Source organism: Galeopterus variegatus, unplaced genomic scaffold (genome assembly GCF_000696425.1).
Source record: "Galeopterus variegatus unplaced genomic scaffold, G_variegatus-3.0.2 Scaffold108, whole genome shotgun sequence".
Lineage (NCBI taxonomy): Eukaryota > Metazoa > Chordata > Mammalia > Dermoptera > Cynocephalidae > Galeopterus > Galeopterus variegatus.
Genome location: NW_007726219.1, coordinates 675,244 through 747,332, shown reverse-complemented (window position 1 = coordinate 747,332; position 72,089 = coordinate 675,244). Strand labels below are relative to the sequence as shown.

At 38.0% G+C, this 72,089-nt stretch overlaps 2 protein-coding genes across 2 annotated transcripts in view; both read left to right on the top strand.

Moving 5' to 3' along the window:
• LRRFIP1 (leucine rich repeat (in FLII) interacting protein 1) overlaps nt 1-3,784 on the top strand; it is a 93,744-nt gene extending 89,960 nt beyond the window's left edge. The window contains exon 22 of the mRNA XM_008586075.1: nt 2,908-3,784. Within this exon, the coding sequence (XP_008584297.1) occupies nt 2,908-3,018 (111 nt within the window). The 3' untranslated portion in view covers nt 3,019-3,784. The remainder of the gene's footprint in view (nt 1-2,907) is intronic.
• Nucleotides 3,785-35,114: 31,330 nt separating this feature from the next.
• RBM44 (RNA binding motif protein 44) lies at nt 35,115-56,501 on the top strand. The gene is made up of 14 exons (XM_008586012.1): nt 35,115-35,199; nt 38,950-40,535; nt 40,817-40,872; nt 42,360-42,536; nt 43,014-43,197; nt 43,286-43,308; nt 43,444-43,528; nt 45,273-45,387; nt 46,590-46,718; nt 49,972-50,051; nt 50,162-50,235; nt 51,928-52,216; nt 56,074-56,219; nt 56,362-56,501. The coding sequence occupies exons 1-14, from the start codon at nt 35,124-35,126 to the stop codon at nt 56,483-56,485; spliced, it is 3,144 nt and encodes a 1,047-aa protein (XP_008584234.1). The 5' UTR covers nt 35,115-35,123; the 3' UTR covers nt 56,486-56,501.
• Nucleotides 56,502-72,089: the final 15,588 nt, after the last annotated feature.

Genomic DNA, 72,089 nt, shown 5'->3' with positions numbered 1-72,089 from the left:
CAGGTCTTTGAAATTTGTTAACACTTGCTTAATGGCCTGATACATGATTGACTTTTCTAAATGTCTTAAATATGCTTAAAAACAATGTGCTTTCTTGGATGCAAAATTCTATACACACCTATTGATCAAACTTACATAGGGCGTGTTCAGATCTGATTTCTTTTGTCTGCTTGAATTCTCAGTAACTGATAGAGATTTGTCAAAGTCTCCCAATAGATGATAGTGGATTTGGCTTATTCTGTTTTTCTATCAGGTTTTGCTTTATATATTTTGAAGCTATTAAAAATAAATATTTAAAATTCTTACATCTTCTTGAGGAGTTAAACCGTTTATCACTATGTAGTGACCCTCTCAGTCCCTGCTGCTGTTTATCTTTTGAGATATTAACGTTGCTGCACCAGCATTTATACTAACTTTTGGTTAGTGTTCATCTACTTTCAATTTTCTGTCCCTTTGCTTTCAGTCTTCCGTGTTGTTGTGCTTCAGGTTGTCTCTTTTAAGATGCAGATAGCCAGGTGGTGGTGGTTCTTAATCGAATCTGAAATCTGTGTATTTCAATCAGAACCTTTAGTCCATTATTACTGTATACTTGGACTTGTCTCTAGCATCCCACTGTGGACGTCCACTTATCCTCCCGTTTTTGTGTGTCCTTTTTCTCCCTCCAAATTTTAAATTTATATTTAATTTCTGTGCTTTTACTGATCACTTTTGGGATATTATTCATATGTAACTTAAAAAGTCTTAAAGTTGGATGATATCTTTACTCCTGTCCTGTGCAATAAAAGGACTTTTGAACACTCCGGCTTGAGTCTCCTTCCACACACACACACACACACACACACACACACACGTGTATATATATGTATACACACACACATTTTTGACATTTTTAAACCCCACATCATCATCATTATTATCATTATTAATAATTATTAATAATTATTAATAGTTATTGTTGTTGCTGCTGCTGCCATTGTTATCTTTGTTGCTGTTATTTTATACAGAACATGTGTGTTTTAACGTATTTACATATTTGCCTTTTTATGTATCTTTCCTGTTAGTACAGGTTGAACGTCCCTAATCTAAAAATCTGAAATCTGAAATGTGCCAAAATCTGAAAGTTTTTGAGTACCAACGTGATGTTCAAAGGAAATGTTCATTGGAGCATTTCAGGTTTCAGATTTTTGGGTTAGGGATGTTCAACTGGTATGTATTCTGCAAATATTCCCCCCAAAACAACAAGAAACTCGAAACACTTCTAGTCCCAAACATTTGAGATAAGGGATACTCAACCTGTGTCTCAGACTGTACTGCTGGGACTATTTTCCTCCTTCCTGAAATACATACTTTTTAGAAGTTCTTTTAGAGCAGAATTCTTGGTAGTAAATTCCCCCACTTTTGGTTTATGTGTTTTTATTTCACCCTTGTTCTTGGACAATAGTTTTGAGGGGTATGTAATTCTGGGATGGTAGTGATTTTTTCTCAGTGATTGTGGCTATTTTGCTACCATCTTCTGGCTTCCATTGAGTCTGTTGAGAAATCTGTTGTTCTAACTTTGGGTCCTTTTTATATATCCTTATTTTTTTCTCTCTTGCTTCTTTCAAGTTCTTTTTGTCTTTGATTTTCTACTCTAATGTGATAGATGTGGATTTATTGCTATTTATTCTGCTCGGGATGTATAGCATTTCTTGGATCTATGAAATGTTTTTTAAAATCAATTTTGGAAAATATTCAATCATTATCTCCTTAAATAACTCCTCTTCTCTCATCTTTCCATGTTCCTCTGGACTCTAATAGGAGGCTATTAGATCTCATTGCAACCTCCACATTTTTTAACCGTCTCTCTTATATTTTCAATCTCTTTACCTCTCATCTGTTTCATAACACATGAAGTTTTTGCATAGGTTTTCCAGTTGACCTCCTTTTTAAAAAAAAGTATATTCATCCCTGATGGTTTCTTGTTGTATGTTCATGTATGCTGTCTCTGTGAATTGTATTCTTATTTCTTTAAATATTTCATACACAGCTGTTCTGTTTTCCGTATCTGACAACTGAAACAAGTTCAGTCTTTAGGGGTCTAATTCCGTTGTTTGCTTCTGCTGACTTTAACTCAGATGGTTTTCCCCTTCCTGAGTTTGGTGTTTTCTGAGCTTATGCTTTAATTTGTAGGAATACTCCAGGCCTGACTTGGGGAAATGTCCTGCAGAGGGCTTGCTTCTGCCTCTGCTGGTGAGGCAGGGGAGGTAGTTCTGTCCCAGAAACCCAGCCATCCTCCTTGGAGGTTTTAGGTCAGAAACAGAGCAGTAGACTGTTCTAATGGTCCATATCTCCACAACCACGTGGCTGTTGTAATCTCACCTAGGGCACCTCCAATCTTCCCTGCTGCCTGCTGGTCCAGTGACTCCCGGCTAATGTCGCTTCTGCTGCTGGTCTTCCTGCCCTGACTCCCAGGCTCTGTGGCCTTGGCTCCCAGTTGTGACCATCTTGGCCTTAGGCATTCCTGCTTTGGTTTCTGGCTGCAGAAACCTTGCTTCTGGCTGCCCAGAGTTGCAGAGAGCACCTCCTCCAACTGGTGCAGGCTGAACTCTTGTGTGTTTCTATTGGTTGGTTTGTTTGCTTCACTTGCCTTTTGTGAGACTATCAGGATCCCCAGGAGTGTGCCATGTCTAGGTCTAGTTGTTTCAGAGAAGGAAAGTTCCCTAGTTACTCGATGCCAGAATCGTGTGCCTCATACTACTTTTTAAATTAAGAAATGCACACACACATAGGTATATATTTTTAGGATTCCAGTGGGTCTGAGTTATAACTGTATTTTCAGTGGTATTGGAATCTGGGCAACACAGAACCCTGTTACATTTGGAGGAAGCAAGCTGCTCAAAGCTCACTGTCTGTCTGCTTGGTTTCCAGCTTCGCTCTGCATTGGATAAAACAGAAGAGCTTGAGGTGAGCAACGGCCACTTAGTGAAGCGTCTGGAAAAAATGAAAGCAAATAGGAGCGCACTCTTGTCCCAGCAGTGAATATCAGCTCTGAACAGGCAACGAGTTGGGGACCGCGAGCGCTGTGTCATAGGCTTTTCTTTGTACCGTCTGGGAGAGCTACCTCTCTCCTGCCTTCTGAGAACAACACCAGGTGAGCACTGGGCTCATAGGTGCTCCCATGCCAACATTCACCCGAGGGAGCCCCAGCAGCCACCAGATGCCACTGTCCGCAGACCCCTCGTCCAGGTGGGCCAGCGCTCAGAAGCTGCAGGTTACTGCATAAGCACACCAGGCCTCGCGGGAGCACAGCATCTGATGGCACAGCAGCCTCTTAATGCCATTACAGATGGTGATCAAAGTAAAGATTAAGGTGGGACTTGAGTTTTTGTGTGTCTTGCTGAAGATTAAGGGGAAATTTTACAGTGTTGGGATTTCCTTTCGTGGCAGATTCTACAATTTGAGCGATGTCAGTAGTATCTCTTAGTCTATGCTTTTCATACACAAAACACTGTGGAACCACAAAAGCCATTACCAAGCAAAACTTTCACTGGAAACAAGGGGATGGTCTAGAAGTAAAAGTGACCTTAAGAAGACTCTTTACAGGCAACAAATGAAGCTTTTCTAAGGGATTTTTGCATCAGTTCAGTCATAAGAATACTTTTTTCCAGGGTAATTAGGCAATAGCTTCACTGAAAATGACAGCTTTTCATTTGCATTATTTAATCCTTATATTTGGAATTGAAGTTGTTAACTTCTTTTAAAGAATGTACTATTAGAAAAATAAAAAATGAAATGTTAAAATACATTGGCAATGTGGTTTTAACTTTTTTTCCCACAATATCTTTAACTGATTTTATATTAATTGTTCTGTATATTTGGGGTCATCTTTTTGGTTTACAAGGATATCAAATCAATTCATTTTTCTTTCTCTGTTTTTTTTTTTTTTTTTTTTTGTTGTTGTTAAAAAAAATGTTAAAATACATTGGCAATGTGGTTTTAACTTTTTTTCCCACAATATCTTTAACTGATTTTATATTAATTGTTCTGTATATTTGGGGTCATCTTTTTGGTTTACAAGGATATCAAATCAATTCATTTTTCTTTCTCTTTTTTTTTTTTTTTTTTTTTGCTGTTGTTAAAAAAAAGTATATTCACAGAATTAGTGCACTTAGAATAAAAAAGTAGACCGAAGAAGTAGGAGACCAGAGTAGAGACAAGTATGATATCGGTGTCACCAAGGACCAAAGTCAGGAAAGTTTGACTACTTGCTGATTTTCAGTTAGGCTTTGTATATGTTGTGTTTCAAATACAGCTGGTTAAGCAGCCAGCTTTTCAGGATATTAGCAAATGCAAACCAAGACAGTATTATCCAAAACCATACTTAGTGTTAACCCCGGGAGAATGCTGGAGTGAGGACATGAGTTTGGGGTATATAATTATGAAAACACTCCCAACATGTAATGCTGGAGGTGACAAGGGTCTGTTCCCCAGAACCGTATGGACCCAGGATATGCAAGGCTGCATTTCATTCGGTATAAGGTATCTCCTTGTGCAGAGGATATCTGCCACTGCCCACTGGGGGGCAGACCAGTTACAGGTGCTGCGGGGCTGACACTGGCAAGTAGGAAACCAAAGGTCAGGATAGGCAAGCAAACTTTGCTGGAGGGTGGGCACCACTGGGTGACCCGCACTGCACACCAGGGGCAACATGTGAACCGGAAGGGGAAAGGAGACATGGCAGAAGTCCCTCCAAGACCGTTTCTTGACTGTATCAGGCAGCCAGCAGAGGAGAGAAGTTCAGTTCATTGTCTCCTTAAGGTTTCCTTCACAACATTTTAATACATGTTTAAACAGTACAATATCTATATAGTGCACAAATAATACTCATAATAGAAAACACATATATAGAACTTTGATGTGCCTAGCAGTATTCTGACGCTTTTACATATTTTTACTCATTTAATTTGCGCAAAAACCTTATGAAGGAAATGCTATTATTAAATCCATATTACAGATGAGAAAACTGGAGCCAAGGGAGGTTAAGAGCCTGAGGTCTCACAGCTGGTAAGTAGAGGACTCCAGAGTAAGATTCACAGTTGGCTCAGTTACCTAAAAAAAATGACATGTTCCGAATTAGTGGTTCTAAATACGTCGAGCCTCTAGTCACTACCTCTCACATCAGACTTCAGAGAAGTAGCAAATCAATGTTATGCACGCTGCCTAGTCCAGAGGAGGCCAGAATGTAATTTTCAGATTTATAGAATAAAACTTTTCCTGCAGATGTAGCTACTGGAGATTTGTGGCTGGCCTTTTTCATCCCTGTAACCCCGTGTTTCTCAGCCTCAGCATCACCAACATACTGGGCCAATCGTTCTTGGTTGCTGGGGGTGGTTGTCCCATGCACTGTAGGAAGTTGAGCAGCATCACTGGACTCTAGCCACTAGATGCCAGCAGGCACCACCCCCAGTCATGACAAACAAAAATGTCTCCAGACATTGCCCAATGTCTGCTGAGGGGTGCAAAACTCCCCCCACCCCGCTGTCGACAGCCAGTGCTCTAACCGGAATCCACAGATTGGGAAAAGAAAAGAGATGGTTGAAAACCTGAACCAGGATGTCTATTATGTGTTTCCTACAAATTGTTTTCATTTTTAGAAACAAGATAGCATTTAGGACATAAAGCAACGGACTCTGGGCCGGCCCGGTGGCGCACTGGATAGTGCGCCGCTTGGGAAGTGCGGCGGCGCTCCCGCCCGCGGGGTCGGATCCCACATACAGACCGGTTCCCGCTCACTGGCTGAGCAAGGCGCGGGAGCAACGCCAAGGGTTGCGATCCCGCTGCTGGTCCCCGGTCCGGTACGGGGGCAACACTGAGGGTTGCGATCCGTTGCCGGACACGGAAAAAAAAAAGACAAAAAAAAAAAAAAAAAAAGCAACCGACCCAAAAATCAAAAAGGGAAAAAAAAAAAAAAAAACAACCCCCCCAAAAACCAAAAAAGGGAAAAAAAAAAAAAAAAACAACCCCCCCAAAAACCAAAAAAGGGAAAAAAAAAAAAAAAAACAACCCCCCCAAAAACCAAAAAAGGGAAAAAAAAAAAAAAAAACAACCCCCCCAAAAACCAAAAAAGGGAAAAAAAAAAAAAAAAACAACCCCCCCAAAAACCAAAAAAGGGAAAAAAAAAAAAAAAAAAAAAAAAAAAAAAAAAAAAAGCAACCGACTCAAAAATCATAAATGGATAACATAAATCAAATGCAGTTCAGAATTGCAATGAAATATTATTCTCTATTGTGTTATGAGTTCCTGTTCTAAGAGTCAAAATGTCAACTAAAGAATCAAAGTTACTTTGATATTTTTGAAAATTTATGTTACTAATTAGCAAATACGGATTTCTGGTTTGTACAGTGCTGAGCTCTTGGGGAATACCAGATGAATGCCCACCTTAAGGAGGCTGTGATCTTGAGGGAGAGAACAGCCATGCACACAGATAGCCATAGCAGAAGGTGAGGGGTATTAGTTGGATGGTGTCAGCCAGTTTCACTTTTCAATCTGGGCACAAGCATCTGTTGTTTCTCTGAATGGCCCAGGCCAGATGTGGCACATGTGTTCATGTGCCTGTCTGGGTATTTGAAGGTGACAGAGCTGTTGTCTATTGACTTATCTATACCATATACCTGCAGCCACACTTAGGGAGCACCTGATTCCCTATGTGGAGGTTGCTTGGGGATTTAGTGGATGCCAGCCCAATGGTCAGGGCCCCTGTGCCCAAGAACCTCCAGGACTATGTTCCCGTGCTGCTCCCAATTGCTCAGGCTACCTAGGTGGTTGTCCCTGAACCCCAACCCCGTACTTGCTGCCACCCCCTTGATGCTTTTTCAAGTGTGAATCTGTGTCTGGCGGGCTCTCCAGTCCTCCCTTGCTTGCCTCTTCCCCCTCTTCCAGAACAGCCCAGACCACCACTTGTTACACCACTTGTTACCTGGTCCCCAGGTGCACTAAATGCTCAGCAGGCCCCACTGGTTCTATCTGCAGTTGCTCTGACCGTGGCTGGGTTTGTCCGTGGGCAACCCTTTGCAGTTGCCCAACCCCATGGGTGGCATAGTCACAAGAACACCGCAGCCTTGGGGAAAGAGTGTTGAATTAGAAATAGCTGAAGGTTTATATTAGCACTTCCTACATCTCAAGAGGTTCCTCTTCTGTACAAGATGTGGGAGGCAGCAATAATGAAGGAGGAGAGTTCTTTGGTTTGCATTTATCCTTCACTTCTAGCCTCCTGGGCCCATCACCACCACCCTGGGCACTCAGGGGTCCCATGGAGCTCTGTCTTCTGAAGACAGCGCCTGTGTCTGACTCTGTGGCGTTGAACAAATCATAGCCCCACCCTCAGTTCAGGTGCGCTGAGTTTTTCCCCTGCTTGTGCCTCTCTCATTTTAGTTTCCCCCAACTACCAGCATGTTGGCCCTAGGGAAAGGCCACCTCTGCTTCAGCACTCTGGCCCACTTGGATTTTTCTTAACCTGCTTCAGCCAGGCTGGAATTTTGTAGCCACTAAGAGCAGTAGTTCTTCACCTACCATGGGTTCACTAAATGTGGTTTTAAGATAATGTGGCTTAATATTTCCACATCAAAACTTTTAAATCCACTATCTTTTAAAAATCTGGGTCTAATGTGAAACAATAAATAATTATGTCTAATAAAGAATCTTTTTTTTTCCCTTCCTCTCATGGATGATTTGGCCTGTCTGTGGGGTAATGTAAAAAGAGAAGCCATCTGATTTCTATTATACCAAATACAAGGGGTTTTCAAAAAGTTCATGGAAGGATTCATATTATCTTATAATTCAATTTTTCCATGAACTTTTTGAAGTACCCTCATACATAAAAAAAAAAGACCCAGAAAAAATTGCCCTGAGTACCAAGATTTAGCACAGTTGAGATTTAGCAAAGTAAAACATGGGAGAATGCAAGTGTATGCACATTAATATTACAACAGTAAAGGCAAGGTTGAAAATAAAATATGTGAGAAAATCTGATTTAGATTTACTAAATCTCATCTCAGAAAAGGCAGTTGCCCCAACATGAACAACTGAAAGAGCTGAGTCAAGGAAAGATATAATTGGCAGAACAGGTTTTTAATACCCAGGAATTTCTTATTGTCAGAAGTATATGTCTTTACTGTGATTTTTAAAATATACTTCATAATTTTGGTTTTACACTAAACATCTATGTGAGTGTGTGTATGTGTGTTTCCATGATTTTACCAAAAATGACTTTGCACATTTTCTGGAAGATGGCCTCTCTGGAATTTATCATAATTCACTAAATACTACTCAAGTACTTATTCAAGCACTAGGGATACAATAGTTTTTTTCCGGAGGGGAATGAAGACAACAAGAATGTAAGTAGTAAGTAAGATTTCAGATCATGAAAAGTGCTATGAAAAAAGATGGAAAGCAGGTAGTGGGGTGGTGGGATTCTGAATCAGTGCAGCCATTATGGGGAAGAGTATGGAGATTCCTCAGACAACTTCGGATAGAACTGCCATGTGATCCAGCAATCCCACTGCTGGGTGTATACCCAAAGGAAAGGAGATCATCATGTCGAAGGGACACCTGCACACTCATGTTTATCAAAGCTCTCTTTACAATAGCCAAGAGTTGGAACCAACCTTAATGTCCACCCACAGACTGGATAGGAAAATGTGGCATATATACACAATGAAATACTACTCTGCCAATAAAAAGAATGGAATTCTGCCATTCACAGCAAAATGAATGAACTAGGAGAACATTATGTTAAGTGAAATAAGCCAGGCACAGAAAGAAATACTGCATGTCCTCACGTATAAGTGGGAGCTAAAAAAATAAAGATACTATAATCACAATAATATGTTGAGCTTTCAAAAGGAGAGAACAGAACTGAGGCCACCAGAGGTGGGAAAGGGGGAGGGGAAGGGGAGTTAGTGAGAAATTGGTAAAGGGTCACAAAGAATGATTATACTGTGGGCCGGCCCAGTGGCGCACTGGATAAGTGCGCCGCTTGGGAAGCGCGGCAGCGCTCCCGCCCGAGGGTTCGGATCCCACATACAGACCGGCTCCCGCTCACTGGCTGAGCGAGGTGCGGGAGCCACACCCAGGGTTGCAATCCCGTTGCCGGTCCCGGTCCGGTACGGGCGCGACACTGAGGGTTGCGATCCGTTGCCGGACACGGAAAAAAAAGACAAAAGACAAAAAAAAAAAAAAAAATTTATTTTGTGAAAAAAAAAAAAAAAAATTTATTTTGTGAAAAAAAAAAAAAAAAATTTATTTTGTGAAAAAAAAAAAAAAAAATTTATTTTGTGAAAAAAAAAAAAAAAAAAAAAAAAAAAAAAAAAAAAAAAAAAAAAAAAGAATGATTATACTGTGTAATGATGAATATACTAATTATCCTGATTTGATCACCACATATTGGACACAAGTATTGATATTCAGCTCTGTACCCCACAAATATGTATAATCAATTACATTTCAATGAAAGAAAAAAAGAAAGCAGGTCATGGGATGGAGAGTGAGCTAGTGTGTGTGTGGTCGGGAGTGTGGGGAGGTTGCTGCTGTAACTGTCTGGTCAGGGGAGGCTTTATGGAGTAGGTGACAAACCTGAGGATAAAAAAGTCCTGGCCATTTGAATGTGTACAGCAACATTGTCCAATAGAAACATAATATGAGCCACATATGTAATTTAAAATTTTCTAGTAGTTACATTTAAAAAAAATAAACAGTTGAAATTCATTTTAACATATTTAACCCAGTATATACAAATTATTATTTAACCATGTAATAAACATTTTCAAATTATTAATGAGTTATTTAACATTCTATAGCAAATTTTCAAATCATTATATATTTTATATTTACAGCACATTTCAATTCAAATGCTAAGTTTTCATCATAAATACTTGACCCATGTTTAGGTTTTATAAGATTTACAGTTGAAAAAGTAGATTCATATACCTGAGTTCTTCCAAGCATATTTAAAAGTTTTCCAATAATTAAAGTGAATACTAAAAAATCATTTTCCTTTTTGGGGGGAAGAATTGACTTTAATGCAAAAGCATATCAGTTTCAAAACAGCATCCAACTCAAGTAAATTTATCAACTCAAGTCGATTCAGGATTATGAACATCAAATTCAAAGAGGTATTGCATAAATTGAAAAGCAACTCTAAATTTATCAATATCAACAAAGTGTTCTTCAATTTTTTCTTATAGTTTTGCAACTAATTTACATAATCTATCGATTACAATTAAAATCCCTTACCCATATTGATTCATGTGTTAGTCATTATTATTGATTTGCAATTTTAAAAGTTTCCATTTCAACATAAATCCTCCTAGCTATTTAGATCAATAATATATAAGCATCTTGGAGCATCAAATTTAGCTCGTTCATATCTAATATAACATCAGTGAGAAAACATAAATATCACTGCTAATTTTTTATTTTAATTATTGAATGTTTAGCAAGCAGTCCTTTTGTCTCAGGAAAATCTTGAACTGAAGTTAACAGAAAGTAAATCTCTATAAAACTCTTTCATAACTCAACCAATGAGCATTGGCAAAGAGCACAAGATCATTAAATTCATTGTCTTCTATTTCAACAATTTCATAAATTTGTGGTTCATTTCATTTGCATGTGTACACAAATGAGTTGAACAACTGTATCCATGACTCTTTTTATAGACTGCCTCAGAAAACTGAGCACAAATATTTTCAATATGAATCATACAGTAAAAGGAAGCAATAAAGGAAACATCAGCCTTTCATTTTAAAATACCAGAAAATATGGAGTTTTGACCATCCAGAATACCATCCATCATGATAGAAAGTAATGTTTTCAAACCTAATTTCATATCTAGCTGAAATTCTTCTTTAACAAATATAAAAAGATTTTAAAATATCTACAACACAATTTCAATTTTTTAGGCCACAAATTAACATCTCTTTATAAGTTTGGAAGAACTTAGAAACAAAATAAACCGGAAGTATCAATTGGGTTGTCTTTCTTATATTAAATGACTCATATAAAACCAAAGAAAAGTATTTGCAGTTTTTAAAACTTTGAATCAACTGATCTTTGGTATTGTATTATATAGGCAGTTGTTTGGTGGCTTAACTGAAGATCTTTTCACTTTTCATGAAATACTTTTTAGTCTTTTTCTCATAATTTTCTAACAAAATTTCCATAAGTAAAATAATTTCTTTTATCATCTCTATCTAAAAATGATTTTCTTTTTTGTGCAAAGATCCAAGCCATTTTAATTGTTGGCCAAAGTTACAAACTCAGATCCTGTAAAATATTACTTAAAAAAATTTTTGGACATTTAATTCTGAAAACAGATGACTAATTTTTTCAATTCTACTGACTTATGAAGAAACTTCTCATTAAATTCACTGCATATTATTTATTTATTGCTTTGTAACAAATTAACCCAAAACTTAGCAGTTTAAAACAACCAATATTATCTCACATAGCTTCCTTGGGTCAGGAATTTGGTAGTAATTTAGCTGGGTGGTTCTGGCTCAAGGTCTCTCAGCAATAAAGATGTCAGCCAGGGAAACAGTCATCTGAAGGCTCAGCTGGGACTGGCGAATCTTTTCCAAGCTCGTTCATATAGTTGTTACTGGGCCTCATTTCCTCATTGACAGTTGGCTGGTGGCCTCAGTTCCTCACCACATGGACCTCTCCATACAGCTGTTGTGGCATGCCAGCTTGCTTCCTACAGAGGAGAAATCTGAGGGAGACAGAGAGAGAGACAGACAGACAGAGTGTGAGAGAGAGAAAACCCAACACAGAAGCCACAGTCTTTTTAAACCTAATCTTGAAAGTGACATTACATCACTTCTAACATTCAAGGGGAGGGAAATTAGCTCCATGTGTATTTGCTGAAAACTAAACAATATTTATTGTCTACTAAACAGTTTTTATACAACAAACCAACCACATTTTTATTTTGCTCTTCCCAGAAAACTGTAATTGCTATTCATCATGAAACCTGCAATATCCCTTCTCCCAGGATCTTTTTCTCTTTACTGTTCAAGTCATAGCATGAGCTTCTGTATCTCTACTTGATTCTACATCAGTAGCATGTCTTTGTTTTAAATCTAAAAGATTATACATACTTTTTTTTTTCCTTTTTGTCTTTTTTCGTGACCGGTAACGGGATCACAACCCTCGGTGTTGCGCCCGCACCGCGCTCGACCAGTGAGCAGACCGGTCTCCATATGGGATCCGAACCCTCGGTGGGAGCGCCGCCGCACTCCCAAGCGCCGCACTCTACCGAGTGCACCACCGGGCCAGCCCTATACATACTTATTTTTGAACTAGAAAAAACTTTAAACACCTAAGCATTTTTTTTTCCTTTTTGTCTTTTTTCGTGTCCGGCAATGGACCGCAACCCTCAGTGTCGCGCCCGTACCGGACCGGGACCGGCAACGGGATCGCAACCCTCGGTATTGCGCCCACCCCTCGCTCAGCCAGTGAGCAGGAACCGGTCTGTATGTGGGATCCGAACCCTCGGCGGGAGCGCCACCGTGCTCCCAAGCGGCACACTGTAGCAGTGCGCCACCGGGCCGGCCCAAAACACCTAAGCATTTTGATTTAATTACCAAATATGATTTAATATGTATCACTGTAACTTGTGCTGTCTGCATGAAATATTCTAATAAACACATTGCAATGTGTTTGGTACATAGAAAAAAAATCGTTTGAGCTGAATAAGTCTGTTGACATCAACTAGATGTGTTTATGTATAATAACAGAAATGACAGACATGCCCGACTGGCATGCTGCAATGTAACAGTAAAATCTTATGTGATGCAAGAATGAAATTGAAATGTAGTCCAACATAAACAGTAAAGTCAAGGGGGAGGGCTACAGAGCTTTTAGGCTATATCAAGTTTGAGAAGATTATGAAACATCAAAACAGCTGTACCACTAAGCAGTGAGTGCTTCCCTAATGGTCTTATTTAAAATTGCCAATTCTTCGACAATTCCTGTTCCCCTTTCCTGCTGCATTTTCTTAACTTATTACTGTCTGACATACCAATGTTGTCTTAGTCTGTTTGGTGTTGCTGACAGAATACCTGGGACTGGGTAATTTATAAAGAACAGAAGTTTATTTGGCTCACGAATCTGCAGGCTGGTAAGTCCACGATTGGGCAGCTGCATTTGGTGAGGGCCTCAGGCTGCTTCCCCTCATGGCAGAAAGCTAAAGAGGAGTGTGTGCAAAGAGATCACATGGCAGGAGAAGAAGGAAGAGAGAGAAACAGAGGAGTCGGACTGTTTTTAATAAGAAGCTCTTGCTGGAACTAATGGAGAACTCACTCACCACAAAGGGAGGGCATTAATCTATTCATGAGGGATTCACCCCCATAATTCAGATATATACAGCCCACTAGGCCCCCCTACCAACACTGCCATATTGGGGATCAAATTTCAACATGAGTTTTGGAGGGAACAAACATCCAAACCATAGCAAATGTCTAACATTTTTCTTCACTGTCTTTTGCTCCCACTGGAAGGTAAGCTCCACAATGGTAGAGAACTGACTGTGTGACTCGGGGAAGAGATCCAGGTTGAAGATGTACATTTAGGAATCATCAGAGAATACATGATTTTCGAATCTTGTGACTGGACTTGCCTGGGGGATGCATAACTAATTAGAGGGTACGGGAAGAGCCTAGAACAATCTAACAAGGATTCTATAGAGGAGGAGGGGGCAGAAAAGGGCATTGAGAAGGATCAGAAAGTGGTTATTTACCATCTCTTAAGATGGCAAAGGCAATAGACAGATTGCAAAAATATAAGAAGCAGTTCAGCTTACAAAGCCAAGGTTTCTGATATAAACTCAACTCCTTGTCTCCCTCCCGCCCTGCCCCCACTAGTATACTCCTCTTCCCAAGATCCTTATTAATACAATCACACTATCATCCATGCCACCACTCTCATCAGAACTTCAATGTTATTTTGGACCTTCCCCTCCCTCGTTCCCTCCACACTCATCTCAAGCACACAGCCATCTCAAGTGCACCTTCAAAAGACCTCACAAGTCCATCCTATTTCCCATCACTACTCTTCTGGTCCAGGCCTTCCCTGGTCTTCCTAGTCCAGTCTTCTTCACACTTCAATCAATGAAACTTAACTTAAAAAAAAAAATCTAATTATGTCATTACCTCCTCTACATCTATAATCATATTTGAACTTTGTAATAACCCATTGAAGAGGGTACTGTTACTACCTCCATTTTGTAAGTAAAGAAACCGAGGCCCAGAAAAACTAGTCAATTTACCTAAAGGGATACAACTGCTAAATTGAGGGTGCTAGAGTCATACAATTCTGGCGTCTTCTCAGAACCACTCTGCTCCACTGTGAGGTCAGGGGGCATGTCTGTCTTGCTCAGCACCAGGGACAGTGCTTAGTTCACTGTCTGGTACATGACACTCAAGAAATGATAGCTTGTGCTGCTTCTTTGTGGTTGAGGCTACTATTACTGTGGGTCAAGTGTTTCCCAAAGTGTTTTCATGAAGCACTAATTCCTAGGAATATTAGTAAGAGTTCTAAGTATAGAGCTCTATAAACAAATACCCTTTGATAATTCAGTTAAATAGTTGATGTGTGTGCTTGTTGAGGAGCATTTAAATGTGAATTCCATTGGGATTCCTTAAGAGGGAAATGGACTAGGTATCATTTCCCAAACCATTTTGTCAGGGAGCCCATTTCTTCACAGAGTCTTCTGGGATCAGGGCTCTGCAGAGCACATATTAGGAAATACTGTTCTAGCCGCAAGGCCCAGGCACAAGTTGTGTGGGCTCCTAGTGGGAGTCCCTGCTCCCGAGCCTGACTCCAGATGCACTCCAGCATCCCTCCCCACAATGCTCTTCAGTATCTTGACCGCTCACGGTCCAGAGAGCAAGATTCCATTCTTCTCCCACTACAGAGCACTGTATTCTACTCTCTCAGGGATTAGTTGTCCAAATATATGAAGATAGCAGCAAAAGGACTGATCCTCAATCTACTAAAAGTGAGAATAATATACTTGTGCTATTGATTTGATCATAGCCTTCAGAATGCTTTTGACAAAACTTCTTCAAATGTTTATAAGGATAGGGAGCAGGGTGAAGAATATGAACAGTTTTCATGGTCCACTCTCTACTAAAGCCCAAAGAGTTAACAGTATAGATGGGAAACCATAAATAATATTAAAAAGTCAGATTCTAGGGGCTGGCCCGGTGGTGCACTGCTACAGTGCACCGCTTGGGAGCGTGGCGGCGCTCCCGCCAAGGGTTCGGATCCCACATACAGACCGGTTCCCGCTCACTGGCTGAGCGAGGTGCGGGCGCGGCACCGAGGGTTGCGATCCCGTTGCCGGTCCCGGTCCGGTACAGGCACGACACTGAGGGTTGCGATCCGTTGCCGGACACGAAGAAAGACAAAAAGGAAAAAAAAAAAAAAGTCAGATTCTACAACATAGTAAAAGACTAATTCACCAATGAAAATACATCTTCTTACTCAGCAACAATCACATTCACAGAAGATCAACTTCTGTGACCCAAAATGTGTGGGTATTTCTCCCCATTAGCAAATAAGCAAGCAGTTCTCTAGCAGACACCAGCTGGGTGTCCTCTAATTGAATTCAATCCCAACACTATCTACCTGGTGATAGTGTCAAACCCCATACATTGAGGGCTCAGTCCCCAAGACTGGCCGCTACTTCAGATTCCAATCACAAGTCCAGGCCTCTGGAACTGCTAACCAGCTATAAATCAGGGTTCCCACAAACCCTTCCTTGGGTTTGATGAGTTTGCTTGACCAGCTCACAGAACTCAGGGAGACACATAGTTAAGTTTACTGGTTTATTTTAAAGGACATTACAAAGGTTACAGATGAAGAGATGTATAGGGCAAGATCTGGGGGAAGGGATATGGAGCTTCCATGCCCTCCCCAGGCAAACCACCCTCTAGGAAACTCCACGTGTTCAGCTTTCCAAAAGCTCTCTCTGAACGCTGAGCTCTAGGGTTTTTATGGAAGCTTCATTAAATAGACATGATTCAAGCATGGACAACCATGTAGAAATGTGATTGGACAAAAAGGGTATGATCTAACACTAATAGCCTGGATGGGGAAACCCAGCAAGGACTGTTTGTTCAGATTTTTCTTGGCCTCTCTATGCAATATTCCTTCCTCTCGGGTATGGGGCAGGACCCCTTCTCAAATGGGGGTCTTATGACGTACAATCAGATGAGGAAGGTAAGAGAATTTCTTTATGGCCAGCTCCAAGGTAGAAAGGCAGGGGAAGGTTAGAACAAACCAGAAATCATGGATGAAAACCAAATATACATATCATGATATCATAAGCACAATAAATGCAGGATTTTTAGATAATTTAATCTTAGAAAAGCTATTAATAGATCAATTAAGAAAAATCATGGGCCGGCCCCGTGGTGCACTGCGATAGTGCGCTGCTTGGGAAGCGCGGCGGTGCTCCCGCCGAGGGTTCGGATCCCACATACAGACCGGTTCCCGCTCACTGGCTGAGCGAGGCGCGGGAGCAACACCGAGGGTTGCGATCCCGTTGCCGGTCCCGGTCTGGTACGGGGGCGACACTGAGGGTTGCGATCTGTTGCCGGACACGGAAAAAGACAAAAAAAAAAAGAAAAAAGAAAAACCAGGGCCGGCCCGGTGGCGCACTGCTATAGTGCGCCGCTTGGGAAGCGCGGTGGCGCTCCCGCCGAGGGTTCGGATCCCACATACAGACCAGCCGCTCACTGGCCGAGCGAGGGGCGGGAGCAACACCGAGGGTTGCGATCCCATGGCCGGGCCCGGTCCGGTATGGGCGCGACACTGAGGGTTGCGATCCGTTGCCGGTCACGAGAAAAGACAAAAAGGAAAAAAAAAGAAAAAAAAGAAAAACCATATAATATTCTTATCTTTAGATCCTGAAAGGATTTCACAAAGATAAAATGGGCTGAGGAACAGAAGGATAATTCTGCAACATTGTTAAAAATACTATCTCAAAAAGTTAAAATCACATTTGATAGTAAAACAGCAAATGCAAGCATTTTAATTTAACTCAAGAAGAAAATAAAGATGCCTAAAAACACCATAATTTAGCAAAAAGTAAATTTTCACTGTTGTGAAAGTTTTAGACAATACAATAAAACATGAAATAATAAGAAGAAATAAATATTAGAAAAGAAGCAAAATAAGCATTGTTTGTACTCAATTGCAAAACTATAGAATTTAATGATAGTTCCTTAAAATATTAGGATATGTGATCAATGTACAGAAATCAATAACTTTCCTCTATATCAAAACTGACCAGTTAGATTTAGAAAATATAATGGATCTCATAATAGCAAAAACAAACAAACAAAAAAAACCTCCCCCTAAATCAAAAGAATAGCAATAACCTTAAGAAATAGAAGAACCTATGTTAGGAAAACTATACATTCTGATGAGAGAAACCAAACATGAAAAACTATCCAAAGATGTATGGTAAGAATAAATAACATAAAGATGAAACTTTCTTCCAAATTTATAGATTTAATACATTCTTATGAAAACCATTTTAAGATATTTTGGGAAGTAATCTCACAAAATTATTCCAATAGTCATTTGGAAGTTAAAAACAACATTGAAACTAGCATAGATAATTTTGAAAAAAAGACAGTTAAGGGGTCAGTGAGTAGCCTCCAACCAGGTGTTAGGGATGTTACAAAGGTGTGAGGACAGATAGGTCCCTACAGTGAGACAGCCCAGCCTTGCTCACAAGGGTGCCTCGATGCTTTGCTCTCCATATTCCAGTGCATTCCCTGAGGTTTCCCAGGGTGTAGCTTCCATGGAAGAAGACTACTACGTATGATGACTGCTATACAAATGTGCCACCCTTTTCTGCATCCTGTCTGTTCCACACATTTCAGCCTCCAATTAGTTCTCTGCTATTAGACTGTACATTCTTTGAGAAGAACTGCCTTAAGCTTTTCACTCCATGGCCTTCCTGATACATAGTAAGACCACAGTAGGTGTTTGTGGACTAAAAAATTTTAAGAGCTCCTAAACAGAGAGGTTAACCATGTATTAGGGCATCGCAGTCCATGTGGGAGAAGATCTCAACGGTTTCTCTCTAAATATAGCTCCATCCAAAGAGAGGCTCTGTGAGAGGAAGGATTATAGGGGATTTCTATTTTCTTTATATTTTTCTGCATGTTCTACATTAAACACATGTGATTTTAATAATGTTAAAATTTTTAAAAGTTACAAGCAAAAAAATGCAAAAAATCAAATCATATACGGCAAGTAAAAACTATTGTATGAATATAATTTTCTGAACTCAGAATGGGGTAAAACCTTTGCTAAAATCACTGAAATAAATCACAAAGTAATTGATAGATTTCATAAAAATATAAAACTTCATATAAAACTATACAAACCCCAAATCAATTACATAAGTCTGGACATGGCAGACCTGCCTGACAGAAAAGACACAGCACAGGGAACTCAGACTAAGAGAATCAAGGGTCCTACTGCTCCCAGGGCTGGTGGGGAGTATCTGGAGAGTGTCTAATAAACTTCAAAGCGGGAGGGGGGAGGGCTGAGCCCGTGGTGCACTCGGGTGAGTGTGATGCTGGGAGCGCAGCGACGCTCCCGCCACGGGTTCGGATCCTATATAGGAATGTTCAGTGCGGTCGCTGGCTGAGCGCGGTGTGGGCGACACCATACCAAGGGTTGCGATCCCCTTACCGGTCACGAAAAAGACAAAAAAAACCCAAAACAAAACAAAACAAAACAAAAACTTCAAAGGAGGGCAGAGGAAGGCATGAGAGTGCTGGAGCCCACAGCTACACAAAAGTCACTGTGCTTATTAACTGGGATGTTTCTTTCACCTGCAGTAACACAAGATTTAGTGTTTCCTCTGCAAACATTTTCAACCTGCCTCCCTGCCAGCCGCTGCCCTCCCCCCAAACCCCCCTCCCAGCCCCTCCTGCCACTGACAAAGAAAATAGCATAGGCTGGTTAAGGCACCAAAAATGGAGCCAAGAGGCCACCTCAGCTTGAGCTTCAAGCATGTCTTAACTAGGACCACCCTTGAAACAAGCCTGGCCTAAAGCTGCCCTCATTCATACTTTGAGTTTGTCCTAAAAGTTTCTCCGTACATACTGAAATGTAACCCAATTTGATGTGTAAACAGGAAGTATACTCTTGTAAGGAATAGCTGAGTCTCAGCAAATCATAGCAACTGAACCTCCAGCCAATCAGAGGCTGAAAGCTCCCAAGACACGACCATAGAAGGCAAATGCCACCTGCAGCCAATCGGGTTGTTTCTGTATGTCACTTCCTTTTCTCTGGCTATAAATATGACCTGCACAGTGGTAGGGTGGAGCACATTTTCAAGGCTTCTTGAATTTGTGTCTCCTGGGCTGCAGTCTTTAAGCGTTCTCAAATAAACCCTCTTGTTTTATATCTTAACCAGTTGGTTAATTTACTTTGGTTGACTCCACCTGCTTGGCAGCTTGCCTGTAAGCAAGAGCATTACTGTCCAGCACAGCTCACCTTTTCAGTAGCCTGGTGACACATATGATATCTCTGCTCAGCCCGTCAGGGGCCCTTTCCCTCATGATGTAACATTCTATCTCTACTCCTTGAGTTCTAGTAATCCTTCATAAGGGTGGCCATGATTACTGTCTTCAGTAGTTTCAAACGTAGACATATGAAAGAAAGATTTGATGCTTTCCCATAAGATAGAGGACGAACAGTGGAATAAGCATTTGACATATTTTCGCTCAGGATGGGAAAGAAATTTATAAAAACTCTGTGTTGAGGGCCGGCCCCGTGGCACACTCGGGAGAGTGTGGCACTGGGAGCGCAGTGACGCTCCCACCGCGGGTTCGGATCCTACATAGGACTGGCCAGTGCACTCACTGGCTGAGCGCAGTGCGGGTGACACCACACCAAGGGTTGTGATCCCCTTACCGGTCACGGAAAAAAAAAAAGACACGCACACAAAAAAACAACTCTGTGTTGGTGCAGTCAAAGGAGAAGTGCAGGTGCTTAGAGTAGAAGGTGGTTTCCAGCTGTCCAGAGCCACCTCTTCCAGGGTCAGCATGTCTCAGAAGTAGAAGTCCTATTTCAGATGCTATCTGTCCTACCCAGCAGATAGCGTCCAGTCTAACATGACCCTCAACCTGAACCCATTTTGATAACACGGGCCAGACTCATGACATGCTGCTGCTACCTTGGCCACCCTCTTCATCCACTAGCATTAACTTTAAATAATATAGTGACTTCTAAAAGTAAATCCACCACAAAAGGACAAGACTTACCACTTTAACAGGCACTCTGAGGCTCTTTACATAGTGATGAGTATTTTGTAATAAGGGTATTAAGTCACCCCAAAATGTCTTTGTATAAGTCCATGCTCATTGTGCACTGCTCACCACAGTGTCCTCAGCCCCCAGTGCCTGGCCCCTACTAGGCCAATATAAATCTGAATGAATGAAGTGCATTTCAGAGGCAACAGCCACCTTTGAGGGGACAATTTTGGCACAGGCACAGCTTTACAGCCCCCCTCCTCCATCTGCCACTTATCCAAAGAGCCCTCCATTACTCTTAACAATCAAGCACATTTTCAGACAAATAAACCAATAAAGCCATTTGTAGCTCTACACTGTCAGCATCCCTTCAGGATTGTTTCATTTCGTGCAGGTTTAAATTCTCTATCAGGGCTGGGACTAAGCACAAAATATGAGAGGATGTAAAAAAAATTCAGTAATCAAATAATATTTTAAGGCAATTGTTTAAAAAATCAAAATTAATGCAAAAAAATCCATGATGAACAAAATATCCAAATTTTAAATAAAGGCAGGATCTGTAACAGTGTGCCCTGTGAAGCCATTTTAGAGCCTGAGGCAAAAGGAAAAATTAAGAGTACTGATTTGGATATTTTGTTCATCTAGGATTTTTTTTTCATTACTTTTGAAGCAACTAATTTTTTAAACAATTGCACTAAAACATTATCTTGATTACTGGAGTTTTTTGTCGTCCCCTTAAATTATCCACCCGAGGCAAATAAATCCCTCACTCGCCTCACCCTAGTGGACCCAGCCCCGCGAACGGTGTTTCTGGAAGACTGTGTCAAAGGACAAGCCTGCTGAATACGAGCAGGGCCCACACGGCAGTGAAAACGGCCTGACGAGGAGGCCGGCCCGCTGTCCAGCCGCGGGGCGCCGGCGGACTCTGGCCAGCAATGGGCCCAAACGAGGGGACGGTTTGGCTCCGCCGGCAGGCGCAGCGCTTCCGGGTATTTTCATACGGTGGCTGTGCCCAGCCGCACGGTCGCGACAAGGGTCTCAGGCGGCAAAGCAGGAAGTCTTCGCGGATGTCTCTGTGCGCCAAACCCGCGGCCGCAAAACTCTCTCCTCCTATCTGAGGCCTCCTTCCCGCGCTTTCGCGTCCGCACGCCGGACCAATCACGGCGCCGCCCTGTTCGCGCCGACCAATAGGAGCGCGCTCCGTCAGGTGGTGGGCGGGCCGCCGGCGACCGTTACCCGACAGGCCCTGCGGCTGTGCTTCGGGCGCCACTAGCTCTCAGGCGGCGGCCGCGACGGGGCTCCTCATGTGTGGCGGCGACGGTGGCTACAGTGCGGCTCCGAGGTGCGATGGACATGGACTTAAGCTTCCAGGCTGGGTATCGGGCGGACGGCTGTGGGCAGAGGAGAGATACGCCGCTGGGCTGGGGCGGAGGGGCTCGGTGAATCCCGGTTGTGGCCGGGTCGGGAGGCGAGGCCTGTCCGGCTGAGGGAGGAGGCGGCGGCTCTACCAAACGGGGTGAACGAGGCCGGTGAGCGGGGCGGAGGGGCCGCGTGGGATGAAGGGTTGCGCGTTCCTGGGGCGGCCTCAGAGTTCTGGTACCTTTCCACCCGGTTCCGAGCGGTCTCACCCAGCCTCACTTCTCAGGCACCGAGCAACTGGCACCCCAAAAGCTGGTGTCGAGTTAGGTCGCAGGAGCTGCCCTGATAAAAGATAGAAATTCACTTGTGTGTTTATTCTCACAACAAAAATTGATGGAGCAGCTACAGCAGCGGGCACAGGATGCAGCAAGGGAGACCCTGGCTGGCGGGAGAAGTGGACATTAATTCCCCCAACGTGTCCGGCGTACGACCGAAGTATGGGGTATTTTGGAGACTGACAAAGGCTCCTGATGTAGTGTAAAGGGCCAGGAAGGTTCCCCTAAAAAGTGCATATTTGAGACGAGATCTGAAGGTTGAGCAGGAATTAAAGGTGGGGTGGGCGATGCTAGCAGAGAGAGAAGGCACATGGCCCCACTTGTTTAAGGGAATGAAAAGGCCGCGGTATCTGGAATACACACAGTGCTAAGGTTAATGCACAACCCAGACCATTGTGTAGGATCTTACAGGATTTGCCCAGGTGTTGATCTTTCTGAAAACAATGACGGTCCGTAGCTGAGTTATAAGCAGTAGGGTGAACTGATAGGATTTGCAGTTGGGAAAGATTCTTGGCAGATGGGAGGTTACTGCTGTGATAACTGTGAGAGTTAAAATTGACAAGACCTGGTGGGTTGAGGGAGGTGTCAAGGGAGAATCCTATGATTTCTGGCTGGGTTTGCAAGGTACCACTCACTGGGATTGAAAACACTGGAGGAAATAGTTTGCTAAGTGAGAATTCAAAGAACAGAGTAAAAATGGGTGTATATACCCAGAGTGGAATTGCTGAGTCATATGGACTTTTTTTTTTTTTTTTTTTTTTGTTTTTTTCGTGACCGGTAAGGGGATCGCAACCCTTGGCTTGGTGTCCTCCGCACCGTGCTCAGCCAGTGAGCACACCGGCCATCCCTATATAGGATCCGAACCTGCGGCGGGAGCACCGCTGTGCTCCCAGCGCTCCCAGCGCCACACTCTCCGACACGGGGTCAGCCCGGTCATTCTATATTTAGCTTTGTGAGGAGCTGCCAGACTTTTTCAAAGTGGCTGCACCATTTTATTTTCCCACCGGCAATCAATGAGGGTTCCAGTTTCTCCATATCCTTGCCAACACTTATTTTCCATTGTTATTATTATTGCCCTCCTCATGAGTGTGAAGTGGTATCTCATTGTGGTTTGGTTTGTTTTGTTTTTGTTTTGTGGCTGGATGGTTTCGTTGTGGTTTTGTCTTTCCCTCACGAGTAAAGATATACTGAGCATCTTTTCATGTGTTTATTATCCATTTGTATGTATATCTTCTTTGGAGAAATGTTTATTCAAGTCCTTTGCTCATTTTTTAAACTGAGTTGTTTGTCTTTTGTTGTTGTAAGAGTTCTTTCCATGTTCTGGGTAACAGACTTTTATGAGATATATGATTTGCAAGTGTTTTTGTCATACTAGGATTTTTTATAAAAGTTTTTAACTTCGGGTTAAAAACTTCATTTTAAGAATGAAGTTTGCAGCACATTGCATATTTGAGTGCAGAATCAGATATGAATGAGAATCTAGCTTAACACAGATATTAAAGAGATTTGCAAAACATTAAACAGCAGCTCTTCTCACCAGTTTTTTGAAATTACATGTTTTAAATTTAAAATGTTATTTGTTAAGCAATGAGCTTACTGTTGTTTATGAACAAATAAATATTTGAAAGTTTTGTTTTAATTTCTAATATGGTAATATTGATAGATATTACCTGCATAAACAAATACTCCTTTTAAGAATATGAAGAGTTCCTGAGTCCAAAAAATAAGAAAACCACTGATCTATCCAAATGTCAATTATTTTTCCCTTACTGGCCAGCTGCCAAAAACAACCAACCAAATAACAATTATTTTGATAAACTAATTTTCTTTTCATCTTAATTTATATTTTAAATATTTAGTAGTCCATAAGTCCTTTGAATTATGTGTGTGCATGTGCATTTTCTCAGAGAAGTGAGTCTCTAACATTTATCAGATCTTCAGAGTCTATAACCCCAAAGTTTAAGAACCATGAGCCAGTCTTATGGCAGTAAAAATGTTAAGAACCTATTAAGCTCTTGGCATTAGGCCAATTTTTTCAGTTATTACTAAGAAGAATTTCTGAAATATTAAATTGGAGGTTGAATACTTTGAGTTCAGCTAATTCCTAAGCTTCATTCATATCTGTGTATCTTTTCCATTTGCACATGTTATAGGTACCTAGAACTTATTATGTATAAAAATGAACTTGTTTCGGGCCGGCCCAGTGGCACGCTGGAGAGTGCGCCGCTTGGGAGCACAGCGGCACTCCTGCCGAGGGTTCGGATCCCATGTGGAGACCGGTTCCCACTCACTGGCTGAGCGCGGTGCGGGCGCAACACCGAGGGTTGCGATCCCGTTGCCAGTCCCCGGTGCGGGCGCGACACCGAGGGTTGCGATCCCGTTACTGGTCAGTAAAAAAAAAAAGACAAAAAGGAGAAAAAAAAATGAACTTGTTTCCATTGCTCCCCACCCAAAAGCAAAATAATGTAAAACAAAACTGTTCCTCCACCTGGGTTCCTAGTTCAGTAAGTATACCATCAATGATAATGATTTCACTTTTATACATAAGACATCTAGTTGTCCTAAATCCTTTTTCTCCTTACACTTATATTACTTTGCTTTGGGGTGGGGAGCGATGGAGATAATGAGTTCATTTTTATACATAACAACTCTAGTTATCCTATCTCCTCTTCATCCTTCTCTCATCTTGGGCCATCCCATACTCATATCAGTCCTCTCAACTTGGGATGCACTATTTTCTTCCCTGCTCCTCTTTAGCCTAGCTAGCCCCTGCATGATCATCATGATTTAGTCTAGATGTCACTTTCTTTATAAGTTTTTTCATCACCTTTATCGTTGCCACCATGCTGGAATATTGTTGTCTACTTAATTGTCTTTGAACCCCAAATAGGTACAGCTTATATTTTTTTTACTCAGTCAGAATTTTAGTTTCTAATTGCCTTTTAAATACAGCTCTCAGTTTTTAAAAACTCCAAATGCATTTTTTTGTGTGTGACATATCCTTTCTGTCAAAATCAGTACTAAAAGAAGCCTTCCTCCTATGGCTAACACCAGCTTGCTCATCTTTCAGATCTCAGGTTAAATGACATTCAGGAAGGCATTCCCTAACCCTTAAACTAGGTTAGGTCTTACATATTTCCTATAGCACCTTGTGTTTCCCAAAATCTCTAGATTATAGAAATTTCCTAGGGCATTATTTCTGGGCCCCCAAATAGGCTGTTGAACCTTTATTTTTAATGAGTGCCTCAAGTGATTCTTACATAAGGCAAGTTTGAGACAAGGTATTCTATAATAAGTTTATGTGCTCCCTCAGCCTCCTCCCACCCTACTTTTGGAAATTGTGTGCCTATTATGCTTTTATAGGGACTGGGACTGAGCACCTCTGTGTCCACAATTCACTTAACATAAGATTTAACAAATAGAGGTGAAGTCATTATTGAATAATGTATTAAAGAATGATTTGCTCAAGAAGGGTATTTACTCATTCTTGAAATGGAAATGGTTTTAACAATTTGTATTCCTTCTGGCCATGTATAAAATATAAAAGTTCCAGTTTGACAACTTCCTCACCAACATCTGGTGTTATCAGCCTTTTTAAAAAGCCTTTCTAATGAATGTGAAGTGGTATCTTGGTGGTTTAAATTTGCATTTGCCTGATGAGTAATGATGAGGATTTTTTCATCCACTTAAGAGCAGTTCATATGTTGTGTGTGTGTGCACTCGTGCGTGCACACATACGTGTGTGTAGTAAATGTCCACGTTTTTATCCCTATTGTATTAGGTTTTTTAAAAATTCTATTTGTACAAGTTCCTTATGTGAGTTGGATAAGAGTCTTCTGTTGGATTGTGAATATTTTCTCCCAGTCTTTGGCTTGTGTTTTCATTTCTTTAGTAATGTCTTTTAATGAGCAGAAATTTTTAAATTTTGCTTAATCCAAATTAGCAACTTTTGGGCCGGCCCGGTGGCGCACTGGATAAGTGCGCCGCTTGGGAAGCGCGGCGGCGCTCCCGCCCGAGGGTTCGGATCCCACATACAGACCGGTTCCCGCTCACTGGCTGAGCGAGGCGCGGGAGCAACACCGAGGGTTGCAATCCCGTTGCCGGTCCCTGGTCCGGTACGGGGGCAACACTGAGGGTTGCAATCCATTGCCGGACACGGAAAAAGACAAAAGACAAAAAAAAAAAAAAAAAATTAGCAACTTTTGGGCCGGCCCGGTGGCGCACTGGATAAGTGCGCCGCTTGGGAAGCGCGGCGGCGCTCCCGCCCGAGGGTTCGGATCCCACATACAGACCGGTTCCCGCTCACTGGCTGAGCGAGGCGCGGGAGCAACACCGAGGGTTGCAATCCCGTTGCCGGTCCCTGGTCCGATACGGGGGCAACACTGAGGGTTGCGATCCGTTGCCGGACACGGAAAAAAGACAAAAGACAAAACAAACAAACAAACAAAAAAAAAAAAAAAAAATTAGCAACTTTTGGGCTGAGCCCGTGGCACACTCGGGAGAGTGTGGCGCTGGGAGCGCAGCAGCGCTCCCGCCGCGGGTTCAGATCCTATATAGGGATAACTGGTGCACTCACAGCACTCACTGGCTGAGTGTGGTGCGGCCGGTCTCAAAAAGGACAAAAAAAAAAAAATTAGCAACTTTTTTATTAACACCTTTTGTGTTCTTGCTAAGAAATTTTCGCCTGTCCCAAAGTCATAGATGTATTCTGTGTTTTGAGAAGTTTTAATGGTTTGGTTTTCACATTCAGAAATATGATCCAGCTCACTTTTATTACTGCATGTGATGTGAGGTACAGGTCCAGGCAAGTTTCTTTTTCTCTAGAAAAAAGCTAGATTGCAGAAATTTAGTTGTGCCAGTACCATTTATTTAATATTCCTTACACCGTCTTTTCCACATTGAATTGAGATAGTGACTTTCTCAAAAATCAAGTGACTACATACCTGTGATTCTCTTTTTGGACTCTCATAATTTGTTCCATTAATCTATTATTCTAGCATACTATACTATCAATAGTTTTGGCTTTATAATAATTCTTGAAATATATGTCATCCAACTTCTAGATCTGGTTATTCTGTGTTTATTGCATTTCCATATAAACTTACAGTCAACCTGTCAACTTCTACCAAAAAAAAAAAATCCTTCTGCAATTTCGATTGGATTGTCTTAAATTTATATAGCTCCCTTTGTGGAGAACAGATCTTAACAGTATTAAGTGTCTTGACTCATGAACATGTTATACATCTCCATTTATTTTAGTTCCTAAATTTCAGCAATGTTTTGTGGTTTTTGATTTAGAAGTCTCGCACGTATTTTATTACATTTAATCACTATTTTGTTTTTGTAAGTACTACTATTTTTCATTTTTCAATTGTTTGTTATTAGAATATAGAAATATGCTTGATTTTTATATATATTGACCTTTATATCCTTCCACCTTACTAAACTTACTTATTCCAATAATTTCTTTGGGTATCTCTTTCGTTTTTCTCTGCACATTACTATGTGATCTTTGAATAAAGACAATTTTACCTCTTTTCCTTTATTGTACTGGCACTATGACCTCTAGTATAATGTCAAATATAAATGGTGAGAACAAACACCTTATTTTTTGACAGAAATTATTCACTGTTTCACCATCAAGTATGATGTTAGCTGTAGGGGTTTTTTGTTCCTTTGTGTTTGTTTTATAGATAGCTATTATTAGATTGAGAAAGTTTCCTACTATTTCTGGTTTACTGAGAGCTTTTTACCATGAATAGTTTTAACAAATGTTATCAAAATCTTTTTCTGCATCTGTTGAAATGATCACATGGTTTTCCTCCTTTATTGTCCTCAATAACATTGATTTGCAAATTTCAAACTAACCTTGCATTCCTGGGATAAACTCCACTTCATCAGGATGTATTATCCTTTGTCCTTTTCTTTTTTGCAAAAAAAATAATTTACCATATGAGCCCATGTGTATGAAAGGTATTGATCTTTTTTTTTTTTTTTTTTTAATCTTTCTTTTTCTTGGAATGTCCTCAGGTTTTGGTGTCAAGATTATGCTGGCCCTATAAAAGATATTGGGAAATCTTCCCTCTTCCTCACTTCAGTAAAGGAGTTCGTTAAGACTGAATTCTGGCTTTATTTCTACCTTAGTTGATTGATAGAATTCATTAGTGAAACCATCTACATGTGGCATTTTCTTTGAGGGGAAGTTTTTAGATACAGATTTAATTTCCTTAAGAGATATGGGTCTGTTCAGATTGTTTATTTCTTCTTGTATCCATTTCAGGAAGTTGTGGTTTTCAAGAAAGTATGTTCATATTAGTTGTGGAATTTATCAGATAAAGTTGTTTTTTATATCCCCTATTATTCTTGTAAAGCTAGGGCTAGGGCTCACAGACCCCTCGAGTCTGTTGCACAGACTGGGTCACAAACCCTCCACATGCAGGTCTGTGAGCTAGGTGATAGGAAAAGGGTCCTGGGAGCCATGGGTAAAAAATTAATAGGCTTCATTCAGAGCTAGGAGCAGCCATCCTAGCGGCTTCTCTGAGAATTCTGAGAAGCACCGTGGATCAGAGCTGTTAGTCCTTTATACTCAAGTCCACAACCCAGGACACCTGAGTGCCCATATGCAATTACATTAAACAGTAACAAGGAACACCTGAGGATATTTACAGCAAATGCTAGGCAGGATTCTGAACATCTGAGGGGCCCTGACCATTTTCCTGTATTTTCCCAACAATCATTTTAATGTCTGCAGTTTCTGTAATAATGCTTTGTTATTCATGATAATTTATGTTTTCTCTTTCTTAGATAAGTCTTGTGAAGGGTTCATTAATTTTGTTAATCTTTTTTTTTTTTTTTCCTTTTTGTCTTTTTTTTTTTTTACTGACCGGTAACAGGATCGCAACCCTCAGTGTCGCACCCGCACCGGGGACTGGCAACGGGATCGCAACCTCGGTGTTGCGCCCGCACCGTGCTCAGCCAGTGAGCGGGAACCGGTCTCCACATGGGATCCGAACCCTCGGCGGGAGCGCCGCCACGCTCCCAAGTGGTGCACTCTCCAGTGCACCACCGGGCCGGCTCTTGTTAATCTTTTTAAAGAAACAACTTTTGGTTTTGTTCATTTTTATCTATTCATTTATTTTTGTTTTGTTTACTTCTCTTTATTATTTTCATCCTACTTTCTTTGGGTTTAATTTATTCTGCTTTTTCTAGTTTCTTAAGATAGAACCTTAGATCATTGACTTTAAATCTTTCTTTTCTAATATAAGTATTTAAAGCTACAAATTTCTCTCTCTAAGCACTTTTTTTTTTTTTTTAGCTCCATGTGGTAGTTTCGTGATCATTTATTTCAAAATGTCTTCTAATTTTCGGGCCGGCCCGGTGGCGCACTGCTACAGTGCGCCGCTTGGGAGTGCGGTGGCGCTCCCGCCGAGGGTTCGGATCCCACATACAGACCGGTTCCCGCTCACTGGCTGAGCGAGGTGTGGGAGCAACACCGAGGGTTGCGATCCTGTTGCCAGTCCCGGTCCGGTACGGGCGCAACACTGAGGGTTGCGATCCGTTGCCGGACACGAAAAAAGACAAAAAGGAAAAAAAAAATGTCTTCTAATTTTCATTGTGATATATTATTTCACCCATGGATTATTTACGTGTGTTGTGTAATTTCCAAATATTGGAGTTATTATCTTTTATTATTATTGTTATTAATTGTGCTATAGTTCAAGAACATACTTATCTTCTTAAAAGCATCTAAGAAGTAATCAGATGAGGAATTACCAGGCTACAATTTGGAAAAGGATGGGAACCCAAGAAGTAAGCCTAGCATTAGGAAACAAATTTGCCCCAAACATATTTGCTCATTTAGAAGAAATGACTGAGAAAGTAGTCTGTGCTTTTACATTCTCCTAGCAGTAAAGGGACAAAAGCCAGAGTCCTTGGCCCATCAAAGGTGGGAGCTAGGTAAACTATTTCTTCCAACGTGCTTAGGATCCCAAAGGGCTGTATCCTAAAATTAAAGTAAACCAGCCCTCCCTCAGATTATAGTTACCTGGGTAGCCTAGAAAATCTCATATTTTGGTTAAAGAGATTTCAGATTACTATTTACCTATGGCACCTGGCAGTGTGGAAAAAAAAACTCTCCAAGGGAAGAAAATATCATCCTTAGGTTCAAATTATTTATATACACAACTTATCAAATATATTATCTAGAACATAATCAAAACATAACCAGACACCCCAAATGATAGGACATTATGAATCAGAAGCAATAGACGATACAGACAGATCCACAGGGATTCCATTTACTAGAATTATCAAATACAGACTGTAAAACAACTATATTTACTATCTTTTAGGAAAGAATAGACGATGTTAAAAATTTTACCACAAACTGCACAACATTAAAAATGACAGACTTACAAAAAAACTGGGTAAAAATTCTAGAACTGAAAATTTCAGGTAAGAAAACTTAAGAACTCAGTAGATGGGTTTCTCATTGATTACAACTGTAGAAAGAATTTGTGAAATAGAAGGTAGGTTAAAAGGAACTATCCATACTGAAGCATGGGGGGACCAAAGTATGGAAAAATATGGAAGCATGGTAAGAGGTGTAAAGGATATAGTGAAAAGGTCTGACAGATTCAGAGTCCCATAAAGGAAATTACTTCTGAAAACCCACCGTATTTTATAAACATTTTCCATGTCAGTACGTAAACATCTACATCTTTTGTTTTTATAAGCTGCTTAACAGGCATTCCATTATAGAAAAAGGCCAAGCTTTAGTTAAAAAAAATTCCCTAATGATGGATATCCTGTTTTAGAACTTACTACTAAAAAGTAATTCTTCAGTAAACGTAATTATGCATATCTTCAAATATATGTAACAGCTTTTTCATAGGAATATTCCCAGAAAAAGCATTTCTAGGTCAGAGAATATGTATGCTTTGAATTTCTTATTGTCAAATCATCCTTCCGGAGGTTGGGGGAATTTAAATTCTGTCTATGAATGTCCATTTCATCACCCTTAATACAACATATGATCGATCTTTCTGATTCAGGCAAAAATCCATTCATTTAATTTATATTTTTATAGTAATGAAATTATACCTCTTTTAATATATTTGATTCTTATGAGTCTTATGAATTGTCCAGTGATAAATTTTATATAATTTTCTTTTGGTATATTATTAGTTTGCAGGAGTACTTTATGCATTCCATGTATTAACCCCTTGTCTGAAATAATTTTATTTAATCTTGTTCTAGTTTTATTTTATTTTATTATTATTATTTTTTTGTCCTTTCTGTGACTGGTAAGGGGATTGCAACCCTTGGCTTGGTGTCGTCCGCACCGCGCTCAGCCAGTGAGCGCACCGGCCATCCCTATATAGGATCCGAACCTGTGGCAGGAGTGCTGCTGCGCTTCCAGCGCGGCACTCTCCCGAGTGCGCCACGGGGCTGGCCCTCTAGTTTTAATTTTTAAAAAAATTTTCCTAAGTGCCTATCTCATTTCTTTGTTTTCCTTTACAGCAAAAAATTTTTAATAAATTGTATGAACTTACTGTTGCTAGTTCTTTTTCTTTTGAGTCTATTCCAAACAGGCATTGATCCCCATCATTTGACCAAATCAGTTTTTAGGTTATAAATAACCTCTGTTGCCAAATTCAGTGATGAGTTTCATTCCTCATCTCATTCTCCGCTAATCACCTCCTCCTCCATTAAAGATCCTCTTCACTTGTCTTCCAGTGTACTATAGCTGCATCTACTGGTCTTTCTCTTACCACGCATACTGTTCCTTCTCAGTCTCCTTTGTTAGTTACTCTTTATCTTTTCAGTCTTTTTCAATTTTGGAATGCCTCAGCCACCTGAAATCCTTGAGTGTCTTCTTTTTCTACATTCAAACATTCAACTTGATTACATTCAAGTTTATAGATTTAAATCTCTATTTTGATGATTCCCAAATTTATATCACTGACTAGGTCAGTGCTATCCAGTAGAAATATATTGCATGCAATATATGTGATTTAAAAATTTTCTGGTAGCCATATTAAAAGAGGCAAAAAGATACAGGTGAAATTAATTTTACCATGTTTTATTTAGTCTAGAATATCAGAAATATTGTTTTAACATGTAATCAAATAAAGCTATGTTAATAAGATTTTATACTTTTTTTGCATTTTCTTCTAAATCTGGTGTGTATTTAACACAGCATATCTCAGTTAAGATTAGCCACATTTCAAGTACTCAGTAGCTACTTGCAGCTACTGGACAATACAACTCTAGGTAACTTCACTGCTCTCCGGACCTCTGTACCTCCATTTGAATGTCTAATAGATATCTCAGAATTAACATGATTCTTTTTATTTTCTCTCAAGTTCACATCTATTCCAATAAAAAACAAATTCTCTCAATTCTAACCTCAATAGATCCAGGATCCAATCACTTTTTGCCTCCTCTGCTGCAGTCACTGTGGCCCCAGCCATCACCATCTTTTGCCTAGACTATTACAGTAGTCTCCTGACTGGCTAAGTATCTTCATGGCTCTTCCCCTTTCCTTCTTCAGTTTCATCTTATCAGAGAATTGTTCCTCGAGTAACTTATTTAAAGTGCAAACCTCTCCTTCTCACACATATAAATACATACCCATGTAAAATCAGTATTCCCTTATCGCTTTCATGCTTTATTTTTCTCCGTTACATTTTCATATTGTACATTTTGTACATTTTATTTATTTCTTCATTTCTTACATCCTACCTCAAGAATATGAGTATCATAAGAGCAAAATTGATTTCTTTCACTGTTCACTAGTTCAACCTGGCACATGATAGGCATTTAGTAAATATTGACAATAAGAGATTGTTGTTGCTGCTACTGTTTTATTATTATTTCTTGTGTTAGGTTTTAAGGTTGCCTGTCACCATTTCTCTTTCCTGCAAGAAAGTTTGATAGGAATTGATATAGGGTATATATTTTATGGCCTTTTCAGTTTCTTCCATTGTTGGTTCTCTGTTGACCTATTTCTCGAGTGTGCCATGGGCTCGGCCCTTCTGAGTATTTTTTAAAAACTGTTTTCCTAGAAAATTGCCTGTTTTTAAGTTTTCAAGTTATCCATCAGAGGGGTATATGGCAATCTCAATTTTTAAAAGTAGCTCTTCATTTCTTATTAAAATGCTCCTTTCTTTATTGCTAATTTCTGTTTCAGTTGTCTTAGTTAGATTTGTCTGATATTTATCTACTTTTATTCGTCTTTTTAGAGAATAGTTTTTTTTTTTTTTTTCCTTTTTGTCTTTTTTCGTGTCCGGCAACGGACCGCAACCCTCAGCGTCGCGCCCGCACCGGACTGGGACCAGCAACGGGATCGCAACCCTCGGTGCTGCGCCCGCCCCTTGCTCAGCCAGTGAGCAGGAACCGGTCTGTATGTGGGATCCGAACCCTTGGCGGGAGCGCCGCCGCACTCCCAAGCGGCGCACTGTAGCAGTGCACCACCAGGCCGGCCCAGAGAATAGTTCTTGATTTTAGTTATTATTTTTAGTTTTTAAATTGGTCACTTACACTTTTAACTAATTGTATCCTCAACTTTTTTGGCTTATTTTAAGTTCTTTTCTAGATTCTTGAGTTGACTGCTTAATGCATTTATTTTTAGTTTTATTTAACAACAGGCATCTAAAGCTGTGACTTCTTTTGGTTATAACTCTGCCATGTTCCATAAGTTTTGGTAGTCTGTGTTCTTATTGTCATTAACTTTTTTTTGAATTGTCAAGATCCTCATTGCTTATTAAGTGGCAAAGTCAGGATTCAAAGCTAGACAGGCTATCTCCATGAAATAAAATTTTGCTTTTTCTTTATAATATCTTCTCATTGTAGAACAGGAAGAGTGAACTTAATGATTTTTTTCAGGATCATTGATCAAAATAGTTCATTGAGAATTAGAACAAAATTCATTTTTTTTCAAACTCATCAGGAACCTTTGTAACACCTGATCACCAGAATTTCATTGAAGACCTCGGCTTTTATGGGTATGAACAGTAAAGGTAAGTAGGGGCTAGAGGTGGAAAATGATTTTTTTGAGTTGGCTGGACATTTCTTCTGTTGGTCTCTTCTGGGATTACTCATGGGTCCACTGGAGTATCTTGGTTTTCCTGCTAGTGATTAGCTTGGGCTTCCTTGTGGCAGCTAGGTTCAAAGACTCATTGTCTTTCCTTTTTTTTTTTTTGAACAGATTTGTTAAGGTATATTGTACTCATTTCAATGATTTTTCATAACTTTATCAAGTGGTGCAAATATAACACCATAAATCAGTTTTAGAACATTTTTATGACCCCAATAAGATCTCTCATGTCCATTTATAGTTAATCCTGTCTACCCCCTGTCCCATGCAGCTACTGATCTGCTTTCTGTCTCTGTTAAGTTTACTTTTTCTGGATATTTCATTTAAATGGAATCATACAGTATGTGGTCTCTTTTGTCTGGTTTCTTTCATTCAGCATATTGTTTTTGAGATTAATCCATGAAGTAACAGGTGTTGGTATTTTGTTCCTTTTTATTGCTAAAAGATATTCCATTGTCTGGATATGCCATGTCATTGGTTTTTAATAAGTGTATAGTTTGTTTTAGAAACATTTTTAATCCGGGTTTGACTTAAATGGGGGTCACAATATAGTCTTTAAGACTCCAGTTTTTGGAACATGACTTTTTTTGGTGATCTGACACATTGGGTTGTTTTTTTGTAATGTTCCTTGGAAATTTTAAAAGAATATGTTTTGTCTGTGCTTTATGTAGCTGTCAGTTCATGCTTTTAAAAAAGTGACTCAAGGGCCGGCCCGGTGGGAAGCGCGGCGGCGCTCCCGCTCGAGGGTTCGGATCCCACATATAGACCGGTTCCCGCTCACTGGCTGAGCGAGGCGCGGGAGCAACACCGAGGGTTGCAATCCCGTTGCCGGACACGGAAAAAAGACAAAAAAAAAAGTGACTCAAATGTTCTACCGGTTTTATTGTTTATTAGCCATCTGATATTAAAATCTTTGACTATAGCTGCGACTTTGTCAAATTATTCTTGTGAGATAATGCCAAATGTAATAATAGTTCAATATTTATACATTTTCTAGATATACATCCTTGAATGATGCAGGCCCCTGCATTGGTGGAGACAGCTTCTGGTAAATGCAACCACAGTAATGGAGGAAACTTCCTAAAAGGTGAGGGTCCCATCCAGTTGCCTTTATTCTGGGTAGGGAGGGGTGCTAAATGTAATTGTGCCTGATAGTTCCCCCTCCAGTGTTGCTACTTTTTAAGCCTTCCTCTCAATAAGGTGGTAAGATTCAGCATGTTTTTATTTATTTATTTTTTTTTAAAGATGACTGATAAGGGGATCTTAACCCTTGACTTGGTGTTGTTAGCACCACGCTCTCCCAAGTGAGCTAACTGGCCATCATTATATAGGGATCCAAACTATGACCTTGGTGTCATCAGCACCACACTCTCCCAAGTGAGCCACAGGCTGGCCCCTCAGCATGTTTTTAACTTGGCAAATTCACTCAGGTAATTTTTGGTGGGTATGGGCAGGAACTTTCAGGGAAGTGGAAGATTTACGGAAGAGAAGGAGGGGAGGAAGAGAGGGTTTCTGTCCAGCCAGGCTTTCAGGAACTGCTGACTCATACAGTTGTCTTCAGGGTATAATAAGTGAAAAGTGGATAGGTTGATTTCTTCTGCTCAACAAGTTGTATATGTTTTGTCTTCCTAAAAATCTGAAATTCCTTTTTCAGTGGTAATGGTAGGAGAGAAAATAAGAAATAATAAGAGCATAAAAAAGCAAGATGACTAAACCTTATGTGCTTATGAATGTATGTGGCTTAAACTATTAACAGATATTCTAGATTAAAACAAAAATCGTATCCTACGTTTTCATGAGAAACACTTAAAACAGAAGAGAAAGGTTTAAAATAAAAGGATGGGCAAGTTAAGAAACAAGTGAACCACAAAATTTGGGGTGATAGTGTTAATAGAGTATAATTGTTGCAGAAAGCATTATAAGAAGATTAAAGAGTGTCATTTTAAAGTGATAAAGTTATACAGTTTAAAGTGATAAAGTTATACAGGGACAGTGTACTTTCTATTCATACATTAACTGTGGATATCTAGGGAAAGGCTGCTGGAGATTGGACATAATAATGGTTTACCTGTCTTTCTCAGTAAATCCCAATAGGATTTTTTTCATGCAATTTAAAATGCTCCTTCCCAAAAAATTAACTTAAAAAAATTTAATGTGGAGGAGAAAATGTAAAGGAAATTTTTAAGTAAAGGAAAAAACTTAGCCTACCAGATATAAAATATCATTTGAAGCTATAATAATCAAAACAGTATGGTACTGTTGTACAAAAAGATAAGAAGTTATGAAACAAAATAGACTCTTAGAAAATTATGGAATGGAAACAGGAAGAGGAAAATAATGGATTTATTCAGCAAATGTTAGGACAATTGACCATCCATTTTGGAAGAAATTAAGTTAAATTCCTACTTTATGCTATAGAAAGAAAATAATTCTACCTAGTGTACAAAAGCTAAGGGTTAATTAAACACACGCACACAGAGAACTAGAATAAATTATAGGAGAATATTTTTATAATTATGTGGTACGGAAGGTCAAAGACACAAAACTCAGAAGTCATAGAAGAAACGACTGATCTGTTTAAGTAAATAATCTTAAAAACTGGTATAAGATACTATAGAAAGTTGAAAGATAAGCAATAAATTAGGCAAAAAAAAAGTATCCAGAATGTATAAACAGCTCCTAAATAAATCTCTTATCTCCAACCCCATATATATAACAGTTTACAGGACATTTGCATCTGGGTGTTTTATCACAAACCACAAACCCACTTGCCTGGAATTGAACTCACTGTCTTTCCTCTCCTCCTCCTTGCTTTTCCTCTTCATCCTCTATATTTGCTCTTCTAAAGTCCCTATCTCTTTAGCTCTACATATTCCACTTCAACCATAGTACTAAGTCATAAACCGTAGTAGCATTATCTAAGGGTGATATTTAAGCAGGTAGTAGTCAGTTGGTGAGTCATGAAATCAGTTTAGCTGATTGTGATCACCTTTTTAAAAAAAAAAAAAAATGAAATGAAATGGAAAACACCAGAATTCATGGAGTAATTGCTGTTTTATTAAATGTTTGTTTTAATTATACACATACATACTAATATATGTCTGTGTGTACTGGGTCATGATATAAAATGTGTTTCTGATTGTGGTCTTAGTTTAAAAAAAAAAAATTTGAAAACCGCTATTTCTTCTCTCTTTCTCTCACCACCATTTCTTTTTTTTTCTTTTTTTCTTTTTTTCCTTTTTGTCTTTTTTCATGACCGGCAACGGATTGCAACCCTCAGTGTCGCACCCGTACCGGACCGGGACCGGCAACGGGATCGCAACCCTCGGTGTTGCGCCCACACCTCGCTCAGCCAGTGAGCGGCCGGTCTGTATGTGGGATCCGAACCCTCGGCAGGAGCGCCACCGCGCTCCCAAGCTGCGCACTGTAGCAGTGCGCCACCGGGCCGGCCCCCTTTTTGTCTTTTTTACTGACCGGTAATGGAATCACAACCCTCGGTGTTGTGCCCGCACCGCGCTCAGCCAGTGAGCGGAAACCAGTCTCCACATGGGATCTGAACCCTCGGCGGGAGCGCCGCCGCACTCCCAAGCGGCGCACTTCTCCAGTGCGCCACCAGGCCAACCCATCACCACCATTTCTAATCAGCCACCAAGTCTTGTCATTTCTGGAACTTTTATGCCAGTCTCTTTTCTAGTCCCACTTCTGCACTCTTGGTCTACCCTGTGTTGACTCTCCTTCTTCAAACCTTCATTCTTACTGTTGCCAGAGCTGTCTACAACTCAATTCCAATCACATGACTACCCCTTTAAGAAGCTTCCAATGGTCTTTCATTGCCTTAGAATAAGTCTTACTCCCTTAAGACATCATAAAAGCCTCTTTCTGTTCACAATTCCTGTCACACCCATAGAACTCTTTCACTCCAGACAAACTGGCTTACAATTTCATGCAAATGCCATGTTCTTTCATACAGCTAACTGTCCTTGCTGTTGGATTTGCCTAAATTAATTTTGTCTATTTTGTTTAAAAACACTTTTAAATGTAAGATTTTCTATGAAATTGATTTCTCCTTTTTTCAAGCATTTACCTGCTCTATCAACACCACTCTGTCAGCACTTTTCTTTAACTGTATTGCATTTTTGAGTGCTTGTCTTGTCTGTGAAACTTATGAAAGCCATAAGAATTTGGGGAAGCATCCATATCTTCTTTTCCTTTGTTTTTACAATGCCTAGAACATGTACAAGGAGGTGCCCAAAATTTTATTAATAATTTTATAAGAAAAAACTTCTTACTAGACCTATCTACAAACATAGTGGCTGCCCTATACATAGTAAACTCCTTGCTATTGAAAGAATTCAAGAAGAATCTTGGTTAATGTCTTTGCTCAGGCTGTCATAACAAAATACCACATAGTCTGAGTGGCTTAAATGACAGAAATTTATTTTCTCATAGTTCTGGAGGCTGGAAGTTCAAGAACAAGGTGTCAGCATGGTCAGGGTTTGGTGAGGAATCTCTTTTCGGCTTATAGATTGCTGCCTTCTTTCTGTGTGCTTACATGATGTATAAGGGCTCTAATCCCATGATGAGGGTCTTGCCCATATGACTTTACCTAAACCTACTTATCCCACCAAGGGCCCTATCTCCAAATACCATCACATTGGGGGTTAATACCTCAACATATGAATTTTGAGGGGACATAGTTCAGTTGTAGCAGCTACCATAAAGGATAATGTAAAAAGTATTCATGCATTGGAAAGAGCTTAGACCAGATTATGTCTTTTCTAGTGTTTAGACTCTAATGTTGCTATTGTTAACATTCTATTCTTTTTTTTTAAATCAGATAAACCTAATACCAAGAAAGAAAATTTATCTTCCAATGGTTGTAATGAAGTCAGATTGACTTTTCCTGATGATGACTATGATTCCTTGGCAGTAGAACAAAGATCTAATGATAAAGAAGTCAGGAATATTGACAAATTAAATTTATTGGAGCCATCTTTTTCAACGAGTCAAGATACTAATATAGAGAGTACTCACTCGCAGTCAAGTGAATTTGAAGACAGTATTGACTATGTTTTCTTGAATGAAACATACTCTATATATTATTCAGAATCAAAACTAAAGAATGAAAATCTTACTCATTTAAAATCAGAATTTGATCCTGAAATGCAGAAAAGAGAGGAGGTGTTTCTTGATGTTTTGGAACATCAAGATAATAAGACTGTTGGCCTAGAAACAATCTATGAGATTTCAGATGCTGATTATAAAGAAACTACTGAAGATATGCAAAAGAACGATATAGATGAAGATTCACAGCAGGAATATCACAGTGTGGAAGAACAAGAATATATAAGTAACCATTTATCTGTTGGCCAAACAAAAACGTTAAGTTTATCTAATCTGGAAGTTGTTGAATTAAGAAAGTCAGGTTATGAAGTTAAATGTCCTAGCGGCCTAGAAGGTAATCATATTAAGTTGGAAAGTGGTTCTATCATCTCTTTAGATTCACTTGATGTTTCTGGACAAGAAGATTCACTTCATGTCTCCAAATTTCAGAATTCTGTTATGTTAAGAGAATATGAAAAGTGTGAGGAACAAGAGACTAATTTAATGTATCACACAATATCTGATGACATTGTACCAAGAAGCAGTTCTTTGGGACACCAGGAATCTCAATCCAAGAGTGGTTTCTTGAACCTTAAAAAAGTGTTAAAAAGTAAAGTTTATACTGAAAAAATGAAATCTCAAATAACTGAAAGTAGAGATTTTTGTGGAAATACAAGTGTTGAGAACAAAATATTACAGCACTTTGAAAATCCTAGCACATTACCACAGGACAAAGCTTTAGAGACATTACTCCAGCCTTGTAAAGATTGTCAGACTTCCTGGAACTCTATTTTTGATGATTCAGTAATTTCTGCTTATGGATATTCACATTATAAAAGCCTACAAAACACCCCTGACCCAACCTTAGATTTTTCTGTTACACTACCAAAGACTGCAGTCAAAGATAATAAAGCAATAGAAGAAGTAAACTCCCTAAAAGTTGCTAATAGCAATGCCACAAATAAAACATGCATTCATGATATGGAAGGAAAATGTCCACAATCAGTGACAGGTGCTGCAAGTTGTACAGTCACAATTAATCAGTCAGTGGATGTTAGCACTGATTTTAGGGCTTGTTTCACAACCAGCAGGGCAACAAGTGCAATATCTTCTGTAGTATCTACATCAAGTAACACAGAGATAACAATGATGAATAAAAAACAGCCCAGTAAGTGGCAAAGTGAGAAACAAAGAAGTGTGGCTTGTAATACAGATTGGTCATACAGTCAAGATTGTGTAGATACACAGATGGCTGTGACAAAAGGATCAGGAAAATCTCTCTCAGTTGACAGCTTGAAACCTTGTGGAAGTTTCCTAAAGGTAAAATCAATATTATTAATAAAATCTTATTTGACATTACAAAGAGGCAGTGTGTGCTATTATAAATGTTATTGATTATTGGATTATATTGAGGCTTTTGTGAGAAAAATGCTGGATGAGGGGAAAAGGTTTATAGATTTCCACTAGCTCTATCTTTCTCTGGTGGCAGCTGTTGCCCCAAAATCCATTAGAAATTGAGTTTTACATTTTATCAGTTGGAACTACAGATGTAACATATTGTTTGTTATATATTTATAATTTAATTTTAATCATATTTTCAGAATTCCCTGGAATTAAAACCATTGGATATCACAGACTTAAAGAAACATCCTGAGAGGTATGTCAGACGTATAAGTTTGTAGATAAACATGGGAAAAATCAAATAGTATTTGCTTTCTTTGTAGCATACTTAACTATATAGAATAATAGCCAAAAAGAACTTTAAGAAATCATCTGCTTTAGTCATTTGCCTCAAACAAATATTAAAACAATATAGAATGTTAAAGCTCTTCACTTATTGAGACTTCAGTCTTAATAATTCCTTCAGGAACTTACGGCATCTTATCTTTACTTATGTAGCCTAAATCCATTCTGATTTAATTGTCCTTTTGCTTTCACTTGATTCCCCTGTAGACCAAAACAATAGCAGTGCCTTTGGAAAATGTCATATATGGAGTATTTCAAAAGGTTTGTGGGAGGGCCGGCCCAGTGGCACACTGGAGAGTGCGCCGCTTGGGAGCGTGGCGGCGCCCCCGCCGAGGGTTCGGATCCCATGTGAAGACCGGTTCCCGCTCACTGGCTGAGCGCGGTGCGGACGCAAAACTGAGGGTTGCGATCCTGTTGCCGGTACCCAGTGCGGGTGCGACACCGAGGGTTGCAATCCCGTTACCGGTCAGTAAAAAAGACAAAAAGGGAGGAAAAAAAAAAAAAGGTTTGTGGGAAAATGGAAGTAAAAGACAATACAAATTTTTTCATGAACTTTTTAAACTACCCTCGTATTTGAAAAAGTAAATAGCTACTTTCACTGGAGTCTTTTAATTTTGACTTTATTTCATTGCATAATTTTCTTTGCTTTAATTAGATATCCTTATAATTCAGAATGCAACAGAGAACCAGGAAGTGGGAAGGGAGAAAAGTGGGAAAGGGTCTAAAATGCCAAATTATTATACTCTGAGGTCATTTACTTTTTAGTTCATTCTTTATTCTAATGAGTTTAATTTGGTGTCCCAATTCTATAAGATTAAATAGAAGAGTTGGTTTCCAGAAGCAGGAGTATTGCGAATAGCTGGAAGTGGCAACTGGTAATAAGGGAAGACCTCCAAAAACTATTAACACTCAAAAGACATAATGGCTTGGGCCTTTTTGGTATATAATAGCACAACAAAGTATTTGCTTGCATTAATAAGCCCTAATTGCTATGAAAAATGTAAATTCTTTTCTATTAAAAATATATTACATTTAAGAATGATTTTAATCCAGAATGCTTATAACTTTATAAAATCTTGGCCAAAGCTTATTTTAGGTTGAAAAAAATCATTGATTCTGGATAAATGAAGTCATTAACTTAGTTTAGAATCCTTTTTGGTAAAAAAGTATGAATTTGAGAATCGTTTACTTCCTTGACTTCTAGAAAGAATATATTTAGATTTGACTTTTGCTGTTCTTTTCTGAAGCTGTTATGTGTTCTTACAGCCTCTTCATCTTTAGTAGGAATTGATTTAAACTTGACAAAGAAATGTAAGAAATCTAAAATCTTTTTAGAGACATGTCATTACCATAGAAAAATGTTTGGAATCTTACCTAATTCAATCTTTTATTTTAAAGGGAATTTCAACTTTCTAAAGAGTCGGAAAAGAATTTGCCTTCAATGTGCTATCAGGAAATAATGCAGAGAGCCATGAAAGCAGAGCTGCACCTTTTAAATGTTCACTATCAGATATGTCATCGCCATTGTTGTGATATTTATAAACTTGTGATGGGAAACAGGGAAGGATTAAATAGGTGTCTTGTTAATTTTAAATCTTTTTTCTTAGAATTTTATCACTAGCTTGAAGTTTATTCTAGAAAATTTCTTTAATTTTCATTTTTGAAAGGCATAATGAAGGATTGATTCTAACTGGGTTTGTTAGCTGGGTAAATGGACTTTAAAAAGTAATACATTTGAATTCCATGGAGGGGCAACAGTGCATGATTGGGATGATGAATCCAGTGAAAAGATAGGTTTGATTTTTTTTTTAATCTAAGTGAAGATGAAGTCAGAGGGTTTGCATGACATTTTTCCGCATTCTCTCTGGCTTATACATCAAGGGTTCCTTGTACTGTCCCTAGAAAAACAGAACTACAGTGATTTCTTTTACTCAACATCTAGAAGAAAAAATGTAAAGTTCTGGTAGAGTTAAAACTAAGTGTATAATATAATATTAGTGTTAAATGGATGACTTGGGCCTAAATGATTTAATTTTGTTAACTTCTGAACAGGAATTTATCAATTAATTCTGCTAAGGAGAAATTAGGATCAGCACTACTGTCTGTTTTGGGAGACTTAAAAGTTAGATATGTGAGTTTGAAAGAAAAGATACACAAAGGCATGCAACTGGAAGAGCTGCCCCCACTATCAATAGAATCAAAAGTATTATCTACCTTCTCTACTTTTGTTTCCATGGTATGTATGTATGTTCTAGGAATAAAAATTTTACTTCATTTAGAAGGAAAACGTTTTAAATAAAGATTTTTCTTTTCTCTCTTTACAGCTAATGGAGGAAGAATTGCATGTGTAAGTTATGATTTTTATCTAATTTGGAATTCATTAGACCTTAAAAATTGCTTAATTCAGGTAACTCTAAATTTTCTGATTTTTCCCCTGTTCATAATATTGACAAATTCTTTAATGAAATGTTTATCTGTTTAGCTTTTCAGGAGCAGATTCTGAACTAGATAATCAAAGTGCGCCTGATGTTGATGTTTCTCCAAGCCTAAAAAAGACACTTTCTCAAGTGAGATTTTTGAAAAGTTCATCAGAGTAGACCTTTAAGGGCTTAAGTAAACTATAATTTTCAGAAACTCTCATGTCCTTTTTACTCAACCGGCTTACTTTGTGTACTACCATTTGAGAGATATAATTGATTAGAAGGAATGTAGTGGTATGTTTATGTAAAGTCCTGATCAGGCAGATGTCAGCAGTATATGTTGAGTAGTGTGACCATATAATTTGTCACCAAACCAGGAGACTTTGAGGGTGAAAGGGAGTAATGTTAATAATTTTCCATGGCAATAGATATAAACTTGGATCGTCTTTGGTAAACCGTAATATATTTCAACTGTCATGTTGAGCCAGTGCAGTTAAAATTAATATCTTGCACCTCTATCTCATGAGGTTGAATAAAGTAATATTCTATTTTTTTAGACAGGGCAAATTTTAATTCCTCCTTTATTAAAATGACCAAAATAGTTTTTAAGTGCCTGTCATAGGTTTTCTCATTCTTTTGTTCCCCAAGGAAATGTTTGTTAGGTGACAGCCAAGAAAGATGGTTTAATCTGTATATGAACACTCTGCAAATTGCGAAGTGATATAGAAACATAAGTTATATTCCGTTAGCAAGTGAGGAGGCAATGGGGTAGGAAAGCTGAAGTTTATTTCTACTTTTCTTACTTTGGTCTTAACCCCGAGGTTTCATTATTTGAGTAGTCTTAAATAATCTCCCAAGATGAATTCCAAAGTCAAAAGTGAAATATTTGGCTAATATGTACTCCTTTATACTAACAGAAATGATTAAAGGTAAATTACCTTAGCAGATTATCTATTCTACTAACAGAAATGATTAAAGGTAAATTACCTTAGCAAATTATCTATTCCATTATTAAAATTAAAAATATATATATTAATTATCCATGAAGAATTAACAGATCCAAAACTAGAGTTTTATGTACTCAAATTTCTTACATAGTTTACTTAAACAGTTTGTGCATTTAATGATATATAATTTCAAGAGTTTTTTTTTTTCCTCATTGTAGTGGTAGCAATGGTATAACCTGCTTATTTAGGGAAAGCAGTAAATTATTTTCAAAAATACAAGATGCAGATAAAACAATTTTTATAATATTAGTTTTGGTATAAAGCAATATCTACATTAAGTTGGGATTACATTTTAATAATGGGATGTACATATACTATTAATAGTGTTTCTAAATTTCAACTGCTCATGTACCGTCTTCACAATTTACCATAGCCATATATGACTTATAATGTTCGTTATTTTGTATTTTTCATTAAGTGATTCTCCTTTTTAAATAAATTTAAGTGTAAAGAATAACTCACTATTACATCTGGGAAAGAAATATTACTTTCCATAAATATGATATACATTACAAACACTAAATTAAATATGTAACTGTTAAAGGTTAATATGATAAATATTTATATGTATACCTTCAAAAATCATCTCAAGTACTTCCAGCGTGTGTGTGCCACGCTTTGCCAAATAATAGTAGTGTTAGTAAATAGTCACTGTACAGACTGGGTTCAAATCCTAATTCTTGTTGACTATGTGACACGAAGCCCCAAGTTACTTAAATTTAGTTTTCTCGCCTATAAAGTAATGTCGATAATGATTTTGCTCTCATAGTCTTCATTATTGTGAAGGCTAAATAATGCCAGTGAAGAGTGCCTGTCACATAGTAAGAATATAATAATTGTTAGTCCTTATTTATTATTGTTGTTTTTATTATCTTAATCCTCAGATGTCTTTATTATCTGACAATAGTCACCCTAAACAAGATACATCACCCAAGAAAGATGGTTTAAAAAATGGTGATATAAACGAAGACTTTAGTCAACTGAAACTTGATGATAAAGGTTAGTATAAAAATGTATTGTATAGTTGCCAGAAAACAAATAATAAGGTTTATAATATCCCTAATGTTTGTTCATTCTTTAAATCAAAATAAATATTTTTAATTGACTGAATACCATCATTCTGATTACGAATGTTAAGTATGTTCTTGTTACTTCTGCTTGATGTCTTTAAGGTCACCTATATATCTGATAATGCCAAATAATAATATGGACTGTTATTCTTTAGGTTCATGTTTCCAAACCAAAAATTCTTTCTTGTGTCTAATTTTTGTCTTTGTAAATTGTGTATGGTTTGTTTTGTTTTGTTTGTTTGTTTTGTTTTGTTTTGCTTTTACTGGATAAAGGGATCGTGACCCTCGGCACGGCGTCGTCTGCACCATGCTCAGCCAGTGAGCGCACTGGCCATCCCTGTATAGGATCCGAACCCGCGGCCTCAGCGCTACTAGCGCCACACTCTCCCGAGTGAGCCACGGGGCTGGCCTGTGTATTTTTTTTTTTTTTTTTTAGTTTTTTCCTCTACAAAAAGAGGTTGTGATCATTCCAAAATGATTATTAATTTTCATGAAATAAAGAGTTACAGTACTGCTTAATCCCTTTAAATATGTTTACTGTTATTCTGTGTATAAAGATAATATCACTCTCACACACACACACAAAAAAAAACAAACAAACAACAACAACAAAAAAAAAAAAAAAAAAAAAAAGGGGGGGGGGGGAAGAAAAAAAAACCACAATTTTTTTTGAAGTTCTTACAACAAGCAAATGGAGGGGACACACTTAGGGGGGAGAGGGAGGAGGGAGGGAGGTTTCAGTGATGGGACATAATAATCAACTACATTGTATATTGACAAAATAAAAATAATTAAAAAAAAATAAAGGAAAAAAAATAAAGATAATATCTTTTATTCAATAAAGGACAATTCAAAAATCAGAGAAATAAGGTTTTTAATGTGCTCAGAATCAGTGTTAATTAAAGGAAAAATCACTCAGACACAAAATAACATTTTATTCAGGGCTGCTGAAAAATCCCTTCTCAGAGAATCTTTATGCTTGGTTGTTTTATTTTCCTAATGTTTATCTTTAGATATATATGCAAAACTAGTCATTCTCATCCTACTGATTCATCCATGTTTTTTTTTTTTGCATAACTTTTCCATTAAACATTGTACATAATTCATAGCTCATTGTGTTCAATTTCTTAGACTGCAGAAATTACCAAGAAGTAAATGAAGGCTGGTTTGATGCTAAAGAGAACCTGACAGGAGGTGACTTCTCAGGAATACAAGAAAATCAAGTAGAACAAGACAGATGGAATCCAAAGTTTACACTAGGTTAGTTCTTAAGAATTTACTGAGAAATCCTAACCTAGCTTATTTGTAAAATAGTGCTTACCTGCTTCTGTGTTGTCTTGGGGTCTGAGCTGTTCTAATGTTTTATTTCTTTGTTACTTTTATTTATAAATATAAAAAATGGGAAAATTGGCCAGTTGGAGGTCAATTTTTTAAAGAGCAGAAAATTGCTAAAAGCTTTAAGTCCAAGATCTAGTTAGAGTTAGATGCCCAGCATTCTCTCCCTCCTACTTGAGACCAGCATTCGTACTCCTCAGGGCTTTTCCTCTGAACTCTCATCAGGACTCTCCATGTGCAGGTACATGATGAACAAAACCGGCTTCCCAGTTTCTATCAGGCAGTCAGTACCAATCTATCACACTGGCTGTAGAGATGAAAACTATTTGCTTTCCCTCACTTCTATACTTTCTTCTTTTTCAGGAATGTTTTCATCTTTAGATAGTCCTTTAATTGCTTACAGTAGTTAGAATTTTCTCTAGTATTTGTGATTATTGCCCTTCTATAATTTCTAATGATATTTAAACTACTTTCCTGTATTTTTTCTTGTATATTTCTGTGGATTTCTCTTTTATTTTCCATAATAGCAGTGGTCTTATTGCCTTTTTTCTGCTTGTATAAATAATGCTTATTAAGCTTTTAAAATAAAATATAAAAGTATAAGAAAATTAAAATTGCTTGAAGTTTCTCCAACCTGCAGTAACCACTATGAATATTTTAGTAACCTTTCCTTTATGCACTTATTCATGCATATATTTAATACACATATACAATTTGAAGTAAATGACATTATGTCATCTAGCTTCATCATAACGTTTTTCTTTCCTTGCATAATTTTTTCCATATTCCTTATCACATACCATATGTTTGGTTACATGATATATTGCCTGCATTCCCACGCTCACATAGTAGTAACTCAGGGAAATCAAGGATTTTTTGTTTGTTTTGTTCACTATCTATCTCCAGTGCCAGGTACAGCATTCAGCCCATGGGCTATTCAGTAAATATTTTGTATTGAACTAGTGAAAGATGAGTTTATGGGTAGAATGTATGTCTTCTGATTCTTATTCACTGCCCTTTCTTACTATACTGTAGCTCTTTATTCCCTCCTCACACCAATGTAAAAATATAAATTATAAAGGTAAATAGTTTTACTATTTTCTTTATAGAGTACGTTATAGTCCAAAGAGATTAAAAAATTAAATGAAGTAAGTTAATGAAGAAAGTTAGGTATTATTACCTAGCAGTGAAGGACTGCCTGAATTCCAGCACCACCACTTACTAGATTTATGACCTAAATTCGTCAGACATCAGAATCCTCATCTGTGAGCCGACCCCGTGGCGCACTCGGGAGAGTGCGGCGCTGGGAGTGCAGCAGCGCTCCTGCCGCGGGTTTGGATCCTATATAGGGATGACCGGTGCACTCACAGCGCTCATTGGCTGAGCGTGGTGCGGCCAGTCTCAAAAAGGACAAAAAAAAAAGAATCCTCATCTGTAAAGTGGAAATAACAATAGCTACCTGACAGGATGGTTGTGAGAATTAGAAAAGATGATGTGTGGGCCGGCCCAGTGGTGCACTCGGTAGAGTGCAGCGCTTGGGAGCATGGCGGCGCTCCCGCTGAGGGTTCGGATCCCATATAGAGACCGGTCTGCTCACTGGTTGAGCGCGGTGCGGTTACCAGTCACGAAAGAAGACAGAAAAGGGGGAAAAAAAAAGAAAAGAAAAGATGATGTGTGCAACCCCTATGGAAAATGGTTTGGAGGTTCCTCAAACAGCTGAAGATAGATCTATCATATGACCCAGCTATCCCACTGCTGGGAATATATCCAAAGGAATGGAAATCATCAAGTCGAAGGTATACTTGTTTCCCAATGTTCATTGCAGCACTCTTCACAATAGCCAAGAGCTGGAATCAGCCCAAATGTCCATCATCGGATGAGTGGATACGGAAAATGTGGTATATCTACACAATGGAATACTACTCAGCTATAAAAACGAATGAAATACTGCCATTTGCAACAACATGGATGGACCTTGAGAGAATAATATTGAGTGAAACGAGTCAGGCAGAGAAAAAGAAATACCACATGTTCTCACTTATTGGTGGGAGCTAAAAAAATAAACAAATTAATTTACCCACAAACACACACAAAAAAAACTGGGAGTGGGGGGTGGGGAAGAAGATATAACAACCATACTTTTTTTTTTGAAGTTGTTACAACAAGCAAACGGAAAGGACATTCTTGGGGGGGATGGGAGAGAGGGAGGAGGGCGGGAGGTGTCGGTGATGGGCCATAATAATCATATACGTTGTATATTGACAAAATAAAAATTAAAAAAAAAAAAAAAAAAAAAAAAAGATGATGTGTATAAAGTGCTTGGCATATTGTTCCTCCTATTATTATTATTATTTAATGAAAAAAATTTTACAAATCTTTCATTATTATGTAAAAATTATGAATACATCTAAATAAAAGCTACTCTAAGCATTTATTCAACAAATATTTGTGTGCCCTCCTGTGTCAGTTATGGAATCTTCTGGTAATTTACATCTTAATTCAGTGAATTCTTTTTTATTAATATATAAGCTACAATGAAAATGCAATTTTGGAATTTGGAATTTTTTTTATCTTACAAGAAAAAAATATATCTAAAATCCTAGTATTTGTGGTTTCCAAAATCATGTTGTCTAACTCAAGTTATCTGCCCTTTTTCTTTTCTTATGTGCCCTTACCATTCTCACAAACTATGTAGTAGCTGCTATTGATATTTGTCTGATTTAAAGGTTTTCTTAGTGTGATGTTTCCCCAGTGAAGGAATGTGCATAAAGAAAGCTCTCAGATCACTAGCTCTAGCCAACATTAACACTAGGAAATTAAAATCCTGTGTGCATTCAGCATTCTCTATAGCACTTCTGTGAACCAGAGTCAAATGGAAGACACTTTTCATAGGTATGATGTGATTACTCTGTTTAGATGTGATCAATCCATTTTTGAGCTACAAGAGACTTAATATAAACTAATGCAGCCTCTTTATTGTTAAGATGGTATGATTAAGACCCATAAATCTTAAAACTATATTCCAGGCTATTGGTCTTGAATCTAGTGCTGGTATTTGCTGATAAGCTTTGTGATAGTGAAAAAAAAAAAAAATGTAATGTTTAACATTTTTCACATTTCCTCTTAAAACTATCAATAAAACAATGGTCATTTCTGTTGTATGTTTTTCTACAAACAGAAGTTAAGAATGTTGAACCCATACGAAGAGATAAAGGTTATTTGATACATGTTGGTGGTCTCTGCCCTGCAGTATCAGAGGTATGCCAGGATTTCTTTTTTGAGCTTCATTTTCAGATTTATTAATTATGCAATTTATTATTTGTTTGCTTTTTTCTACTTTTCACAAACTTTTATTTCTCTTCTTTTAGGATGATTTAAGGTCTCATTTCCAGAAATACCAAGTTTCTGAAATTTCAATTTATGATTCTTCTACTAATTACAGGTGTGTTTCCCAAATTCAGTCAATGTACATTATTGTGTGTCTGTGGTGCTCCTATACTAGCCATCAGTCACAGTGGTGATAAAGGCAAAGGCCTTTCCATCAGCAGTTTCCTAGGCTAGTAGGAGACACACAGACAAATAGCTGCAGTCATTGATTGGTGCCGTTCTTAATCAGATCTTTCTTTCATTATACTTTTTAACTTGTTAGTGGTATACGGGAGAGTTATTGATTTTTGTATACTCTATCTTGTTACATACCATTTATAGGGGAAGTAGAGTACATTACTTAAGAGAATGGGCTCTAGAAATAGATGACCTTGGTCCAATTCCTAGCTCTGTCAACTTGGTGAATAAACTTGGGCAAGTTATTTAACTTTTCTGTACTTCAGCCTCTTTGTAAAGTGAGGATAAAAATACTTTCATAGCATTGCTGTAAAACTATCATAAGTTAAATATGTAAAGCACTGGGAATAAGGCCTGGTATATAGTAGGTGCTCAGAAAATTGTATTCAGATTGTATTTGGATTTTAAGTACTTTTAGTTGACACTTTTGTGTTTTTTGGGTAAATAGGAACATCATCTACATATAATCACTTTCAGTATGTATGTTGCTATTTTCTGTTTTGTAACATTGCCAGATCATTCAAAAGTATCAATAACAAAGGTGATAGCTTAATGGAAATGTCTTTACTGTCTTATCATTAAAAATGATAGCTGTTTATTTTAGATATAAAAATCTTTATCAATTAAAGAAGGATCTTATTTGTAGTTTGGGTTAAAATTGATTAGAATAGGTGTTTAATTTTATTTGTCTTAGAGTCACTTAAGATCATATGCTTTTGTTTTATTTGACCTATTGATATGGTGGTAATATACTTCATTCTATTAAAATAGTATTGTAATCCTAGGAGAATTACTTAATGTGAAAGATTCTTTCATTATCTTGTTGAATCCTTTAAAAAAAATTGTTTTTTTCTCACTTGAAGTATTATACATTCTGTGTTGAAATTTAGAATATAGAGTTAAATACAAAATAAAAGGAAGTCATAAAAATTTATCCATAGTCCTATCATTCGAAAACAACCACTCTTCAGATCTGGTATATATCTTCCATTGACTCTATTAGGGCTGGTGCTTTTATAGGAATAACTGTTGCCCTACTTTCTCAGTTATATGTTTAAAAGTCTGATTAGATTTTGCAACTTTTATTTATTTATTTATTTTTGGAGGGGATCTATATATTTCCCCATTATAAGGCCATAAAGACATTCTGTTATATATTCTGCTAATTTTTAAATTTTACCTTTCACATTTCAGCTTTTTTTGCCATCCAGAGTTTATGTTTGTACTGTTTATAAGACTTTTATTATGGATAACCAGTTGTCTCTAGACCACTAATCTGTGTGCAACTCTATCATATATAAAGTTTGCAAATGTTTTACATTAAATTTTAGTATAAAATTAATAGGAGGTAATTCATAAAAAACACTTTTATTTCCCATCTTAATTTGTTTTTTATTTAGTTATCTTAAATAAATATCCTTCCTAATCCCAAGGCAAGTGCAGAAACATTTTATTTTTAAGAGCAAATATTCTTGTGAAAGATGTTCTAGCCAGTACTTACAAAATTAAGTTTGAGGTCGTTTGAAGTCATTAACAAAGAACCTTTTGGTTTTCTGCTTTTATATTTTAGATATGCATCTCTTACTTTTAAAAAAAACAGTGATGCAAAAATGGCTGTGAAAGAAATGAATGGTATAGAAATAAATGGAAAATCAGTAAATGTGCGCCTTGTTAAAACTCCTGGAGAATATCCATCACCACTTTCCTCCAAAAATGGGAGTAGAGTAAATTTGAATAATCTGGAGAAAAGCACCAGCAAAGAAATCAACTCAGCCTCCTCTGTTTCTAGATTGCCCAGAACTAGGCCAAGGCAGCTGGGATCTGAGCAAGACAGTGAGTTTTTCCCTTTTGACCAGAAGGTTAGTTTTTTTGATTGATCTCATAAGTGGTGTTTGTACTTGTCATATTACTGTAAGTGGCTTTGTAGAATAAGTAACTCCAGTATTGGTGGTCTTGAAGTGGGAATAAGAGCATTAATCTGAACTGTTTTTAACATTAGGGATACCCTAACCCACTTTTGTACAAATCCAGTTGTTCCTGTGGGGAAATCTAGATCTTTGTAGATCTAGCTAAAGAGAAGCTCTTTTTTTTTTTTTTTTAACTTTACATGGGCTTTTTCATTCTTAGACAGTACTCCTCCATTAAAAAAAGTGGAACTAATTACACTTCGCCATTCTTTTTTTTCATAGCTAATCTTATAACTGTTAAAAATCATAAAATGTAGTCATTATATTTTCGTACACCCTCATCTTCACCTCACTGAGGTTTTAAACACCGCTGGAAAGTGATTAAGTTTGCCTTGATAACTCTTAACTCTCCACTGCTAAGCAAAATGCCTGGTATCCTGTAGGCATTCCACCGGTTTTTTTTTTTTAAACTTACATACAGTAAATTCATTTCTTTGTTGTTGTCTGTTACTTTAGACAAATGCATATAGGCAAGTAACCAACAAAATAAACAAGATATGGAACAGTTCTAGCATTCTAAAAAATTCTCCTGTGCTCTGAGATCTGTTTCCTATTATAATTTCACCTTTTTAACAATGTCATATAAATGGAATCACACTATGTAGCCTTCTTAGTCTGGCTTCTTTCACTTAGCTTAATGCATTTGAAATTGATCCATATTGTGTGTATTAGCATTTCATTCCTGTTCATATTTTGCCCATTTTTATTCATTTATTTTCTATTATTCAGTTTTGAGAGTTTGTTATGTTTTGATTATAAGTACTTTATCAGATAGATGTGTGATTTGCAAGTAATTTTTCTCAGCCTGTGCTTTCTCTTTTTCATTCTCTAACAGTGTCTTAGTGCAGTTTTTAATTTTGATGAAGTATGATTTATCAATTTTTTCTTTTATAACATGCTTTTCATGCTGTAGCTAAGAAATCTTTTTATAATCCAAGGTCATTTTAAGTTGGTTTTTATATATTGGGTCAAGTATGAGTTAAGGTACTTCTTTGTGTGTTTGTTTCTGTTTTGCGTATGGAATTGTTCCAGCATCTTTTGTTGAAAAGACTGTCCTATTTCTATTGAATTACCTTTGCACCTTGGTCAAAAATCAGTTGACCACATTTGTAGTCTGTTTCTAGACTAGTTCCATTGATCTATTTGTCTGTCCTTCTACCCATTGCACACTATCCTGGTAACTGTAGCTTTATAGTAAGTCTTGAAATCAGGTAGAGTGAGCCTTCTAACTTTATTCTTTGGATATTTTAGTCTTTTTGCCTTTCTGTATAAATTTCATAATTCAACCTGTCTACAGAAAAAAAATCTGCTAGGATTTTTTGGGGATTACTTTAAACCTACAGATCAGCACAAATCCCTTTTTAATAAATGGATGAAAGAATAAATATTTGTTGGATAAATGAATCTAAATTCTCCCCTTAATGAGAGAAAGGGATCTCTTCTTATGTCATTAATTCAATCCTTCCCTAATTCTGAGAGTTATCTCATTTCTTTCCTGTACCATTAGTGACTCCATTTTCCAGACCTTTCTCTTGACTGGCAGTCATGCACAGTCCTTCCTAATCCTGACAGGATTTTCACTTGACTTAGCATTCCTTTGAAGTTACCGTTCTTATTTGTCCTGTGTTTTTACTGCCAAACTTCTCAATCAAATAGTTTGTATCCTATGTCTCAAGTTTCTTTGATTACTTCTCTTCTTTGTACTGATAATCTGACTTCAGTTTCTAAAATTTTACTTAAACTGCTCTTTTCATTATCCCTAGTGACCTTTTTTTTGGCCTTTTCCCAGTCTGCCCTTTTCTTGACCCCTTGGCCTCATTGACACTGGTCATCTCCTTCTTGAAATTTTTTCTTTCATGTCAGTGACACTTCATGTTTAGGATGGATTTTTTGGTACTTAGCCTCAATCCACAGCAGGAAGAACAGGAACAAAGTACAGTTGAGCTACATGGGCACCTGATTTGGGAACTGTGGCTCCCCTCCTCCCCTCTGACGTAGTACTGGACATGTGGTTTCTTGCCTCTGCATTCCTGGGTGCTGGTTCTCCTGCTTCTCTCTGCATACTGGTTTTCTCTGCTCATGACTGCTTTCTTCCCCTGTGTGGCTTTGTTTTGCTTAATTCTAACTCTACAGTATTTTCAGTCCAAGTCCCTCTGATCATTTGACTAATTCATTTGCTCTGTGTTTCAATTCCATGTTCTCTATGCAGGGAATCTAATTGATCCGGCCTGTGATTCTGGTGTTATTAGTTCAGGAGAAAACACTCTTGGTCTAGTCAGCAGTGGCAGTTGGCCACGGAGTTGGCAGAGGGAAAGTATAAATAAGGCCCTGTGGGCTATGGTAGGAGTATGTTGTCTTAAAGTATGTGGATAGGGAAGCTCCTATTACCATCTTTGTTAAGCTCTACTCCAAGTTCTCTTACCTTTCTAACAATTTCTTTTTCCCTTTTTCTTTTCCTCAGATTCTCAAGATTTATTTATTCTATTTGTTTATTTTCTAAAGCAAATATTTATTGTTTACAATGAGAGGAAAAATAATGATTAATAAGAACAGCTCTTATATTCATAACCTAGCTCTGCCACCTATCTCATGTGACTCTGGGCAAGTTACCTAACTTCTCTGTGTCTTAGCTTCCTTATCTTAAAACGGGGAATAATAGCTCTTACTTCACAAATGTTGAGAGGTTTAAGTACATTTAATACAGAAAAATTCCCATAACAGTGCCTGGCACAGAGAATGTACCCAATAAATATTAGCTATTGTTGCTATTGTTATTTACCAGTAATTTGGCTTTTTCTTAAAGAGCTCATCCTTTCTGTGGTTTCAACTATCACTTAAACTATTGTATCCCCAACTTTTCATTTATTTATTTAACAGTTATTTGCATACCAACTGTGTACACTATTCTATGCTCTGTGAAAATGATAATGAACAAAACAGACAAAAATCTGTGCTCTCATGGAGCTTAAATCTAGTGGGGGAGATAAGGCAATAAGCAAAAAGTATATAATATTCTGATGTGATCTATTTAGTATTTTATGTATCTCACCCTGCCTTTTCATCTAGGCTTTAAAATATGAATAGGTTTGAAAAGTTTTGTTGAACTTTTATAGGATCTACAGTGGTTTCCTATAATTAGTAGTCTCCTTGCATGGTTAATAGTAAGTAATTGATCATTTTGTCTCTTCAGTTGGATTATAAGATCCCTAAGTGGAGGGGGCTCTATTTTAAATGCTGGTTTTTCCCCTACAGCATGTGGTACAGTTCTGGATATACAGTTTGTGTTCATTACATATTTAGTAAGATGTAGAATTTCTATAATTACCATGTAGACCAGCCTTTCTTAGTCAGGTTGGTTAAGAGAATTAACCCTTGATGTCCTATGCCTAAGACATTAATTTTAGTTAATGAATTAATCTCTTTCTTGTGCATCTAGAATAGAACTAGTGATGTTCTATCTTTGGTAGAAATGAGAAAAGTTACATCATTTTCTGCATCCTGTGTTCACGTGAGGAATCACAATTGAAAAAGGCTGATTTAGACATAGCTCATATACTTTATCACTTCTATAAGAAAACATGTCAGGCATATTTTCTCATACTTGGTATAAATAATCCCAAATTAGTTTTTTGAGGAATTTTGATTTTATTTATAATCTTAAAGTTTATTTTAATTGAATAAGCTGGATTGTCTCTATGTAATGGTCCTTATTTACTGGTTTTTAAGAAAACTTTAAAATGCTTATTTAGGGTATAAAGAAGAATTGTAAACAGATTGAATCTGCTAAATTGTTACCTGATACATCTACTCAATTCATACCTCCAAATACACTAAACCTGCGTAGCTTTACCAAGATCATGAATAGACTGGCAGAACTGCATCCAGAAGTCAGCAGGTAATAACTAAAATTGTATTTTAACTGTTTTCAAACTTTTTATGTAAAAATATAGTTTAATTCAATAATTTAGCCATATTCAGCATGTGTTACTTTGGAAAGGACAGATACTTATATATTTCTTCTGCATTTTTTTGCATAGAGACCATATTATAGATGCTCTTCAGGAAGTGAGAATAAATCATAAAGGTTTTCTGAATGGCTTAGCTATTAATACTATTGTGAAAATGACTTCATCTGTTCTGAAAAACTCAGCTTCCAGTTAGGAATAAAAGACACAATAAAGAGGTAAAGCAATCATATTCTTTTATATTTAAATACTACTTTAAAATTTTCAGCTATTGATTCCATTTTTTCTCACAGAATACTATTAAATTAAAAATGTAATAAAATGAGAGTATAAAATTTAAAAACAAACATACTGTATGAATTAACAGTTAATGCAAAACCAATTCCCCCCAGAATTGATTGGCTTAAACAACATATGTAATCTCACAGTTTGCAGATCAGGATTCAGGAATGACTTATCTGCCTAGTATTAGCTCACGGTCTCATATTGCAGTCAGGATGTTGGCCTGTACTATAGTCATCTAGAAGCTTGACTGAGACTGGAGGATCTGCTTCTATAAGAGGCCTCAATTCCTCACCACCAAGGCCTTTCCATAGGGCTCCTTGAAAATCTTGACATCGTGGCAGCCAGCTTCCCCTGAACAAGAGAGAGAGCAAGATATAAGCTGTATTGTCTTTTGTGACCTACCCTCAAGAGTCACAATCCATCATTTTGCCACATTCTATTAGATGAGAGTCCGTGCTGTAACCCACACTCAAGGGGAGGGGAATTAAGCTCCACCTCTTAAAGAAAGGCATATCAAAGAATTTGTATATATGTTTTTTAATTACCACAAATTAACATAGAATCCCTTTTAACAAAATAGTAGAAAGCTTCTATTTCTACTTATAGGTTTCTAGGTGACTCAAGCCAACTCTCTCCCCTGAGAACAACTAGAAAAGCTGAATAAATATAAAAAATATCTGCTTGAAGCACTGAAGAGTGATCAAGATAATGATCAATTACTGGGCCAGGCAGGGTACAGAGATGAGTCTCAGAGAAATATGCCCAATGTTTGGGGCCACTTTCCCCCTATTATTTGCAGAGGACGGCTAGGAGTTTGAGGGACCCTTCTGATAGCATTGCATCTGGGGGAGGTGGGATCTTGGTGAACTCTTAGCAGTGGGAATGGGACCCCAAAGGGCTATACTCTAGGAGTTAAGTTTGAGCCAGAAACAGATGGTTCATTAGAAGGGCTATAACTCAGCTTTAGAATTTATTCCCTAAATTGAATTGAGATGATCTGGAGTTACTAGTTGTGATAGGCATCTGGATAAAATGGAAGAGTTCTCTGGAAGAAAATAATATCATTTTAGGCCTCAAATTATTTATGCCAACAACTTTGTATGTACTAGTGTGCTTTGCAAATAAGAGTATACAATCAAAAATAATTAATCATAAAGGAAGTAAGACCATATGAATGAAAACTAGCCTAAGCACTAGGTAATAGATACTACCCACAGGGACTTCAGATGTTTAAGTTATCAGGCACACTTTAAAAAAAAACACATGCTTATACATGATAGATTGTTTGAAAAACAATTAGTTTCCTCTCTGTATCTATCCCCCTTTGCAATGTGACTTTGAACCTCCTCCCATCAAGAAGTAGAGTCTATTTTCCTACCCCTTCAATTTGGGATGGCCTTACAACTGACTTTAACAAGGTATGCCATTTCCAAGTCAAGTCCTCAAAAGGCCATGATCACTCTGCTCTTTCTCAGAAATTTGCTGTAGCCATGTAACAAAGCCCAGACAGCCTGCTACAGGACAAGAGACTACGTGGAAGATAGCCAAGGCATTCCAGCCTACAGTTGGTCTTCCCCAAACATGCAGGAAAACCTAGCATAGACCAACAGATCTACCTACCCAACCTGGCAGCTGTTCATAGATGCATGAGTGAGCCCATCCAAGATGAGAAGAGTCACCAAATGAATCAACCTCTTACAAACTGGCAGAATTGTAGCCTAAATAGATAGTTGTTTTAAGCTATTGTTTCGTAAGTGGTTTGTTACACAGTAAAAGCTAACAGAGTCAGATGTATAATGTTCAAGGACATAAAAAACTGGATTGGGAATTTCAGTAGAGAACTGGAAATATTTTTAAAATAGAAATTTCATTAGTGAAGAATAAAATAACTGAAAGTAATAACTCAGTTCATAGGTTCTACAGCAAATTAGACAAATAGTTGAAGTGAGAGAAAGGTAAGAAGAAACTATGGAAATGAAGCAGAGAAAAGGATGGAAAATGAGAAGGTAAGAGTTATAAAGATAGAATAAATAGTTCTAATATTTGTGTAGCTGGAGTTTTGACAAAGAGAGGAGAGAGAAAATAGAGCAGACACGATGAAATTTGGAAAAAATAATGAAATGTTTTGAAGATGGTGAAAAACATCAAGACATATGATTCAAGAAAGCCTTTTTAAATCCCAAGCAGGAAAAATAGAAGACCTCAGTGCATCAGAGAAAAACTGCTTTAAAAGTTAAAGCCAAAAAGAAAATCTATGAATCAGATGAAGGGAAAAAAGTTTACCTTAAGAGTGCAGCTATTAGACCGACATCTGATTCTCAACAGAAGCCATCAAATAAGTCCACAAACCTAAGATTCTGTAACGAGGAAAAGAGCCTTTAGGAATAATTGTAAAATAAATATATTTTCACACAAATAAAAAAAACTAAGATAATTTCTTACTTTAGAAGAAGACCCACTCTAAAGAAAATACTAAAGAGTGTGCTCTAGGAAGAAGGAAAGTGATATTGAATGAAAGGTCAAAGGTGCAGGAGAAAGGATGATCAAAAAGAGTAATTATGTGGTATATTTCAATCAACATTGTGTAAAACAAGAATAATGGTGTTTTATAGGGTCTAATATAATTAAAATATATGACAATTCTAGCATACAAGTTGAGAGGGGATTAAGTACTCTTACTATTCTAAGCACCTTGTAGTTTGGGAAGAGGGTGAAATGTCCTATATTGGGGGTCCCCAAGACAGCCCCCAGGCTTGGTTATTTGCTACAGGATTCACATGACTCAATATATAGTTGTACTTATTGGTATGATTTATTACAACAGAATACAAAGCAAAATCAAGAAAGGGAAGAGGGAAATATGGGATAAAGTCCGGAGGAAACCAGGCACAAACTTCCAAGATTCCTCTCCCAGTGAAGTCAAGGATGTACTTAATTCCTTTAGTAATGAATTATGACAATACCTGTGAAATGTTGTCTACCAGGGAAGTTCATTAGAGACACTGCTCAAGGATATTATTGGGAGTTGGTCATGTACGTACTCCCCGCCTAGCATATACTAAAAGTTCTAGACTCTCAGAAGTAAAGCAGCTGTTCAGCATAAACCACATTGTTTGTACAAACAGTTTTAGCACACTGGGACACTCATGACTTCTGGGAATGGTGGAAACCCTCCCAAAATCCAAGTTCTCCGACACTGGCCAAGGGCCAACCTTGCAAGCAGATCTTTCTAAGGATAGCAGTCTCAGGATTGCCACATTAACTCTCTTTTCTACACATGTGCCAGTTGATGTCAGACTTTGATAACTAGAGAACTCATGATGTAATCTTTGGGGTAACCATTAAAATAATTTTTAAAAGCATACAAAAAAAGTGAAGTTGTACCTTTACCTTACATCATATCCAAATATTAATTCAAAATGGATCAAAGATTTAAATATAAGAAGTAAAACTATAAAATTCTTAGAAGAAAACATAGTGGAAAGTCTTCAACATTGGATTTGGCAATGACTTCTTGTATATGACACAAAAACACAGGCAACAAAAGAAAAGATCAATAAGTTAGACTTCATCAAAATTTAAAGCTTTTGAACATCAAAGGACACTATCTAAAGAATGAAAAGGCAACTCCCAGAATGAGAGAAAATACTTGCAAATCGTATATCTGATAAAGGGCTAATATCCAGAATATACAAGAGAACTACAACTCAGCAACAGAAAAACAACCCAATTAAAAATGGGCAAAGGATTTGAATAGACATTTCTGCAAAGACATGCAAATGAAAAGATGTTCAACATTATAATTGTTAGGGAAACACAATCAAAACCACAATGGGATACCACTTCATACCCATCAGGATGGCTGTTATCCAAAAAAACAGAAAACAGGTGTTTGCAAGGATGTGGAGAAATTTGAAGTTTTGTTTATTGCTGGTGGGAATGTAAAATAGTGCCACCACTGTGGAAAATGGGGCAATAACTCAAAACATTAAGCATAGAATTATCATATAATCTAGCAATTCCACTTCCGGGTATACTCATACTCAAAAGAAGTGAAAGCAGGAACTTGAACAGGTATTCATGCAACCATGTTCATAGTAGCATTCGTCACAATAGCTAAAGAGTGGAAGCAACCCAAGTGTTCATTGACAGATGAGTGGGTCAACAAAATGTGGTATATACATATAATGGAGTATTTAACTTTGAAAAGGAATGAAATTCTGACCCATGCTACAACATGGATGACCCTTGAAAACATCAGGCTAAGTAAAATAAGCCAGTCACAAAGGACAAATACTGTATGATTTTACTTATATGAGATAACAAAAGTAGTCAGATTCGTAGAGACAAAGTAGAATGGTGCTAGTCAAGAGCTGGGAGAATGGAGAATTAGTGTGTAATGGGTACTGACTTTCAGTTTGGGAAGATGAAAAAGTTCTGGAGATTGATGGTAAGGGTTGCACAGCAATGTGCGTGTATTTAAATGCCACTGCACTGTGTATTTAAAAACGATAAATTTTACTTTTACCTGTATTTTACCACAATAAGAAAAAGCATGCAATTCCCATCCTAGTATAGGGGGAAGGAATATGGACTAAAAAAAAATATTACAAAAGTAGGTAATAAAGGAAAGTAAAAGGACACACAGGATAGTCAGGATAAATAGGAAGTACTTAGTAAGATGATGAAAACCTAGTTATGTCAGTAAATATAAATGTAAATGAACTGAATATTACTATAAAAGACTAAGACTGTAAGATTGGATTTTCAAAAATCAACTATATAGTGTCTCTAGAGACGCATCTAAAAAATATTAAGATATCAAAAGATAAAAACATGGGAAAAGAAATAACCATGCTATATTACCACTAGGCAAAATAGACTTGATAGCAATAAAATTATTGAAAGAGAAATATTCATTTTTCCAGGAAGAAATAACAATTCCAAACTTGTATGCATCTAGTAAAACACTTTCAAAATATACAAAGCAAGTATTTTCAGAACTGCTAGGAAAAATGGCCAAGTCTACAATTATACTGGGAAATTTTTAACACACCTCTCTGATAGAAAAAGCAGACCAAAAAAATTAGTAATGATACAGAACATTTGAGCTATCCAAGTAACCATCTTGACTTATTGGACATATGTACAACATAATGCACAAGAAAAATCCCTGCAAAATAGTCTTCAGGTCACCTGAAATATTTACAAAGTTTGACCATATGCAGGACCAAGGAGTGTGTTCTATGACTACAGTGCAAATAACCTAAAAATCAATAATGAAAAGATACATAGGAAATCTCCATGTTTGGAAATATAGGTCTAAATAACCAGTGAGCAGAAGTAGAAGTCATAATAAAAATTAGAACATGTTTTAATGGATGATAATGAAGATATTCCACATCAAAACTTGTGGGATGCAGTTAGAGCTGTGCTAACTGAAGTGGATAGCTTTCAATGCCGTGTCATCAAAAAAAGTTACTGAAAATTAATGAGCTAAGTATATAACTTAACAAGTTGGGGAAAAAACAAGAAAAATAATAACCCAAAGGAAATATTGAAGCATGGAAACTAATGAAATCAGACCAAACATACAATAAAAAAGGATCAACAAAGCCAAAAGTTGATTTTTGAAGAGATATTATAAAATTGATTTTTATATAATTTTTGTTGATAAATATAAATTAAATGGACAACTTCCTGGAAGAATTCAACTTAACAAAAATGACACCAGGAGATATATAAAAAAAACATTACTAGCCCTGTATTTATTAAATAAATTGAATCATAAATAAAACCCCACAAAATAAAATCCGGGCTCAGATGGCTGTATTAGTGAGTTCTGCCAAACTTTTAAGGAAGAAAGAATATCAGTCTTAAAGTCTTCCAGAGAAATCAGCAGTCTTGACACTAACACTGGACAAAGACATTACAAGAATGGAAAATTATAGGCCAGTTTGTTGAACATGGATGCAAGAATTCCTAAACAAAATATTAGCAAACTGAATCCAATAGTTTGTGAAAACAAAAATACATTATGGCCAAATTGACTTTACTCCAGGAATGCACAAGTTAATCTAACACTTGAAAATAAATGTAATTTACCATATGTATAGAATAAAGAAGAAAAATCAACTGATTATTTCAATAGATGTAGAAGAAATAGTTGATAGAATTCATGTCTCATACATAATAAAATTTTTAACCAACTGGAAATGGAAGTATCCTTAATTTGACAATGAGAAATCTCAGGGTTTGTCCTGAAACTATAAAACTCCTAAAAGAAAATATAGGGGAGCAGCTTCATGATATTAGTCTTGGCAGTGATTTCTTGCATTTGACCCCAAAGGTGATGCCCACACATACAGGGTTACATTGCAAGAGAGGAACCCCAAGTTTAGGGAATGAAAATATTTTATAATGGGCTGCAAGAAAACCTGCCAGACCTTTGTCATGGAGGGAGGCAGTCATTATCTTTATTTTACTGGGCAGTAAATAAACCTGCCCATTATTCCAGAGAGAAACACTTTATCTTCCAAGGCTGTTTACTACATACTCTTGAAAGGATGGTACAGAACAAATGCTATCAGTGCCTCTGCTAGCAAAATGTGCAGAAATGCAAAAGACCTATGGAGAATTGCTTACTAAAAGAACCTTCATACATTATAGTGAAATGTAGGAAGTGTTCTCTTATAGAATGGGAACTGGACATGGGTGTGTCTACCATCATCTTTTCATTATTGTACTAGAGATTCTAGCCAGCACAATAAGGGAGAAAAATAAAAGTTACACATATTTGAATGGAAGAAATACAACTTTCATCCCTAAGTTAACTAATTCTATACATGGAAAATCCCAAAGATTCTATATATACCTATTAGAATTTAAAAGGATTGCTGGATACAAAGACAGTACACAAAAATTAATTGCAATTTTTTACACCCTATCCATAATGTAAGAAAAATTAATTTTAAAATATATATTGATGTACCATTAAAAATATTGCATACCTAGGAATATGTAAAACAAAAGATATTCAAGGCCTCTATTTGAAAACTGTAAAATGTTGAGAGAAATTAAAGAAATTCTAAATAAATAGAGGAATATACCCTCTATATGGATTAAAAGGCTCAATAGTGTAAAGATGTCTGTTCTCATCATCCTATACAAAATTCAGTGCCATTTAAATAAAATCCCAATAGGATATTTTTGTGGAACTTGGCGAGGAGATTCTCAAAGTTGTGTGAAATATAAAAGGTCAGGAAGAGAGCCAAAAATAAAGTAGACTGACTTTATTACGTTAAGATTTGTTATAAAGTGACAGAAAGATAGTATGATATCATTGCAAGAATAGACAAACATCAACAGAATAGAAAAGAGAACCCAAAAATAATTCCGTGAATATGTATTCACTTGATTAGAATACATGTGGCATTTCAGAGCAATAGAGAGTAGAAAGTCTTTTCAATAAATGATGGTCAGTTAAGTAGATACTGATATAAAAAAGTAGTTCTCACCTATCAGATTGTCAGGCATTCTGATAGATTGCTATTGGTACAACCAATGTAAATGGAAGGAAATTCATCAGTGTTTATAAAAATTAGGTATGGGGCTGGCCCAGTGGCACACTGGAGAGTGCGCCACTTGGGAGCGCAGCGGCGCTCCCGCCGAGGGTTCGGATCCCATGTGGAGACCGGTTCCCGCTCACTGGCCGAGCGTGGTGCGGGCGCAACACCGAGGGTTGCAATCCCGTTACCGGTCAGTAAAAAAGACAAAAAGGAAAAAAAAATTAGGTATGCATTTAACTCTTTGACCTGGAAATCCCACTTCACCAGTGTATCTCAGAAATACATTGGCAAATATAAAATGTCTTATGCACAAGGTTTTGTGGCATTGTCTAATTACAAAAGACTGAGAACATTTACACATTGGCTATTATGCTGTCATTAAAAAAAAAGCTGTATGCTGATGGAACAAAACTTCAGTAAATATTGTTGGGTGACAAAAGCAGAGGAGATAATATATGTAATTTGCTATATTTGTGTGAGATGGGGATCCACGAATACACACACACACACACACACACACACACGTTGAGCATCCCTATCCAAAATCTGAAACTTTCTGAGCACCTATGTGATGCTCAAAGGAAATGCTCATTGGAAGATTTTGGATTTTAGGTTTTTGGATTAGGTATGCTCTACCTGTTAAGTATCTGGAAATATTGCAAAATCCAGAAACATCTGAAGTCCAAAACACTTCTGGTTCCAAGCATTTTGGATAAGGGATGCTCAACCTATACACACACGTTTGCTTATACAGTTAGCCTTCTGTCCACAGGTTCTGCACTCATGGATTCAACCAACTGGATTTAAAATATTTGAAAAAACAAAGAAATAATATAAAAATTTAAAAATGATATAACAACTATTTACACAGTACTTATATTGTATTAGGTATGAGTAATCTAGAGGTGATTTAAAGTATACGGGGAGGATGTGTGTGGATTATATGCAAATACTGCACAATTTTATATAAGAGACTTGAGCATCCACAAATTTTGATATCTGCAGGGTTCTTGGAACCAATTCCCCTGCAGATACTGAAGAATGACTGTATTTGATAATTGCGTCTGAAGAAACTCCGGAAAGAAAAACTGATAAAATGATTATGGGGGGAGAGAAGGGATAGGGACGGAAGTAAAATGTGTCTGAATATAATGTACTTAGTTTTGGTTTTGGAAAAAAATGCTTTGCACGTGCAAATATAAAATTAGATCAAAAAGGGGCCGGCCCGGTGGCGCACTGGATAGTGCGCCGCTTGGGAAGCGTGGCGGCGCTCCCGTCCGAGGGTTCGGATCCCACATACAGACCGGCTCCCGCTCGCTGGCTGAGCGAGGCGCGGGAGCAACACCGAGGCTTGCAATCCCGTTGCCGGTCCCCGGTCCGGTACGGGGGCAACACTGAGGGTTGCGATCCGTTGCCGGACACGGAAAAAAGACAAAAGACAAAAAAAAAAAAAATTAGATCAAAAAGGAAAGAGGAAGTCTTAAAACATGAAAAAACTAAAATGAATGAAATACTGTATATTAAATCAGTCACATTACTTAAAAGAATTATTTCAATTACATTAGTACAGCATTTTAACTCTACATCTTAGTATCACTTATTCTAAGAACAACTACAGCTGCAAATATTATCATAAACTATATTTAGTTGTCTAATAGTAAAAATAGTATTATTTTGAGACTTACATAGAGAGGATAATTATGTTAATGTTGTTAGGAACCAAGATCTTTGGTGTACAAGGAAAAAGATACAGATATAAATTCAAAAGTTGAATTAAAGTCTTGTACCATTACATTTGAATTGAAAGTAATATAAAGTCATGATTCCATATTTCAAAAATATGTATTTTAGCTCTATCCACCAAAAACACTTAGAAGCAGTGACAACCCAGTGACCATTGAGCACAACTACATCCAGATTGTTAACCTTTACCACATACCATTTCCTGCTTCTTTTATTCCTCTTTGCATTTTTGCAGCTACACATTTAAATAGACAGATTTGTATTTACTTTCTTAACTGTCTTCTTAGCTATCATCTTCTACCCACAGTAATCTATTCAGCCTAATTTTAATAATTTCCAAGTTCTCAAATAATCAGCTGAGTGCTTTTTCTCATTCTTCATACTCCTAAGCCATTTTGTTATATTTGATACTCTAGATCTACTCCCTTCTATGATTACTTTAAGATATAATATACTTACAATAAAGTATACTAATCCTAACTACAGCTTAATGAATTATGTACATGTCTGCGCACAGGTCTAAATACGAGGTCAAGGTGTAGAAAGTTTCTATGTGCTGCTTCTCAGTTACTACCCACACACACCACCCTGCAGAGGTAACCTTACTCTGACTTCTCCGTGCTCAGAATGAAGCAACAAAAAGATAAAATTCCTGCCTTCAAGAAACTTACATTCTAGAGAGAAGGAAATAAAATCAACAAGATAATTTTGAATAGTGATAAATAGTACAAAGCAAAGTAGTCGGCTAGGCTACAAAATAACTGGGGGAGGAGGTTATACCAAAACTGGGGTAGCTTCAGTACTTCATAGCTAATGAAGTAGATTTAACACCTGACTTGTAGTGATTTTCTGTTCAAAACATTGCAGCATTTTTACCTTTATGGCAATTTGGTTTTTTGGCTAAAACAGTGAATAATTCTCTGTATATGTATATATCTGGTGGCCTGTTCTGTTATCAGTCTAGTAATAGAGTTCTGTGATATGACTAAGGCATAGTTTTTGGTGATAAATGAGTATATGTGACTGACGTTCATGTGCATGATAAATGAGTTTTATGAAAACAGTTGGTTTAGCAGTACGGTATTATACTGATAATTTTGTACTTTTCTGAAATATTAAATATAGTATAATCAACACATTTTATTGATTTCTCCCTTCTCTTCTTGACCCCATAGAATTTCCTTGTGGAAAGCATGAGTGCCCTCCTTCAGAGAATGTTCTACAGCACTTAAGAAAAGGTTATGGTAATAGCAAGATGACGTAATTAAATAAGTCCCTAAATGGACTTAGTTTTTAATATATTATACTTTATAGCCATCGTTTAAAATCTAACAACAGCTGTCTCTATAATATTAAGATCTACTCTATATAAAATTAAGATACAATTTTATTAAGTTTATAAACTTTTTATTTCAAACTTTTTACTTGAGGCTTCAAGCTGCATATTTTGTAACAGAAAAAAAAAATGGTCATGTTCATTTAAAAAACCTTTGTTAAGTCAGTCGTTAAAAATACTGACTGATTTATTGTTACTGTTTCAGAGTTCATTAAATGATTTCCATACATAAAAAACATAACTTACCCGAAGTTTGTCTTAGCTCCCGTTTTAGTTGTCTTAAGACTCTTAAATTGGACCATAGGATAACAGATAAATAAACTGAATCTATAGATACACAACATTTTGGAATGTGTATATTTTTAAGCTTCCAAGATAATTAAATTACTGCTGTAATACATTTAATGCATTTTATGACCTTAGTATAAAACATTTAGGTGTATTTTCCCTGTTTTCACTGGGAAGAGTGAACCCATGCATCCTTTGTTGAAGAATTTAACTTTATTATTATTATTTTTTTATTTATTTTTTCCTTTTTGTCTTTTTTACTGACTGGTAATGGGATCGCAACCCTTGGTGTTGCACCCGCACCACGCTCAGCCAGCGAGCGGGAACCGGTCTCCACATGGGATCCGAACCCTCGGTTATTTTTATATCTTTTATTTTTTATTATACATACATGTGGGGTAAAATGTTGATTTTCAATAATTATGTACAGTGTGTGGTGGTTAGATCAGTACAGTTAGCTTATTTGTCATTATAACACTGCTGTACGGCCAAGGCGGACACCACGCTCAGCCAGCGAGCGGGAACCGGTCTCCACATGGGATCCGAACCCTCGGTGCTCCCAAGTGGCGCACTCTCCAGTGCGCCACTGGGCCGGCCCGAAGAATTTAAATGGTCACTATATTATTGTTGGCATTCGTTTTGTGGTAAGTCCCCCATCTCAATTATATTCCAAATGGCACCACTGCTCAATCCCCATATCATCCTAACTATCGCCACCCTATCCATCCTAACAGGAGGTTGAGGAGGACTCAACCAGACACAACTACGAAAAATCATAGCCTACTCATCAATCTCACACATACACTGGACAACAGCCATCCTTATCTACAACCCCTCCATCATAATCCTCAGCCTACTAATTTATATTCTACTTACACTTACCACCTTTAGTATATTAAATCTAAACACCAATCACACAACCTCCTCCCTAACTCTCCTATGAAACAAAACACCACTAATAGCCCTCACGATCCCTCTTACCCTATTATCATTAGGAGGACTCCCCCCACTAACAGGATTCCTACCTAAATGAACCATTATTCAAGAAATGATTAAAAATGGCAACACCATCTTACCCACATTCATAGCCATCGCGGCATTACTTAACCTATACTTCTACATACGACTAATCTACAGCCTTCACCATATTCCCAACAACCAATAATACAAAGACAAAATGACAGTTCAAAAGCACAAAACAAATACTCCTCTTACCAACACTAACAATTTTATCAACACTCCTCCTTCCCCTCGCCCCTATACCCCCCATCCTAAACTAGAAATTTAGGTTAGAACAGACCAAGAGCCTTCGAAGCCCTAAGCAAGTGTTCCCACTTAATTTCTGACCTTAAGGGCTGCAAGACCTCGGGCGGCCCGGTGGCACACTGCTACAGTGCGCCGCTTGGGAGCGCAGTGGCGCTCCCGCCGAGGGTTCGGATCCCACATACAGACCGGTTCCCGCTCACTGGCTGAGCGAGGTGTGGGCGCAACGCCGAGGGTTGCGATCCCGTTGCCGTCCTGGTCCGGTACGGGCGCAACACTGAGGGTTGCGATCCGTTGCCGGACACTAAAAAAGACAAAAAGGAAAAAAAAAAAAAAAGGAAGGGCTGCAAGACCTTACTCCTACATCAACTGAATGCAAACCAGCCACTTTAATTAAGCTAAACCCTCACTAGACTGGTGGGCTCCAGCCCCACGAAAAATTAGTTAACAGCTAATCGCCCTAAACAACTGGCTTCAATCTACTCCCGCCTCCAAGAAAAAAAAGGCGGGAGAAGTCCCAGCAGAATTGAAGCTGCTCTTCTGAATTTGCAATTCAACGTGACAAATCACCTCAGGACTTGATGAAGAGGGGGCATGACCCCTATGCTTAGATTTACAGTCTAACGCCTACTCAGCCACTCCACCCCGTACCCATGTTCATCAATCATTGGCTGTTCTCAACAAACCACAAAGACATCGGCACACTTTATCTCCTATTCGGTGCCTGAGCCGGAATAGTAGGGACGGCCGTGAGCCTCCTTATTCGAGCTGAACTTGGCCAGCCTGGAGCCCTCCTAGGTGATGATCAGAACTACAACGTTACCGTGACCGCCCATGCAGTCGTGATAATTTTTTTCATGGTCATGCCCATCATAATTGGGGGCTTCAGCAACTGACTAGTCCCCCTCATAATTGGAGCCCCCGACATAGCATTCCCCCGGATAAATAACATGAGCTTCGGACTCCTCCCCCCGTTGTTCCTACTCTTACTCGCCTCCTCAATAGTGGAAGCCGGTACTGGAACAGGCTGAAAAGTCTACCCGCCCCTAGCCGGAAATCTGGCCCACACCGGAGCTTCCGTAGACCTTACAATCTTTTCCCTACACCTGGCAGGCATCTCCTCCATCCTAGGGGCAATTGACTTCCTCGCTACCATTATTAATATAAAACCACCGTCAATATCCCAATACCAGACCCCTCTATTCGTGTGATCAGTACTAATCACAGCCATCCTCCTACTCCTCTCCCTCCCTGTCCTGGCCGCCGGCATCACTATACTATTAACAGACCGAAACCTAAACACCACATTCTTCGACCCTACAGGAGGAGGAAACCCCATCCTATACCAACACCTATTCTGATTTTTCGGACATCCTGAAGTCTATATCCTCATCCTCCCCGGCTTTGGAATAATCTCACACATCGTAACCTATTATTCGGGTAAAAAAGAACCATTCGGATATATAGGAATAGCCTGGGCTACAATATCCATCGGCTTTCTGGGCTTTATTGTCTGAGCCCACCACATATTTACAGTAGGAATAGATGTAGACACTCGAGCATACTCACATCAGCCACAATAATCATCGCAATTCCCACAGGCGTAAAGGTATTCAGCTGACTAGCCACGCTGCACGGAAGAAATATCAAGTGATCTCCCACTATACTATGAGCCCTAGGCTTCATCTTCCTATTTACAATTGGAGGTCTGACAGGAATTGTACTAGCCAACTCATCACTAGACATCGTACTCCACGACACATACTACGTAGTAGCACATTTCCACTACGTATTATTCATAGGAGCAGGATTCGCTATCACAGGAGGCTTCGTCCACTGATTCCCTCTACTTTCAGGCTACACCCTCAACACCACTTGAGCTAAAATTCAGTTCACGGTCATATTTGCAGGTGTAAACCTAACATTCTTTCCACAACACTTTCTAGGCCTATCAGGAATGCCACGATGATACTCCGACTACCCAGATGCGTACACTGTATGAAACAGTCTCATCCATGGGGTCATTCATCTCCTTAACAGCGGTTATATTAATAGTTTTCATAACATGAGAAGCCTTCGCCTCAAAACGAGAGGTCTCAACGGTAGAACTCCTCACCACAAAACTAGAATGACTACATGGCTGCACCCCTGCTTACCACATATTTGAGGAACCAGTATACGTAAAAACCCAACGAGAAAGGAAGGAATCAAACCTCCCGAGAATGGTTTCGAGCCAACCCCATAGCCCCTATGACTTTCCCTACAGACGAGATATTAGTAAAAACATTACATGACTTTGTCAGAGTCAACTTATAGGACTAAATCCTTTATATCTCCGTGGCACACCCGTTACAACTGGGACTTCAAGACGCCTCCTCCCCCATCATAGAGGAACTGTTATAATTTCACGACCACACCCTCATAATCGTATTCCTAATCAGTTCCTTAGTACTTTACATTATTTCCCTAATGCTAACTACAAAACTCACGCACACAAGTACTATAAACGCCCAAATGGTAGAAACCATATGAACTATTTTACCCGCCGTTATCCTAACTTCGATTGCCCTCCCATCACTACGAATCCTCTACATAACAGATGAAATTAACAACCCATAGGCCACCAGTGATACTGAAGTTATGAGTACACAGATTACGCAGATATAAGCTTTGATTCATATATGACTCCCATCCCTGATCTAAAACCAGGAGAGTTTCGACTCCTAGAAGTTGACAACCAAACGGTGCTCCCAATAGAAACCCCTATCCGCGTACTAATTTCATCCGAGGACATACTACACTCGTGAACCATACCCTCGCTAGGCCTAAAAACGGAGGCAATTCTGGGATGCCTAAACCAAACAACCCTATCAGCGACATGGCCAGGCCTATTCTACGGACAGTGTTCGGAGATCTGCGGCTCAAATCACAGCTTCATGCCCATCGTACTCGAACTCGTCCCACTCAAACATTTTGAAGCTTGATCAGCCCTAACATCATAAGCACATTGTGAAGCTAAATAGCATTAACCTTTTAAGTTAAAGAATGGAAGCGGTAATCTTCCCACAATGGAATGCTGCAACTGGATACCTCAACATGATTCACCTCTATCATATTCATAACCCTAACACTCTTCATCACATTCCAGCTAAAGCTCTCAAAATTTATCTACCCCTCCCACCCCATAGAAAAATTTACTAAAATACCAAAACACACAACCCTATGAGAAAAAAATGAATGAAAACTTATTCGCTTCTTTTACCACCCCCTACACTAACAGGCATACCCATCATAGCCCTCATCATCCTCCTACCCAG

What these genes read in the sequence shown, in the direction of transcription:
- RBM44 (XM_008586012.1), top strand. Translation starts at nt 35,124, where the DNA reads ATGATGCAGGCCCCTGCATTGGTGGAGACAGCTTCTGGTAAATGCAAC. An exon ending in TCTGCCCTGCAGTATCAGAG is followed by an intron (nt 50,052 to 50,161) that starts GTATGCCAGGAT and finishes CTCTTCTTTTAG; the next exon opens with GATGATTTAAGGTCTCATTT. An exon ending in GATTCTTCTACTAATTACAG is followed by an intron (nt 50,236 to 51,927) that starts GTGTGTTTCCCA and finishes TTTATATTTTAG; the next exon opens with ATATGCATCTCTTACTTTTA.